At 36.8% G+C, this 72089-nt stretch overlaps 4 protein-coding genes and 1 long non-coding RNA gene across 5 annotated transcripts; 3 read left to right on the forward strand and 2 right to left on the reverse strand.

The window, feature by feature from the left end:
* The first annotated feature begins 17598 nt into the window (after positions 1-17598).
* On the forward strand, positions 17599-21574 carry LOC145093366 (V-type proton ATPase subunit d2). The gene is made up of 10 exons (XM_079031477.1): positions 17599-17988; positions 18921-19041; positions 19229-19336; positions 19412-19514; positions 19625-19705; positions 19787-19872; positions 20742-20801; positions 20887-20935; positions 21011-21145; positions 21256-21574. The coding sequence occupies exons 1-10, from the start codon at positions 17808-17810 to the stop codon at positions 21385-21387; spliced, it is 1056 nt and encodes a 351-aa protein (XP_078887603.1). The 5' UTR covers positions 17599-17807; the 3' UTR covers positions 21388-21574.
* Positions 21575-39967: 18393 nt separating this feature from the next.
* LOC145094745 (uncharacterized) lies at positions 39968-41597 on the forward strand. The gene is made up of 2 exons (XR_013703528.1): positions 39968-40288; positions 41198-41597. It is a non-coding gene; the product is annotated as an uncharacterized LOC145094745 (long non-coding RNA).
* Positions 41598-47396: 5799 nt separating this feature from the next.
* LOC145095874 (uncharacterized) lies at positions 47397-51388 on the reverse strand. The gene is made up of 4 exons (XM_079033689.1): positions 50964-51388; positions 50631-50773; positions 50081-50547; positions 47397-47456 (listed from the first exon to the last, which is right to left on the reverse strand). Exons 1-4 carry the CDS (start codon positions 51386-51388, stop codon positions 47397-47399), a joined length of 1095 nt encoding a protein of 364 aa, XP_078889815.1.
* A 3578-nt stretch (positions 51389-54966) lies between these two features.
* On the forward strand, positions 54967-55746 carry LOC145095875 (uncharacterized). Its single transcript, XM_079033690.1, has one exon. It carries the CDS (start codon positions 54967-54969, stop codon positions 55744-55746), a length of 780 nt encoding a protein of 259 aa, XP_078889816.1.
* Positions 55747-63649: 7903 nt separating this feature from the next.
* On the reverse strand, positions 63650-65320 carry LOC145093367 (pectate lyase-like). Its single transcript, XM_079031479.1, has 2 exons — positions 65041-65320; positions 63650-64956 (listed from the first exon to the last, which is right to left on the reverse strand). The coding sequence occupies exons 1-2, from the start codon at positions 65124-65126 to the stop codon at positions 63843-63845; spliced, it is 1200 nt and encodes a 399-aa protein (XP_078887605.1). The 5' UTR covers positions 65127-65320; the 3' UTR covers positions 63650-63842.
* Positions 65321-72089: the final 6769 nt, after the last annotated feature.

Raw genomic sequence — 72089 nt, forward strand, 5'->3', positions numbered from 1 at the left:
CGAATAAAAATAAAAGATATTATATAAATATTACTAAGTTCGGTTAGGTTTGTGAGTTTTACCCAGAGGCGTAGGTAGTAAGAGTGAAGGTATGTCCTAGGACCTACCTTTTTATTTATTTTATATATGAAGTATTTATAAAAAAAATAAGGACCCACCTTATTTTTCATAAAAGACCTACCTTTGACATCAAAACTCATATCTATTTTTTTTATATCAGATGTTCATATCTTTTGCCCATTATCTATTAAGCTGTAGCCCAATCCAATTGATCCATTATTTTATTTTTATTTAAAAAATAAAAAAGAAACGGAAAAGACGCAGAGTCGCAGACTGCAGACTCCCTGCATTTGGAAAATTGGAATCGATCATTCATCATTGTGAGTTTGTGACATCGTCCCTGCCGTCGTCCTCGTCTTCCCCTCCGGTGGTAGCAGCCTATCGGCTATCAGCAATTTTTGATCGGCCACGGGCTATCCCTCCATCGATCAACTGCTATTTGTTGTTCAGGTTTGAGGAATTGAGGTTTGTATTACATTACAATTTCAGAAATCATAATTCTTTGCTTTTTGTTGTTCAAAATCAAAACCCTTTGTTTGATTAATGATTGTATATTTGTATGATTTCATGATTTATATTACATTATCACTAAATCACTTATTAGATTGCAAAATTCTTAATTTTTTTTTGTTAAGTGTTAACAATTTTGAGAATTCTTTGTGTATTTGATATAAAAACATTGTTTGTTCAACTGCTATTGTCTTGATTTTTATGTTATATTGTTATTGTCTTGATTTTGTGATTTGTCTATTACTCTGTTTGATAACAAAAGATTCATAAATGATAAATTGATAATGGTTATTACTTATTAGTTTAGTACTTTTTATAACATTCATTTTCATAATTCAATTTCAGAATAAAGCATCAACATTCAAGAATGTCTTTGCATAAGTTTTATAAAAAAAGAAGATGGTGAACAACAACATAAGTATAAGAAGGTTGATTTAAACGCACTACCTGTTGATCCATTTGAACCACCAAGTATAGATTTTTATCATGTAAACCAAAGAGATGAAATTAGAAGAGCATACTTGCAAAAAGGGCCTTTCCAACCTCTAAATCATAAATTTCCACCACGTGATTTTGGAGGTAAACCTCGAAGTTAAAGTTGTGGATTTGGAAGATAAATATTTTAATGGATACAATCGTCGCAAAGGTTCACAGATTAGTAATGTTTCTTATTACCAACTACCACGTTGATTTATAAATTTATTGTGTTTTATCGTTAGTTATTAATCTATATGTGTATATATTATTTTTACGGTTAATAACTTGCACCATTATCAAGTTGATGTATTTAAGGAGGTGATTGATATACAACTTCAAGAGTTGAACCATCACTTTAATGAAGCAAACATGAATTTACTTCCTTGTATTGCTTGCTTGTGCCCAAGTGAATCTTTCAAAGCCTTTGATTTAGAAAAAAATAATGAAAATGGCTTCACTTTATCCGGAAGAGTTTCCAATAGAATACGATCTTCGAGTTCTTGAAGTGGAACTTGGAAATTAGATTAAAGATGTGCGAGAAGATGAACGATTTCATGATTTGAAGAGTATTGGAGACCTTGCCAAAAAGATGGTTGAAGAAAAGAAGCATATAATATTTCCTAAGATTTACCTTCTTATGAAACTTGCATTGATCTTACCCGTAGCAACAACAAGTGTAGAACGCACATTTTCAGCAATGAAGTTGATAAAGACTGATATACGCAACAAAATGAGTGATCAGTTTTTGAGTGATAATTTAGTGTCGTATATTAAAAAAAATGTTTTAAAAGGTATTGGTAACGATGCAATTGTGACAATGTTTCAAGCTATAAGACCTCGTAGGGTTCAATTGTAAGAACTTTATTATAACTATTAAACTGATGTTTAAATATTTAAGTCATACAACCCGACCCATCACCGCTAGTATTTTTTACACTTTCATATTTTTTGTCTTATTTACATAAGGAACCACGTGGTTTTTGGTTCTAGATTCGCCACTGGTTTTACCGGTTGAGTATTCCAATATTTAAGCTCGACTAGATATATATTCAAGCTCGAGCAAATTTTGAGTATTTTTCTAATCGGTATTTATTATCTCATAAGTTGTCTCTACTTGATTACATCCTCGTGTCTTTTTAGAAATCAAGAAGATAGACATCTTCCACACACACACAAAAAAAAAGTTGTACATGTGTCCTAATTATCATCTAAATAAGTAATATTGATTGAATTTCAAAGTATTGTAATTTATTTAAGTTATATGGTCATGTGTGTGGTGGAAAAAAAAAGAGCGAGAGACCAAACTAAGGGGTTGTTTGATAGTTACTGATTAAGTCATATCTGACTGAGTCAGAGTTCTGACCGGGTCTTAAGTCTTACTAAAACTGCCTCTAACTGAAACTATAATGTTTGATTATGTGTCTGACTAGTTATGCTAACTAATGAAAATGACCATTTTACCCTTTTGTTTTGTTTGCGACTAAACTATCAAATAGGATCATTGATACTTTGATTACTTATTATTAAATTTGATCCATAACAAGACCATGTCAATTAGAAATATAATAAACACTTTCATAAATTGTTACAACAATTTAATTCACACCAAATATCGCATTTCATCTCGTTAGATTTGTTAAAACATATCAAATATAACACAACACACAAATAGATTTTGCACAATTAAGGAAAATGAAAGTCAAAACCTGCACAAAGTTTAATGTATTATCTTGATCATCTATTGTTGGTCTTCAAATAGCACCAGCAAAACATGGACAAAAGCTATGATAACAACCTTAATTCAACCTCAATTTGACTATAATTACCCTTGATATCAACACTTGAAATAATACCTTGACTGCCACCTTGACCGCAACCATAGAAGAATTTACATCAGTTAACGTTTCATCCAACAACCACCATTTAAAACATTGAAATTATCCCTTACCTGCAATGATGTAAACAGTCAAAATTGATCCAATGGCTTTCACAAGTTGTCAATAGAAACTAGTAGGATTTGATTATGTGAATGATCCTGAATCGAGTAACCTGGATGAAAGTGGACAATAAGCATTCACCATGGATTTCAAGCACAAAAGTAGATATAATCATACAAATAGCATTGAAACATGCACACATGAACGATTTAGAATATAAAGATAGAACATATAGTAAAATCAAGATCAATATATGGCAATAGAGTATACCTAGTCGAAATCACTATCAAAATGAAGCCCGATTAAGAAACAATTGATATAAACCACACAGAGTCGTTGACGTCATACCTTGATCAACATTCTTCCTGATTATCTTTGATTTGACAATTGGAGCACAACTAATCCGAAATAGAAAAATGACAAATGACAGGTAGCAGAAAGAAAATCTACAAAATCAAATTATTTCAATTGTTTGATTGAAGCAAAAAATAAGGAATTCAAAGGAATATTCAAGTACAAAACAAAATTGGATGATTGAAGAAGTATCAATGATGAAACTCTCACCTGACCTGTTGCTGCTTATTAGGGGAATGAGGAAGATGGTGGCACTGTTTTCAGTTCAGCCCTAGCACACACATAGCTGAGAGTTAGTCGGAGCAGGAAGGAGCGACGTAGATGGATGTGGGAGGTGTAGATGTCGGAGGTGGGAGGAAAAGAAGGAATATGTGGGAAGGAGGAGAAAGGGAAAATCGGGACAAATGAAGTTTCGGTCTCGGTCAGTGTTAATTTTCTAGCGGACCGAGTCATACAATTTTATGGGTCGACTAAGAGGTGCCAACTGAGACCGCAAATCAAACACTCCGACTGGACCAAGTCAGACAAAAACGTCTGATCGGACCCAGTTAGCACCAAATCAAACATGCTCTAATTCATTATTTTCTGTTTATGTATCAATATATTTGTCACATAAATGACATATAATTAAAGTAGGGTTTGGCAGATGAATAAGAATGAATCGGACTGGATGGAACAGAACGGAATTGGACATTGGACTCAACAGAACATAACAAATTATATGTGCACCGTTTAGTAAAAATACTACGGAACAAAACAAAAAGATAAAACTACGATATTATCCTTATATTAATATGTAACAGCCTGGATTCCCAGATGTTATTTATTCTTCTTAATTTTGGTGTTTTGTGAGGAGACTCGGCGAGTTGGAGCTCAAACTCGCCGAGTATGATCGCGGTTTGGGAAAGGGTTCGCATCCGGACTCGGCGAGTCCAAAAGGTGGACTCGACGAGTCCACGCTGTTTAATGAAACCCTAAATTTCAGGGTATGAGACCTATTTAAAGGGGCTTATGGCCGTCATTTGCGGCCACCAACCCCAGAGAGAACCCTAAAAGAGTCCTTGAGCGTTTTGTGAGAGAAAAGAGGAAGATCCTTGATTATTTGTGGGTGATTTTGCATATAGAAGAGGATCAAGGCAAGAGGAGACCAAAGGAGGTGCTAATCCAGTGATTCCTGAGTCCAGAGACTTCATTTGAGGTAACCATTCGCCCCTTTCTCAGCCCTTGGTGTAAATTTTAGAGTTAGGGTTTCTTTGTGGAATGATTCATGGAGTAATTGGCCTCTTTTTGTGTTGATGCTTTAGATCTGGACCCAAAGAGGTCCAGAGACTCTTTTCCCTCAAGCTTTATGAGTGTTAATGGAGGCCATGAGCTTAGAATAGCATCCTAGAGACCATATCATCAAATAAGGCCTTTGGACCTTTGCATGAGCACTAAGATTGTAACTTTACGTGATAAATGTGCTTGGAAGGACTGGATCTATGAGTTACTAGAACGGATCTGACCTCAGTAGTGAGTTTGAGTTCATGCATGGCTTAGACTCGCCGAGTCCGAAGAACAGACTCGGCGAGTAGCATGGAGATTGTCCATAACCACTCAGCGAGTGGTCTTACCGAGTTAAGGGTTTACTCAGTGAGTCAGGGAGAGTCAGAGAGGGTTGACAGGTGGACCGAGTCAAAATGGAACTCGCCGAGTTGTTCTTGAGACTCGGCGAGTTGAGTCGTGGTGGCCCCGCGATTCATGCCAGGTGGAACTCGTCGAGTCAGGGAAGTACTCGACGTGTCAAGAGAGGATCCTAGGGAGTCAGTGAACACGTGTAGACTCGCCGAGTCGCTCTAGTGCACTCGCCGAGTCCGGTCAAAGTTGACCGTTGACCAGAGTTGACCAGTGTTGACTTGATAGGGGTAGTCAACCTTAGTTGTGAAAGTGTTAATTAGAGATATATTGTGTTATAGGAGGATTATAGCTCGGAGGATCGAGAGCGAGTGATTTCCGAGATTTGCGAGTTATCGAGATACGCGAGGTGAGTCTTCTCACTATACTTTACCTTGAGTAGGTAACCAGAGTTATGTGACAGAGTATTTGTATGCTATGTGTTGTACTGTATTATTTCTATGTGATTTATGCTGTGCATGTTTACAGAGTTAGAACCGGAAGGTTCCCAGAGTTAGAAGTGGAAGGTTCATAGAGCTAGAACCAGAGGGTTCATAGAGTAGAGTCCACGGACCCACAGAGTTATAGCCTCGAGTGGCTAATATGTGTATGTGTGGTATTTTGGGGAAACTCACTAAGCTTCGTGCTTACAGTGTTTTGTGTTATGTGTTTCAGGTTTCTCTCAGGATCACGGGACGACACCGGCTCGATTGTACACACCAGAGAAAGAGTCATGTTTTGAGGATCCTGGTTTATTATGCAAGTGAAAATGGAGTTATGTTTTGTAATTCGATTATGAATGAGATTTTAAGCAAAGTATTTTAAGAATTAAACGACTATTTTTAAATGAAAAATTGTTTTGAAATTTTCGGCGTTACACAATAACACAAAACAATGAACATGACCATGAAACTAATAAATTTTCTCATCATTTATTTAGATTGTGATTTGTAGTTTCTAATTCAATCGGAATATAGTCAACCAAAGGAAACATCTATTCCAAAAAAAAATATATAATAAACAATGAAATATACATTACGATTTGTTCCGTTCAATGAAAAATGAAATCAACATTATACTCTTTTTTAAAACTAAAATCAAACAATGAGCTGTCAATAAAACCTCAATCATAATTCCTAAAGTTGAAAGAAAAAATGTCACACATTGCAAAGCATGTGTAACTTTGAGAACAAATCACATAACTTGCAACCTACTGAGGATTCAAACATAAATCACAAATCAATGTGAAGTAGGTGATTATAAATAACATAATCGCTCTTCATTTTCTTCTACGATTCCTCTATAAAAACATATTCACCATCTTTTAAACCATAAATTAGTTTTTAGCGGTGCATTGACATTTATAAGTGTCTACAGTCTGAATAATAAAGCATAAGAAATGATTTGATGTTTCCTGGGGTATGGCACAAGAAAATACTTGAGTTCGGACGACAGGATCGAGATGAAAGAAAATTCAGAAATAAGATCAAAGAAATATATAGCCTAATTGAGTAAACATACAAGAGATTGATCGAGAGATGCAATAAATAAATAATTGTTTATGTTTATTATTTTCACAATTATGTGAGAGAGGGAGATGATAAGAGGATATTTTAATCCTTGTAGAGATTAATATTTGTTGTCCAACTCGGTTTCCACCCTTTTGGGTGGGACTAAATAAATTTAGTCCCGTTGACTAAGATTTTGTTCCATTGATTTTTTTTTCAATTCATGCCAAATACCTTATGAAATGGTTTTGTAATGTCCGGTCCATGTTAACTTGTTTTTATTTTGTCCATGTTAACTTGAAAAACATACTTAACAAATTTTATCAGGTCAAAATTTGTTCATATCTGGGTAACTATGTTTTTTCTGTACACATCCAGGTAACAAACTTGTTGGAAGTGTTTACATATGACCACTATTTATAGCAGGTTACATCCGGTCATAATGATCATATGTGAACACTTTCATCAAGTTCGTTACCTAGATGTATATAAAAAAAAGTTATCCGTATATGAACAAAACGAAAAGGTAATTACCCTGATAAGTCAATTTTTTTTTTTAATTTTACCTTCTAATTTTGATTTGGTGTAAAATTTAACCAAATGGTAAATATTTTTAAGACCACACAATTTTCGTAAATATCTTTTTAAAACACGCTACTTTGGTAAACAAACACTCTAGAATTGACGTGGAAAAAAACACATGGTCGTTTTATAAAATTTTATTGTTTAAGATATTAAATATGAAAATTTAAAGTTACTACTGACTAAAAGTATCAAAGTTAGAGACCAATAACATGAAGAACACCATCTTCAATGCAGTTTGATCTATGTATTATAGGAATTTAAAATACAAAAAATAGAAGTAGTTTTTATCTGTATCGATAGTATTGTTAATGACTCATATATATAATTTAATAATTATGCTACCAAAAACAACTCCCAACAAGTCGTGACCAATTTAAGTGCTCCTAAATTTTCATAAATACTGTTGTAAGAAATTTAATTGAATCTATTAATATTGCAAACATTATGATCGACTATCTTAATAAAAATGCAAATTGACTTATCAGGGTAATTACTTTTTCGTTTTGTTCATATTTGGGTAACTTTTTTTTATACACATCTAGATAACGAACTTGTTGAAAGTGTTCACATATGACCATTATGATCGGATGTAACCTACTACAGCATACATCCGATCATAATGGTCATATGTGAACACTTCCAACAAGTTCGTTACCTAGATGTGTACCGAAAAAAAAAATTACCCAGATGTAAATAAACCGAAAAGTTAATGACCTTAATGAGTCAATTTCTCAATAGTAACTTTTCAAAAAAAAAATATTAAAAAGGTAATGATTAAAAAAAAACTTTTACCATAAAAGGTGGTTGTGTCTTATAAGAAAACTATTTTGTTTTATACTTTAACAAAATGACCATTGCAATCATGAATCTTTACTTTGTGCTCACAAGTATGGATGGGTAAAATTATGAAAATTTGTAGCACCTGGTTCTTGGTATGTATTATGTTATTAAATCTTCATTTATTTTTGCATTTTTAGCCTTGGACTCGGCGAGTCGAAGGACTGACTCACCAAGTAGAAGCGGGATGAAGCGCGGGGTTTAAGCTGCGGACTCGGCGAGTAGCCGCTGTTTGGACAAAAACCCTAATCCAGGGGTTTGCACGCTATTTAAACGACCTTATGAAGCCTCCTTTCCCCCTTTATGCTCCCAAACACTCCTCATAGCAAACCCTAGCTGTTTTTTAGAAGATCTAAGGCTTTTTGAGTGATTCTTGTGAGTTTTGACCTCAAGGGAGAAGGAAGAGCATAGAAGGATCAAGAGGGGACTGAAGGATTCGTGTTTGGTTCATCATTTGCAGTCTTTGGATGGTATAAAGTTTGAACCTTGCTCATTCATTTGTTAGATCCCTCTTTGAGGTGATTTAGGGCTTTTATAAGCCATTTTTGGTGCCCAAACATGTTTGCAAACATGGTTGGGGGTTTGGGCTTCTGTATCATGTCATTTTATGAGTCACAAGTCAGATATAGGTTGCTTTTTGCACCAAGGAAGGCCCCATGCAACAAAAGAACCATTTTAGAGCCTTTTAAGCTCTAATGTCCCATGCATGCACGTAAAGTTTGTAACTTTACGTGCTAGATCGAGTTTAGGGGCCTAGATCTATCATTTGGTTAAGTCTTGTACATCAGAAATCGAAGTTCTTAGTAAGGGATGTGATAGACTCGGCGAGTCCAAGGGTTTTGGTCCCAAATCAGTGAGGGTCATAAGGACCAGTTGAGTGTGGAAGGGTTTTAGGAGTCGCGGGGAGTGACCCAACATTCTGGACTAAGCAAAGTGTTCTGGGAGTTCATGGTACTCGGCGAGTGCATGAACGGACTCGGCGAGTCCAAGACAATCTTCATGGTACTCGCCGAGTTGTTCATCAACTTGGCGAGTCGAGGACAGAATGTGTTCATAGGATGAAGAGTAACTCGACGAGTTGTTCATACAAATCGGCAAGTCAAGACAGGACATGAGTATTAGTTGATGATGAACTCGACGAGTTGTTCATATAACTCGGCGAGTCGGGTGTGAATTTAGTCGGTGTTCATTTAGAAGGAAAACTCGTCGAGTCATCGCCTAACTCGATGAGTAGAGACGGGTATCCCTTGTGGCATGTTTGAAGGGTCCACACACATCTGTGTGTACAAGATCCACCAAACCTTCACCCCTAGCACAAGATCCTGTGAAGGGTGACTTAGTCATTTTTCCAAGTAAGCACGATTCACAACTATCATCTGACTTTAGGTCAAATGATTCCAAGACTCCATCTTTTTGGAGTTGTCCTATGCGTTTCTTGCTTATATGTCCAAGACGACAATTCCATAAGGATGCTTTATACAAGTTATTATCATTAGTAGAATCAATACACAACACATTATTTCCTAAATTATCTACAACAGACACAACTTCATACACACCATCACAAGGTAATGCTTTAAAATAAAACACATTATTAAAGAAAGCATTTATTCCACCAATTTCATTATCAAAGGAAAAGGTAAAGCCTTGTTTATACAAAGCATGAAAGGAAATAACATTTCTTGCCATTTCTGGCGAATAACAACATTTATTCAAATCTAAAGTAAATCCACTACTAAGCAACAAAGTATAAACTCCAATCTTGGTGACAGGTGAAACTTTCTTATTCCCCATGATCAAGTTTATCTTTCCATGCTCCATATTCTCACTTCTTCTTAGTCCCTGCAATTCAGAACAAATATGAATACCGCAACCGATATCAAGGACCCAAGAGTTAGAATAGAGTGAATTATTAGATGAGATAGTGTAAATACCTACATGATTGGGTTTCACTTTCCCATCCTTCAAATCTTGCTGGTACTTTGGACAGTTACGCTTCCAGTGCGACTTTTCGTGGCAGTAGAAGCATTTAGCCTCTTTGGGATCAGAAGAAGGTGTAACGAAACCTTTCTTGGTTCCGCTAGAAGAGGAGCCATCAAGAGTCTTACCCTTGGTACCCTTCGAAGGGGTCTTCCTCTTCTTACCTTTCCCTTTCCCGATTGCCAAGATAGTTGTGGAGTTTGGAGTAGGAGTAGAAGTGGTCACAACCGACTTACCTTTAAGACCTGATTCTGCGGTCTTTAGGAGTCCTTGAAGTTTGCTAAGTGTAACTTCCTCCTTGTTCATGTGGTATGTCATGCGGAATTGATCATAACATGAAGGTAAGGAGTGCAAAATAATATCTATTGCTAACTCCTCAGGAAAGTTCACATTCAACTTCATCAATCGATCCACATACCTTTGCATTTTCTGCATGTGGCTTGTGATGGGTTCACCATCTTTCATTCAGGTTGTGATCATAGAGGAGATGATTTCTTATCTCTCTTGACGAGCACTCTGATGGTATCGGTCCATCAAATCCTGGTGCATCTCAAAAGGATAGTAGTCCTCATAGGACTTTTGGAGCTCGGTTGACATGGTGGCCATCATGATGCATGCCACTTTGGTAGCATCTCTTTCATGTACCTCATATTCAGCAAGCTCCTCGAGAGTAGCAGTTGGCTCAGGCACCTTGAGCTCCTTGTCGAGAACATATTCCTTGTTCTCATATCGAGTGACCATCCTGATATTTCTAATCGAGTCAGTGAAGTTGGATCCATCAAAGATGATTCTCCCACAAAGGTTCATGAGAGAGAAGGAGCCAGTAGGATTTGAGCCAGGAGTAGCATTGTTGGAAGACATCTGAAAAGAAGAAAACAAGTTTAGTTTAGATATAGAGAAAGTCCTTAATAAAACACCCAAATGTAATATTAAGGCTAGGATCCAATCACAATATATCATAACCTAGAAGAGGGATGTCGTAATCCAAGTTATAACATATTTGAAAGGTAGGCGAATGACGATTCACCAATTTCCACCACGAAAACGAAATATATATATTAGGTTTTTATTTGGTTTTTTAAGAAATTCCTAGATTCATTGAGATTCATTGAACTTTTCAATGGCATGTTTCAATCTCGAGTGTGCCCTTCATGTTTTGTGACTGGGATACTGAGGATCACAAAACAAGGTGTGAAGTAACCATGCAAATTACTTGGTACCCTTAAAGTTTTTTCACTTAGTCGTTGTGCTGGTAAGCCACACGCGCTCCTTCCGACCTTATGAAAAACCTTAAGTCACCCTTTGCCTACCTTGTTAAGTCCAAGTTAGTGTGACGGTCAACCACACACGCTCCACCAACGACTTAAACAAGGTGCAAAGTGTAATTTCATGGATTAGCACCTTATTCACATTTTTCCTAAAGTCACTAAGATTGGGAATTTATAAAAGTTTAATTACTTTATAATAATCATTATACTTTTAATGAGAATTTTAAGTCATTGTCCTACCCGTTCGGCTAACGACCCTCCACCAGTCAAGGAAGCGGTGGGTGAGAGTGGACACCCATTAAGTTGCCATTTTATAGGCAACAACCTTATACCCCCTTATAGACCGACTTCGTGAATGAGGCCTACTTGCGGTAAAACGACTTGATCTTATACACACACACACACACACACATATATATATATATATATATATATATATTATTATTATTAAACTTATAATATTATAAAATATAAGGGTTGAATTTTAACTTTTAAAATTCTAAGGGTTGGAACTAAAGTTTTAATATGACTTTACTTGTTCCAAAACTTGAGGGCAAGTTTTGTAAACTTTCAAAACTTTTCATTTCTCATAACTTATGAATTTAATTGAGTATTAAAATTGAAGACACTTCATTTTTATAACTCTTGTGTTCTTTTAATGATTTTTAATAAAAGTGTGACTTTTGGTTTTCCATAATTTGAGGACAAGTTATGGACTCCATTAAAACACATTATGATCAAGAATTAAACTACCAAATAGGTTACAAAGAATTCCTATAATCATCTAATCTTCATAAGTTTAATAACATGAATATGAACACTTTCAAGAATCATAAATTACACTTAAAACTTGTAATTTTGATAATAGCCATTGAAAATGGATTAGCATAAACATTACACCATATAAAACGAGTTTTATAGCACCAAAACAGCTTAGGGTAATGTTTCTAGTCCATTTCCAGCAGCAACACACGAGAAACTGCATTCTGCAAGCTAAACTCGTCGAGTTCCCTAAGGAACTCGTCGAGTTCATGTGTTAACTCACGAACTCGGCGAGTTTTTGGCCAGAACTCGTCGAGTTTTGCAGTCTGTATAGTTTTAGGTTTTGAAAAAACAAGTTTTGCATCAAGTATCATACAAACAAGCCTAGGCTCTGATACCACTGATGGGTTTTGAGCATTCTAACACTTCCTAAGTGTACATGCAACCCTAATAACCTTGGATCTATGTTTGTCTAATTCTCATGCAAAGTTGATTTCCAAGGTTATGATCCTATCTAGTATACATGGGGAACAATTTTAACTTGAATGAAAGATAGAACTACATACCTTGTTGTTGATTTTGATCCTTGAAACCTTGTGAGCCTAGCACCCCAAGTGTGATGCCTCAAATGCTTCACACAACACCAAATGCTATGGAGTAAACTTGGAGAGAAAGTATATCACTCTAAAATTGTCTCTAGCCCTCAAGTATGCATGTGTAGCCGATTTTGGGAGAAACATGAGCTTTATATAGTGTTGACACATCTAGGGTTACACCATGTAAACCCTAATGTGTCATGACTCTTCATTTCCATGACCCATGGGTTTGTAACTCCCATGGAGCCTCTATGGAGCATCCAATGGGTTTAACCCAACTTGATTATCCATGGAGCCTCTTAGCCCACTATATAAGTTATGGATGATTTACATAATCACCCCATATATTGAATTAGTTATCTTTTGACCACTTAATTAATTCTAAATTAATTCTTGATCAAACTAATTAAATAATATTGTTAATATATTAGACCTTATAATATATTAATAAACCACAAGTGTTATTTCTCTCATTTAGTCTATCCAATTGCATGGTGCCATGCAACCCAAATGGACCATGCCGGGTTGGGTCAAGTACATACCAGAAAATAGTTATGGACTTAGACACCTTATCCAATAGTGAAATTCCTAGAGATCTAAGAAAAGTATGAAAATATGCTAGATCGAGCATATGCGTGAGAAGGGTCCTAGAAGGTGAGTCTAGGAAAACCAAGATGTGCTTGATCGAGACGCAAAATTCTTAGTTGAGTCTAGGGGAAATTATTGTATGTTCTTGTTTGAACACACTCATGTGTGATAAGTTGCTTTGTGATTTTTTTTGGTATAGTAACTTGGGGACTACGAGACAATTCTTGGGACAAGTATGAGTAGGTGTGAAAGGTAGTAGAGGCCTATACTACCCGAAGCACAGGACTCGTACTTGGATTAGGAAGAGTCACAAGGCTACTAAGGAACTAATACTTGAGTTCATTTTTTTGTTTATGTTGTTACCTTCATTTAAGTGATGACTAAGAAGATGATTTTTGTTCAGACCCAAGAGGTAAAAAAGAATCAAGTCCGATTAATATAAATATGTGAAGTAAGTTGATTTGGTTTAGAGAACCACGCCCTGTGTGGTGACCAAATTTACTCGAAAGATAAATGGAGAAGATAATCAGGACGGTCGACAAAAGGATTGTAGTCTTCATTAAGATTGAGAAACATGAATCTTGAAATGCTACCTGATATGAAGAGATTATATCACCTTTAGAACATGAAGGAAGGCTTCTTCCGTGATAGTATTTGACTATTAGAGACAAGAGCCTGGTTCGTTATGTGTCTTTTGCGTTATGCAAACAAAGGTCATTAGAATATGACCATTCGAGTTGTTGTTGTAGCAAAAGTGAAGAACTTATCTTGGTTTGAGTCTATGACCTAGTTTTTAAGAAAGAGTAGGAGTCTGCAATGAGAATCGAGATTTTAACTCGGAGATTAGGACCGAAGGTCCAAGTTTGACCACTGCCATCAACTAAGAAGTCATAAAGAGTTTGACAATCGCTAAGCAAGCCATAAAAGTAACAGTTGATAAAAATACACATAAGGATGTTTGTAGTGCGTCTGTGTCCAAGTAATTTAGATGTGGTCAAGATGATCAATTGAGGAGCGACAAGTTAATCGTCCCAGCAAAGAGGAAAAAAACTACTGAGTTTAGCAACCATTGTTATTGCTAGTATTACCCTCTTATACCATTATGTACACATGTACGTTAGTAGACGACTTTGTGCTTGTCGTGATCTTGACCATACCATGATTTTGAGAAACAAGAAGATCACTCGTTGTGAGCACACACAGTGATGCTACGTTGGCGATGATAAAGTCATTAATATGACGATCATAAGCTTCTTTCAAAGAGAAGGAATATTAACAATCATAGAGACGGGTCCGAATTGGGCTTTGATTGGTTGTAAGTAACATCAGAAGAGAGGTCGAACCCAGTGAGGGAGAAGCAACCATTAAAGCAAAAGTGCTAAAGACAACTCTTGAAAAAAAAAACGAGTAGCAGAAATCATATGTATCCGTTGAATTTGTGGTTTTGAGGACGAAATCATCCTAAGTAGGGGAGAATTGTAACGCCCGAGAGTTATGCTAGACGTTAAGGGGATAATAATAATAAATATTTATTTTATCAAATAATTAAAATACTCAAATAGGATAAATTTTCTTCGTATGCGTATGCGTTACATTTTATATAAATATTTTTTATTATACATGTGTTATGTGGACAAATATTATGGGTATGTAATATTTGTATAAATCTTGTTATCGAAAAGTGATAAAATAACATTTTTAAATAGAAAGATTATTTAGGATAAATAATCTTAATGAAAATTATAACAATTGTAAGATCTCAAACTATATAAGACGTATTTTGTCTAAATACATTTAAGGGTGAACCCAAGTAGTGAAACAATAATTTTTCTGTTACACTCGTTTTTTGATAATAATTGACCAGGTACTTTTTACGACATTGGTCATTGATTATAAATGATTTAAATAAGATTTTATTATAAAGGGTATAATGATTTTCTTAATAGATAGTTAAGGGACTATAGTGTAACTTGAAGGATATATTGTGTTAATTCAAGAATAACTGAGGGACCATAAATGTAACTATAATTGATTTGTGAATTGCAAACCAACATAGGTAAGAAATATAAGAATGATGGTATATATTTTATTAATTAAAGATAACAGGTGTTGTTTAAATATATGATCATACAACTTTATTTAATAAAAATGTATACATTTTGTTTTTTTATTGACTCTTGTAACTAGAGTTATACGTGTCAATAATTTTAAACGAGTAAACATTTTAAATCGTACGAAAGATAAGAGATAGACGGTTTGAATTCTAGTATAAATAGCAACATCTTGAATTATTTTCATATATCAACGAAAGTCTTTCAAGAAATTATTTTTGGATATCACTTCAGATATTAGATGTTTTAGGCAATATAATAAGTTGACAAGGAGTGTTGGGTTTGAAGCCATAATAGTAGTTAGTTTTCACTAACTAGTCAGGTGAGTGCATAGTTACTTTTATGAACATGATTTTAATACAAATATCAATTAAAATATTAATTATTTGTTGAAATTTTATATGTGAATTATATGCTTATTGATTGAAATATATGTTACATGTATATTTGATGATATGCGATGTGTTATCTATATGTGTTAAAATGTATATATATATATATATATATATATATATATATAATATTATTACATGATAATAAAATAGAAGTATCATTTCTAAGAAAGTGGATATATATAATAATACATAATACTCTGTGTTAATGTATACATTAGATTAGGACAATGTTGCTTAAATGGAATTGATATTATAAATATTACTGTCTTTCCTAGTGATGAGATAAGACTTAAAACTTAAAAGGGATGCTTAGTTCAATTAAGTTTAGATATTGGGTAGCATCTTATTAAGGATACGTCTATGACAGGAACAAAGAGTAGAAGTTATGTTCAAAGAGATTTATGATCGGTGGAATACGTCCTATGCATATAAGTACATTTTATACGAAGTCTTTTTCAAAGCTCCGTGTCTCAGGTGCTACTTGCGTCGGGGTATTATTATGTTATCGGGTACGAGTCCTACTCATACTAGGGTATTATAATGTGCCAGACGTACTTTCATGTACAAAGTCCTTTTTGACACCATTATGTGTCGGAGTGCGGGAGCGTCTGGGAGTACTTTATTAGTATTTCCCCATACTTTTGATGAGCTTTGTGTGTCAGCGTTTTCTTTCACGAAGTAATTGAGGGAACTTCATAGACTACCTAATAGAATGTGTCAGTAATAGACCACTACCAGGTATGTCTAATGTTGTATTGAGGGATAGGGTGAGTCTGGGGGTAAAACACCTCATGGTGTCAAACCACTGCTAGGCAAAGTTTGGTGTTATATTGCCGGATAGGGTGAGTCTGGGGGTAAAATACCCATGGTGTCAGACTATTGCTAGGCATAATTATCTAGATAACTACCCCTGACTTAACTGTCTTGTGGTTTTTACAAACGGAGGTTCGTGGTGAAACTTATTCCATTCCCCTCATTTGATGTCTTTATTGATCCACGTTTGGTGCCACGGAATTTCCGAAGCAACTTCGTTGGTTTGTTGTTCATATTGAACCTTTAGGCTAGATCTTGTAAGATCATTAGGATCAGTACGTGGGGATCGACGCGATGGGATATATTGTTTTAGAGATATGATATATATGTGTTAATGATAATAGTAGTTTTGCAGGTTTAAGATATACATTATTATCACATTGTGGGATTAAAGACCCTATGTATCTCACCAAGTTTTCCAACCTGACCCACTCAATTTATATGTATCACATGTAGCAATGTAAGACTGCTGAAGACTCGATTATGATATTGAGAGAAGACCTGCAATACAGTTCAAGACCGATAGGTCTTTACGTTGTAACATATGTTGTGTATCCGTTATGACATCTCTAGAGTTGTATTACTTTGAGACAATATTTTATACTCAAATTGTTTTAATATACTAGGAATTTCCACATAAAAGATATTATGATTTTTAAAGCATAAAGAAACTTTTTTCGGTTCTAAAAATCGAGGATATCAACAAAAGCCACAAGTTGGCAACAAAAGGAAGAAAGTTGCCATTAAAAAAATATTATGATTATATTAATTTAAGGGGGTGTTTGGATAGAAAAAAAAAGATGCTTATTGCTTATTGCTTATTCTTACCGCAATAAATTAAGTTTGAGTGTTTTGATAAAATTCTTAAAAATCAGTTTATTGTATTAGAAACAAACTAAACAATCTAATTTTAATAAGCATCTTCCCATTACTTATTGCTTATTCATACCACAAATAAACTAATAAGCAATAAGCTAATCCAAACACCCCTAAATACTCATGGATTACTCAATTTCCATTTAATTTTTAAATAAAACGTAGATATTATTTTTTCCAAATGCTAACTTCAATTAAACACATGAAACACAGTTCCATCGGACCTGATTCATAATTTGGGCCATAAAAGCCCATAGGCAATGCCGAGTTACAACTTACACAAGACACGTAAGCATATTACCAAATACCTGAATTTCGATTCGATCCGAAAACACTCCTGTCAACGATATCCACGCGATCCATTTCACCCCCTTCGTGTTTACCTTCTCATCCTTGCTATTTCCTGATCTTGTTGATCTCCATTGTTAGGGTTTCTCGAAGGGTAGTCTGATCATATCCAATTCAATTCGCCAGTAATTCTCTTTCAATCAGACAACATGTACGGATTCGAAGCTATGACCTTCAACATTCACGGAGGTTACCTCGAAGCGATCGTCAGGGGCCACAGATCTGGTTTATTGACCGCGTCTGATTACAACAATCTCTGTCAGTGTGAAACTCTTGATGACATCAAGATGCATCTCTCTGCCACCGAATACGGTCCTTATCTTCAAAACGGTATAATTACAACTTTATATTTTACGGATTTAACATTTCCGTTGATTCGTTAGAAATCGTTTTTATTGAATTCGTGTAGAAGCTGCCTGTCACTCTACTTAGGTAAGATCAATTAATAAATGAATGGACTTAAGGTTAATTCCAAGTCATTCATAATCATTTGATTTGTTGCTAAGCTTAGTTTTGGCAAAGAACGAAGATTAGATCACCGTATCTATTCGGTATTTATGCAATTACGATCGGTTCCACGTCTTTCATTATAATTTGGTTGGTGAGTGAGCTTAGTTTGAGCGGAGAACGAAGATAGATCGCTATTCATACCACAGACTGGTAGCGTGTGAAGTTTTTGTACTAAATTCAACGCTTAGCTATAAGGATATTGTGCTGATTGATCCACCAATGGTTCTTCATTGATTGCTAATCTTCTGGAAACTAGATCGGGAGACTCTCGATGTACCTCCACCTTGATTGATATGCTCCTTCCATGAAATGAATCATTTTTTTTTTGCTTGAAACGTAACTATAAAGAAAACGTTTGCCAATTTGAGGTATGAATTACTGCAATTCACCAGAAATATCTATTCTCCAGCAAGCATCTCCATTTGAATGGATTTTACTCAATGAGTAATAAACTTATTATGTCTGAAAAGTTGTGGGAACTGGGAATTATATTCTGGACATCTCTCATTTGGTTTTGACAAAAATGAAAATGATTAAATAATAGAAGTGTGTTTATTGACTTTCATTTAGTCCTACAAGGATGAATCTTTTTAACAGAGTTAAGACATTAATGCAGTTTAAAGCAGTAAAAGAATATTTGGCCCATTAGTATCGACATAGATTTCTAGCTTTCTCCTTCTGAATCATTTAAGCATGTCAGATGATCATTGGTTTATCTTTACATATCTTGCTTGTAATGATTTTTCTTGCAGAGCCATCACCATTGCATACAACTACAATCGTAGAGAAATGCACTCTTAAGTTGGTTGATGAGTATAAGCACATGTTATGCCAAGCAACTGAACCTATGTCAACCTTCTTAGAGTACATAACGTAAGTTTATTTTCTTGTATTCTAAGAGATACCCATAGTCATACCCCTTCTCTATAACCACTATATACATTTAGATTCTCTTTTATCCTTCTGAAAATTCTCTTTTACTATAATTTACATGTAAAACAATGTCATAGAGTGACAAGAAAGTTGATTTATCTAAATTTACTGGAACCTAAAATTTCAGATATGGTCACATGATTGACAATGTTGTCTTGATTGTTACTGGAACCTTGCATGAGAGAGATGTTCAGGAACTATTAGAGAAATGCCACCCTTTGGGAATGTTTGACAGGTAATTTTAAATTTCTTCTCAAAATTATTTCTAAATTTTGCTCTTTAGCTAATCTTTTTCTGTTTGTTTCTCCAGTATTGCCACCCTGGCAGTTGCTCAAAACATGCGTGAGCTTTACAGATTGGTGCTTGTTGATACACCACTTGCTCCATACTTCTCTGAATGCATCACATCAGAGGTATATATATATATATATATATATATATATATGCTTATTAAAACTATACAAGTTACACATAATCTAAAACATTAAAATGAAAATTAATTCCATTATCTGATTACATGCAGGATTTGGATGATATGAACATTGAGATTATGAGAAATACTCTTTACAAGGCATATCTTGAGGATTTCTATCGATTTTGCCAAGTAAGCATTTGTTAATTATATTGAAATCTGAAAATGTTTTTTTTCCTGTATTTCTGATCTCCAACTTGAATTTAAAAATAGAAATTAGGTGGAGCCACTTCTGAAATCATGTCTGATCTTTTAGCATTTGAAGCAGATAGGAGGGCTGTTAATATCACCATAAACAGGTTCTTCAACTATTTGAAAACTTATTAGTTGAATTTTTTGTTTATGTCATTAAATAATATCCAAGATTTCTTTTTCTTTTATAATGAGTTGGAAAAATCCAACTCATAAAAAAACTCATTTCACCATTTTCAACCCCATTTCATGTTTTTTTTTTTTCAAATGATTACTTTTCTTCTATAACATTATTACGAATTTTTTTTGATTTCTTATTAATAGTATTTATAATAATAGTATTTATATCTTGTGTTTTTCTGGATTAAACCTCAAATTTATTTTTTGCCTGAAAAAGACCTTGTAATTTTTCATTTTTTCTGAAAAATCCCTCAACTTTTTATTTTTTTTCCTGAAAGAAACCCTCAACCTTCTAAATGCTTCCAAATAAACCCTCTAACTTTTTTATTTTTTCCCGAAAAAACCCTCACATTTTACAAATTTTTTTTTTTGCAAAAAATGACTAAAAGGGCCAAATCGGAAACAATGAAAAAATACAAGGTCTTTTTCAGCAAAAAATAAATTTGAAGTATAATCCGGAAAAAAACACAAATTATAAGGTCTTTTTTGAGATTAACCCTTGTTCTTTTTTTTATTCTGTCCTTTTAAAAATATTATTAATTTTTTTTTTGTTTAAGTAGGTATCAAGTACAGTATTATATTTAATTTAAACCAATAGAGGTATCGTGAACTTCTTCATTTGTGGAAAACTATTTATTCCTTCAAAAAAACAATTTCTTGTATTTAACCATTTTGGTTGTTGATGTTTCATATGATATTTTTCCTGTATTTTAACTATTTCATGTAATTTGCTAACTATATATTTAAAAAGTGAAGTTATTATTTAAAAAAATTATTTTTTTTATCACATATGCAGCATTGGAACCGAGCTTACTCGAGAAGATCGTAGGAAGTTGTATTCTACTTTCGGTTTACTGTAAGTGAATATGATGATAAAATTTTTATAAATATTTCCTTATTTTTTACTCAATTAATTTCATTTCCATTTTGTGTTCAAATAGTTACCCTTATGGCCATGAGGAACTTGCTATTTGTGAGGACATAGACCAGGTTTGTCTTTTTCTTTATTATAATAAATAATAAATTCTATAATTCTAATTCAGTTTTTTTTCTCTTAAATTATAGGTTCGTGGTGTGATGGAGAAATACCCTCCTTATCAACCAATCTTCTCCAAATTATCATATGGAGAAAGTCAAATGCTTGATAAAGCTTTCTATGAAGAGGAGGTCAAGCGACTCTGCCTCTCTTTTGAACAGCAGGTAAATTACAAATCCAGTCCCTGTGGTTTACTCAAAATGGCAAGTTTGGTCCAATTTTTAAAATCTTGTGTAAGTAAGTTTACATTTCGTGATTGATGATTTTTTTGCAGTTTCACTACGGTGTGTTCTTTGCATACATGCGGTTGAGGGAGCAGGAGATCAGAAACTTGATGTGGATATCGGAATGTGTGGCTCAGAATCAGAAATCCAGGGTTCATGACAGTGTTGTTTTTATATTTTAAGATGGGGAAAAGCCAGGGGCATTTATGTAAATTCAACCACTTCATCATGCTGCAAGTGAGTGCAGAGGGTTGCAAAATAAGTCTCTTGTGTATGTTAATTTTTGTTGTTTGGGAGAGTTGGTTATGTATTGAAAGATATGATAAAATTCAATTATTTGTTATGTAATATGTAATCTGAATTCCTTTATTTGAACCTGGTTTTGATAACCAACTTTTTATACGCACAATAAGGGTTTATTTTTATAGAATCTAATTTAAACCAATGAGGAGTTATTACTTAGTTGTAAATTAAGCACACAAAATGATTTTGCAAAACAAATATATCTACTTTTCGAGGTCGATACTATTTTTGTAATCATGGTTGGATTGTTGAAAATGAGAAATCAAATATCCTATAACGAGAAAGGTTTATTAGTTCCAACTAATTTCTATAGATTTTCTTGATTCATTTTAAGTTAGCAAATGAGAAATCAAATATCCCTATAACTTTTGTTCCTCTGTTTATTAAATCAAGATAAGTATTAAAATCAAACGAAGAGAATACAAAGAGAGAAAATGACTGAGTTTTAGATATTATTTTATATTATTAGAAAGATGGATATAAACAAATTTCTCTTAGTAAATGGATATAAATTTGGGATTGTTTACATTTATTGTTATGATGAGAAGGTTTATTAATTCCAATTAATATCTATAGTTTTTATAACAATGTATTTTAGGATGAACTAGGATTTTACTGGCTGCGTTTTGCAGTGACAAGAACGGATTTAATTAGAAGAACTAGTTCAGTAGCAATATAAGTTTAGGAGAACTTAAATTGTCAAATCAAAAAACTTAGCGACCAAAGCCATGCTTAGAAACATAGGACTTAAGTTGTCAAAGCACAAACGTCAGGGATAGAGCCATGCCAAGAAAAAGGCTTAAAAATAAGCACGAACATATAAAAGTTTTATGTTGGAACGTAGATAAAGTCAGTGGATAAGAAAATCAGATTATATATAGTATGAGGAAGAACTCTTTCAAAGCCGAAGAGGAGGGTGTTGAAAGTGATATTTTCTAAAGTTGAGGGTTGGTAAGTATAAAAAAAATCACATTATATGTAGTACAGTGTAAACACAAAAGTTTAGAAAATAAAATGGGTATAAATTACAATTTAGAAAGTTTTTCAAAATTAAAGGGGTAAAATGTAATTTTGAAAATAGAGGATATAAGGTGTTGTATTACAAACTAAAAGGAAACACATGATAGAAATAAAAGGAAAAGGGTCTAAATGATAAAAACCAAAAATAACAAAAATAAATATTTTTCTTAATTATTTTTCACAAAGTAGCCTAAAATTAAGAAATTTCTAATTTAGTCGACGAAATTGAAGGCGAGAGCATTTCGCCTGGGATTTCAATCTTTGGGTTGTTATTTAGTTGTGCATTAACAAAATATATTTAAACCCTAAAAAATTTCCAACTCATTTTCACATTTTAAGTGTGGAAAATTCTCTTTGATTGCAGAAGATGAGGTTTCGATTAACAATATTGTAAATACTTTTATCTATCACTTTCTTGTTTGTATTTGATCATACAGGCTTGAACGTAATAGTATTTTGTAGTTATTTTGATCGCTTTACGGAAAAATATTAGAGCAAAATTGCAGATGACATTGTCATCTGTGATTGTACAAGCAAATGACCATGCCATCTACGATTCTGTTTTTAGCACACTTAAACCATTCGTGCATTAGATCCTTGTATCACATAACCGTTTGTGCTACAAGGACTTGTAAAATCGAAAATATGATAAGAGGAAATTGCAGATTTGATGACCATCTGTGAGTATACACCCTTTAATGCACAAACCATCTGCTGATAAATACTAACTGCTCGGCTACCGATCCAGGAGATCCCACACTAACATACACAAATTACCCTAATCAGAAATAGGTTAAAAACCATAACCATGGGCATAGATTCTAATCCAAACTCCTAAGGTTAGGGCCCATTCACCTTACCCATAATGGGCCTAACCAACCTTGGCCTATAACACAATAATGGGCCCTAAATCCCAAAAGGCCCAACTCATGCCACTTAAGGCCCACAAACAGAAATCTGAGGACCACCTACCCTAAATAGGCCAAAGCCCAACAACTAGCTAAGGCCGAAAAGTCCAAAGACGAACCAAAGTCCAAAAGCCCACTGAAAGGCATACGCTCGACGTACGAGTCCACTTGCCAGTACGTGTTGCGTACCCTTGGTACGCCCAACGTATCGAGCTGCTTACCACCTTAAGCGATTAGGTGCTTAATCCTTACAGCCATACGATCCAACTTTCAGATCTCAACCATTATGGGATTCTAAGACATAAAGTTATCAACTGTATGCGTTAGCATGTCTTAATGGAACCCAATATCCACTTTTGTCCAACAAGGCTCACAATAAGGACTTGCTTTCATGCATGGGCTCATATCAATCATCAAGATGACATTTTTATGCATCTAACACCTCAAAGGGACTGAGATCTAACATCTCTAACTTATGGAGTTGCCCAAACTCACAAAAAGAACTCATAGGACCAAAATGAACTCATAAACAAGCCCTAAACTCTAATAACCAAAATGAATCATCAATGTAAGAACTTTTTACCTTCAAAAGATTCCTAAGTTGATGTACACTCTGGATCTAGAAGCTCAACCTCAACAAAAGCTTGATCTCCAAGTTCTTCTTCTTGAAAACACATCAAAATGCCACTAAAGTCACTTCCAAGCTAAAAAAGCACTCATAATGGTAAACTAGGGTTAATGGGATGTGAATAGCAGTGGAGGCTGATAAGGGTAAGTATCGAAAGGTCATAAAGATGCTTAAATAGGGCTCATGCCCTAAAAATTAGGGTTTAATCTTTTGTTGAGTACACCCTGCGTACACCAAATACGCCCAACGTATGTGGCTGATGAGGGTAAGTATCCAAAGGTCATAAAGATACCTCAAACTCTTGTGGTTGGTGTAGATGGTACATCAGACCCCATATAAATAGTGTCTCCAGATCTTGAGGGCAAAAACCACATCCCCTAACTCCAAATCATGTATGGGGTAGTTCGCCTTGTGAGGCTTCAGCTCAAAGCGTAAGCAATCACATAACCCCTCTGCATAAGAACAACTCCCAAACTCGAAATAGAGGCGTCACATTAAACCAAAAAATCATCCAAACCATCAGGAAGTGCGAGAATTGGGGTCTCACACAACCTCTGCTTCAAATTCTCGAAAGCCAATTTTTGATTAGGCCCCCAAGAAAGATCACACTCTTATTCGTCAAACGGGTCAAAGGCACAACAATCTTGGAGAAATTTTGGATAAATTTCCGATAATACACTACGAGACCTAAGAAACTCCGAATCTCAAACGCAATCCTCGATACCTCTCAATGCATCACAACCTCGATCTTGGCCGGGTCCACCAAGATTCCCTTCAGGTTGACGATGTGCCCCGAAAACTGCACCTCGCGCAACTAAAACTCACATTTGGAGAATTTGGCATAAAGTCTCTCCCTCCTTAGGGTCTCTAAAAATCACACAAATGTTGCTCGTGCTGCTCCTTGGTCTTGGATAAGACCAAAAGATCATCAATGAAAAAAATCATAGAGTGATCCAGCATCGGCCTGCAGACCCGGTTCATGAGATCCATGAACGCTGCAGGTGCATTGGTGTGTCCGAAGGGCATCACCATGAACTCATAATGACCATAACGAGTCTTGAAGGTTGTCTTCTGTACATCCTCATCTCTAACTCTCATATGGTGGTACCCTGATTGCAAATATATCTTGGAAAACCAAGATGCACCCTAGAGTTGATCAAACAAATCATCAATCCTTGGCAGTGGGTAATAGTTCTTCACCGTTAGCTTATTCAACTCCCAATAATCAATGCACATCTTGTGCGAACCGTCCTTATTCTTCACAAATAGGATCGGTGCTCCCCACGGAAAGCTGTTCGGACGAATAAAACCCTTGTCTAGCAGCTTTTGCAGCTGCATTGAAAACTCATGTATCTCAGGCAGTGCTACGCGATACGACACCTTGGCTATCAGAGCCGCATTAGGTACCAAATCAATCCGAAACTCAACCTGCCTTTCAAGAAGCACTACTGGCAAATCCTCGGGAAAAACATCAGGAAAATCCTACACTATGGGTACCATGATCAAATCTGTTGTGGCCTCAACCCGCGCGTCAGAAACATAAGCTAAGAACCCATAACAACCTTGCTAGAGATATCTCCTGGCCTACACAGCTGAACATAGAGTTGACCCATGCGAAGCTCTCTCACCAGTAATAACCAATTCTCCCCCACTTGGGGTTCGAACCCTCACCAACTGTCGCTCGCAATCAATCACGGTCCCATGGGGCCCGACCAATCCATCCCAATGATAACCTTTGACCCTCTCAATGGAATAGACACCAAATCAATAGAGAACCTCTCGCCAAACATGTTTAGGACATACCCACTTAAAACCCTTGAAGCACTCATGGTACGGTGATATGCAATATCCAACTCCAGAGGGGAATCCAAAGTCCCTAGAGCGTCTCAAAACTTCTTGTTGAGTGTAAGAGATATAAAGGATCGGGTAGCCCCCCGAATCAAACAGAACATGAGTAGACAAACCTTGACCAAAAAGGTCCCTATATAAGATCATAATAAACATAAGAATAAACAAAGGAAACAACAAGAGGTAAGGTTAGAACACATACTAGTCACTACAACCGGTGTTGCACGAGCCTCATCGGTGGTCAATTGAAAAAAACTGCTCTTCACTACAGGAGCCTCCGCCTTGCCCTAGCGGCCATCGTTAATCCTCAAGGTGGCTGGTATAGGCACCACCACCGCTTACCTGGTCAATCTCGGACAATTGGCCTTTTTATGGTTGGTCTGATTGCAATGAAAGAAAATCAAATCCCTCTTGGGGCAATCGTTGCTCAAGTGGCATGACTGGACACAACTGAAACACCCCGAACCTGCTACTCGACAAACTCTACTATGCGGCTTGCTACACTTGGCGTAACAGACCCAACCCTACTGGCCTCTGGTGTGAGTATTGGAGGTCTTGGACCTCTTGGCCTAACCCACAGTTGTTTGAACCTTCTCCAGTTTCTGTTTTGCCTAGAGCTCCAACTTAATTTTCCGCTCGTAGGCCTTTTTGATCATGTCATTCAGGGTATTACACCCCGAGAAGCTCACGAACTCCCTCATGTCATCCCTCAGCATATCATGATATCTTTTCTTCCTTATCCCTTCATCCGCAACATACTGCGGGACTATTAATTCCCTCTCCCTAAATTTGGTGGTGATCTCCACCATAGTTTCTGAAGTCTAGTGAAGATCCTGGAATTCCCTTGCCAGCTGCTGCACCTTTATAGCTGGTGCAAACTCCCTAAGGAATCTCTGAACAAAGTTCTCCCATGAAATCTATACCACCCCTGTCGTCCCTGCAACTTATGTAACCTCATCCCACCAAACCCGTGCCCTGTCCCTCAGTAAGCAAGACGCGAATTCTACATTTGCCTCCTTAGGGCAAAAGCTCATGCACTGAGCATTCTCTATGTCAGCAATCCAGCGACAACTAGTGATGGGGTCCTTAACCCCAAAGAACTCAAACGCTCCACATGCCTTGAACTCCTAAAATAGGGGAGTTCGCACCCCAGTCTGCCTTGCAAAAATCTCGGCTCGGAAAGATCTGATCCGCTTCTTCATGAGCTCCAAAACCCCCTCCTTGATGGTACCAAAGATCACAGGGTAGCGTCCAGAATACCACGAGTAACCTTGGCTAGAATAAGCCCATGTAGACTCTCATCAATCGGATATGAGCCAGTGCTAGAACCAGTACCTCTTGATCCCAAACGAGTGACCACCATCCTCAAAATAAACACAAAATATAAACAATTAGAAAACACTCGAGGGAATCTCACAACACACAGGCACCCTTAGGATTCCCAGATCTACACTTGTCTTAGGTACAAGTCCTGTGTTTTCAGTAGTACGGGCCTAATACTACCTTCCACACCTACCTGTAACTGTTAGATTAGGAGTCTAAGTCTATACTTATAATTGGTATGTACTTTACCCGATAGTAGCATTGTCTATTTCGGGTTGCCTTCACCAGAACAATCTGATAGGATGGATATTTGAGAAAGAGGCTAGTTGTGATTTATTAATATATTATGAATATAATATATTAATTAAGAAATCATATTATTTAATTGGTATTAATCAAGAAATTAATTTGGAATTAATTTAGTGATCAAAAGTGACTGATTAAATTAACAGGGATTGATTATGTAAATTAGTGATACATATAGTTTAGGCTAATGATCTATGATTGGTTTGAGTTGGACTAAGCTCATGTGAAAATCCATTAAGTGTTAGTCCAAATGAGTTATTGGATCATAAGCCTAAGTGTTAGAATTAGGGTTTAAATATGACTCTTGGAATTCTACACTATATATGTAACTCCTTAAGCCCTAAAATTGGACACACTAGCATTCTAAGCAAGAGCATGGCCGATTTTAGGTGTCTCCTAAACCTCTCTTATATTCATCTAATTGTTATTGGTGCTTTTGACTTGTTTGAGGCATCACACTTGGGGCGCTAAACTCTTATAAGGCCAAGTTCTACAAGCTACATCAAAAGGTAATCTTCTAACTAGTTTTTTATGATACATATATCAAAGTTTCATGCTAGTTAGGCTTCATGCTTTGGAAAAAGAATATTGCATGTATAATTATAAAAAACTTAGATCCAAAGCATTAAGGTTGTATGTGCACCATAGGGATGTTAGAGTACATAAAAACCCATCAGCGGTATCAAAGCCATGGGTGTTTTCTGTTATATATATATATATATATATATATATATATATATATATATATATATATATATATATATACAATTGTATTGTTTTCAAAGTTGAAAAATTATGATTTTTGTTGTCTGACTGCTGGACTCGACGAGTCCAATGAGTGGACTCTATGAGTTGACTCATATGACCATGAACTCGACTAGTCCATAGCCTGGCTCGACGAGTTGGATCATCTGTTAGCAGAATTTTTGAGTTTTTGGTCTGTTTTGGATTAGTATCATTACCATAAACTGTTTTGGTTCATAAAATTCGTTTTTAATGATATGGTAATGGTTATCCTCATCCAATAACATGATGGTTGTCAAATTTTAAGATAATTACTTGATTTTGTGAAAAACTAGTTATTTGTAGAATTTGAAATTATCTTGCTATATGAGTAGTATTAGGTCAAATTGGTAAATGATAAATTATATGATTACTTTTGTTAGTTAAATTTGATCTAAATGTTTATTGAAGAGTTTCATAAATTGCCCTTAAATTATGAAATATGAAAAGTCTCATTCATGAAACTTTAACTCTTTAAGTTATGGAATTCAAAAGGTCTTGAAAAGTTTCATAACTTGCCCTTAAGTTATGGAAATTGGAAAGCCTCATTTATGTAACATTAAATTTTAAAACTCAAGAGTTTTTGAAGAGTTTAAAAACTTACCCTCAAGTTTTGAAATTTGAAGAGTCACATTTATGAAACTTTAATTTCAAACTCTAGAATTTTAAAAGTTTAAATTCAACCATATATTATTATAATATTAAAAGTTTAATACTTATATATATATATATATATATATATATATATATGTATAAGAGAAGTCAGTCTTACCTTTAGTAGGCCTCATTCACGAAGTTAGTTTATAAGGGGTGTTTACGGAAGCGACCTATAATATGACCGCCATTGGATATCTACTCTTATCCACCGCACTCTTGACTAGTGGAGGGTCGTTAGCTGAATGGGTAGGATAGGAAATTAATCCTCATTAATATGTATAATGATTTTATAAAGTAACTAAACTTTCATAAATTTCTAATCTTAGCTACTTTAGGAAAAATGTGAAGTTGGTGCTATTCCATGAAATTTCACTTTACAACTTGCTAAGTCGTTAGTGGAGCATGTGTGGTTAACCGACACATTAATTTGGGACTGGAAAGAGTGGCAAAGGGTAGCTTGATGTTAATCACGGATCAATGAAGTATGTTTGGTTAACCGGCACATTGATTATGTGATAAGTAACATCAAGAGTACCAAGCACATTTGCATGGTTATTCACACATTGTTTGTGATCCTCGGTATCCGAGTCACAAACTTGAAATGCATAATCGAGATTTAAACATGCAATTGAAATGTTCAATGAATCTCAAAAGAATCTAGGAATTTCAATTTATTTAAAACTTAATAATCAATTTCGTTTTTCATGGTGGAAATTGGTAAATCGTCATTTACCTACCTTCAAATATTTTACAATTGGATTACGGAATCCCTCTTCCGAATTGTAGAATATTGTGTCTACCCATCGTTACAGTACCATATCCAAGCTTCAGGATACTGCGAGGAGGCGAGAGATTGAGATGGAGATCCAGATGAGGGAGCAGGGGCAGGCTCCCATTTAGTCACAACCTACAACGAAGCGGTTCAAGCCCACTGATTCACAATCTGGGGATAAAGGGGCCGTAATTGTGGCAAGTACAAAAAGGTTCATGAGTGTGTTTTTCGATCTTCTTTTGGGTGCCACAAATGTGACAGGGAGGGACACATTGCTATGGATTATCGTCAGCAGGACCCGCCGATGAGCACCACGATTTGTTACCACCGTGAGAAGGTTATCCATGTGAGGACCAACTGTCCCTTGCTCATTGTGAGACTAGCACATGCTCCAAAACCAACTACTTTGAGGATCACATATGGATGCCAGGGAAGGGAAGAGCCCCCGAGGGCTCGGGGTTGTGCTTTCCAGCTCACAACGGAGTAGGCCAAGGAGGCTCCAGACGTCGTTAATGGTATATTTTCTTTTATTATTCTGTCAGTTATTTTATGTTAGGCTTATGTTTATGATTCTGCTACGTAACTTCTTAGTGAAATCCTTGCCTGCTCTTGTGCTTTTTAACTCGGGTGCAAGTTGGTATTTTATGTCTCAATCTTTCAGTAGGAGTTTTGATATGACTCTTGGAGAGTTGGAGTGTCCATTGCTGTATTCTATCGCAAACGGACATGGGGTTTCTGCATCAAGCATTTATCGGGGTTGCGTTATGGAGATTTTTGGGGTGTCTTACCCAATTGATCTGATCCCTATCCCCATGGGGGATGTATGCGTGATAGTAGGGATTGAATGGTTGAGCAGGTTTGGTGTGATGATTGATTGTGAGGGTTAATGGGTGGTAGTTCGAACCTCAAGTGGTGGACAACTGATTATTTATGGAGAGGGTACAAGGGTTGGATCAAGCTTTTGTTCTACAGCTAGGACACGACAATATCTTCAACATGTTTGGGTTATCTAGCATATGTGGTTGACGCTAGGGTCGGGAAGGAGGCTTCGGTTTCAGATGTGTCGATAGTCAGGGAGTTCCTAGATGTGTTTCTGGAGGATTTTCTTGGTGTGCCTCCTAAGAGGCAGGTTGAGTTCATGATCGATTTGGTCCCCGGTGCGGCCCTAGTTGCTAAGGTACTGTACCGAATGGTCACCGTCAACCTCATACAAATATCTCGGATCGGGGCGCTTTCCACCCTATGGCTCAACGCGTCGGCTACCACATTAGCCTTACCCGGGTGGTACAGGATCTCACAATCGTAATCCTTCACCACATCCAACCATCTCCTCTGTCGCATATTCAAGTTTGGCTGATCCATCAAGTACTTCAGACTCTTGTGGTCCGTGTAGATGGTACACCGAACCCCATAAAGATAATGCCGCCAGATCTTGAGGGCAAATACCACAACACCCAATTCCAGGTCGTGGGTGGGATATCTCGACTCATGAGGCTTCAACTGCCTCGAAGCATACGCTATCACATGCCCCCTCTGCATAAGCACCGCCCCTAAACCCGATATAGATGCATCACAGAACACCACAAAATCTTCCATCCCTTCCGGGAGTGCAAGCACCGGGGCCTCACACAATTTCTGACGAAGGGTCTCGAATGAGGACTGCTGCTCCGGTCCCCACGAAAATGCAACGCCCTTTCGGGTCATCCTAGTGAGTGGCACGGCGATCTTGGAGAAATCCTTGATAAACCTGCGATAATACCCAACCAAACCCAGAAAGCTCCTGATCTCTGTGGGCGACCTCGACACTTCCCATCTCATCACTGCCTCTATCTTGGCCGGATCGACCAAAATTCCGTTCTGATTAACGAGGTGCCCTAGGAACTGGACCTCTCGTAACCAGAAATCACACTTGGAGAATTTGGCGTACAGCCTCTCCGACCTCAAAACTCCAAGAATCTCCCTCAAATGCTCCTCGTGCTGCTCCCTAGATCTCGAATATACCAGAATATCATCAATGAAAACGATCACCGACCGATCCAACATCGGTCTGCACACCCTGTTCATGAGGTCCATGAACGCAGCTGGGGCATTGGTGAGCCCAAAAGGCATCACCACAAACTCATAATGTCCATAACGAGTTCTGAAAGCAGTCTTCTGAATATCTTCATTCCGAACCCTCATCTAATGATAACCCGACCTCAAGTCTATCTTGGAGAACCAAGATGCCCCCTGCAACTGATCAAACAGATCATCGATCCTAGGTAACGGATACCGGTTCTTAACCGTCAACTTGTTCAACTCCCAGTAATCGATACACATCTGGTGTGAACCATCCTTTTTCTTGACGAACAAAATCGGTGCTCCCCAAGGTGAGCTACTCGGCCGGATAAACCCCTTCCCCAACAGCTCCTGAAGCTGCGAAGATAACTCCTGCATTTCCGGTGGAGCGAGACGATAAGGCGCCTTGGCAATGGGCGCCGCTCCCGGAACCAAATCGATATGGAACTCCACTTGCCTTTTTGGAGGCACACCTGGTAACTCCTCGGGGAACACATCCAAAAACTCGCATACAACAGGGACGTCATCCACTGAATTGGGCCTTCCCGCGGCCACTCGAGTATCCGTCACGTAGGCTACGAATCCACTGCAGCCCTGCTGCAAACTCTGCCTCGCCCTGGCAGCCGAACAAAACGCCGACCCGCACCGAGTCCCCTCGCCATACACCGAAAGCACTCCCCCACTAGGATCTCGAATCGTCACCAGCTGTCTCTCGCAGTCAATAACTGCCCCAAACTTACTCAACCAGCCCATACCCACGATAACGCAGACATCCCCCATAGCTATAGGAACCAAATCTATAGGGAATTCGACACCAAAAATCTCGAGCACACATCCTCGAATCACGTCCGCGACATATATCACTTTCTCGTCAACTATGGAAACCCTCAGAGGTCGACTCATCAATTCCCAATCAGTACCAAGGTGCTGACTAAAAGCCAGAGATACGAAAGACCGACTCGCACCCGCGTCAAATAATACTAAGGCAGGTACAGAATTCACAAGGAAAGTACCTACGCATATCATGAATTAAGCATAACATCTCATAAAAGAATAATAAATATATGAAAGAATACATACCAGCCACAACATCAGGCGCCGCGCGGACCTCCTCCGCAGTCAACTGGAAAGCTCTCCCACGAGCCCTCGGAGCCTCGGCCTTCACTAGTCGAGTCTCAGTAGTCCTAGCAGTTGGTGTAGATCCCTGGAGTAGCTGAGGGCACTCGGCCTTCCGATGGCCGATCTGGTTGCAATGAAAGCAGACCTTAAACTCCTTGGGGAAATCCCTAGCAATGTGCCCCTCCTTGCCACACTTGTAGCAAGCACCTGACCGACATGTCCCCTCGTGACCCTTGCCGCACTTTCCGCAAGTGCGGCCCTTCTGACCTCCCGACCTCGAATCGGCGGACTTAGTCCGCTTGGCTGCCGGCTGAGACTGAGCCGACCACCGATCCACCCGTTGAGACTCGGCCTCCTCCCTGGCCTGGGTCTCCAACTCGATCTCGCGCTTCCTGGCATTCGCCTGAAGCTCAACAAAAGTATGATATGTCGAGTTCGATACAAACTCCCGAATATCCCTCCTCAACACACCCAAATACCGGCTCATCCGAGCCTGCTCCGTGGACACCTGCTCAGGGCAGAACATCGCCCTCTCATGAAACTTCCGCGTGATCACCGTGACAGAATCATTACCTTGCTTGAGGGTCAAGAACTCCTGAACCAACCGTTCCCTCTCCACCGGGGGAACGTACTCGTCTCTGAACATGGCGGTAAATCTCTCCCATGTCATAGCTGAAACCTCTGCCAAGGTGAAGTTCGCCGTTACGAACTTCCACCAATCCTTCGCTCCCAGGCGGAGCTGGTTCAAGGCGAACCGTACCCTCAGATGCTCTGGACATGAACAAGTGTAGAAGCATCCCTCGATATCAGCAATCCATCTCATCGCAGCGATCGGATCCTGCGTCCCGTCAAACTCAGGTGGCTTCGTGTTGCTGAACTCCCGGAACAGCAACGAGTCACCTCCCTGTGGTCTGGCAGCGGCCACAGCTGCGGTAGCTGCAGCGGCTGCAGCCTCAGTCAATGCGGCGTACCGCTCATCAAATGTCTCCATCAGAGTGGTCTTAATAGACCCGAACATCTCCGGAATCTCAGCCCGGATCGCTGTAGCCACCTCCTCATGAATCATCTGACGAATCTCCTCGTCACTCACACTGCTCGTACTAGGTCTGTGGCGTGGTCCAACCATGATGCCTCTGAAATACAACATAGAAATATCAGAGACTCTATCGAGCATAATCGCACTCGATAGCGCAACCCTACTCAGTCCCCGATATCCAGGGATTCTTACTTGGGTTGCCCACTGACCCGGTGTCTTCGGTAGTACGTGCCCAATACTACCGACTACACCGCATCAGCATTCACCCCAAGTCCTCCTCCCCAAACCCCGGATTCTGAGTACTCTATTCTTGCCATGCACTAGTTACCCGCTCACTATCAAAGCATCTCATAGCAACAGATTTCCTAGACTAAGGCATCTCAAATCAGGCCACTCTAGTCCTAATATGAATACCTAGTCTTCTAGCATGCATTTCATATCGTATCATATCATATCATATTTCATAACACATGTTGTAAGAGTATTTTAGGGATTTTTACCGTTCGGACGCTGGCTGATCGTACACACTGCTTCCTTCTTGATTACCACAAAATCCTTTATAAAAATTTTATGCTTTTGTTTTTGAAAGATTTTCTCAAATCCTCGGTTTGAGTTCAGTTACGCCCGAAGGTGTACCCGAATCCCTCAAACCAAGGCTCTGATACCAACTTGTAACAACGTAAATTTTAAGACAAATTTTTATTTTCTGAAAATTGTATTTACATCCAAAATAAAGCATAAAAATCCAGTGTATCATGTCATAAAACAAGTCATACAAATCCCAAGATCATAAATCCCCTATCAGTGTGTACAGATCACGCCGGCGCCTTCCCACGGTCCTCGCTGGTACCTGAAACATGTAACACAACAACTGTAAGCATAAATGCCTAGTGAGTTCCCCAAAATACAACCTACACACATACGCCTTTCCAGGCCCTGACCTTCCGGTCCCTGTGTTTCAGGGGACTTCCGTCCCGACTGGGTAAACCTTCCGGTCCTACCCATGCCAACCTTATGGTCCACATCACAACGCCTTCCGGCCAATAACATATTCGCCTTCCGGCCCATACATAGTACCTTCCGGCCCATATCAAGCATATCATACATGGCACATATAACAATTAACTTATCACACATATATCTCATATCAAATTAGACCTTCCGGTCACACAGTCAAGCCCTTCCGGGTGTAGTATAGTGAGAAGACTCACCTCGTGGAAAGTCTAAGATCTCGAGTCCTTGCTAACACCGACCTCGAACGATGGCTCAACCTCGCCTAAACATAAAAATATCATATATTACACAAGGACTTCCACCACTTAGAACTTTACTCCTTATCATCATTCCTCAGAGGGTAAAAGACCATTTTACCCTTCCTTGACCTAAAGTCCTCAAGTTGACCAAAACCCTAAAAGTCAACCAAAGTCAAACCCTGAGAGTACGCGGGGCGTACTCTAGATGTACGCGGGGCGTACATCGCCAACCCCTCCCTGATCGGGGTCTCCACCCAGTACGCTTACTGGGAGTTACGCCCAGCGTAACCCCCAGAGTCAGCCACTCTCCATTTCTGGTCTTAATCGGTTAAGCCATTACTTCCACTTCTAGATCCGACTCTTCTAATGTGTCTTAACCCATAAAGTCGAGACCTTTAAGCCTTGGCACGACTGTAAAGGCTCCAACATCACAATACAACCTTTTATTCAAACTCAAGGACCTGGATCTCATGCATGATGAAATCCCCACGTCCAAGATGCCATTTTTATGAGTCTACAACTCCAATAGATCAGAAATATGAAGTATCTAAGCTTATGGAGGCCATTTGCACAAAAGTCTCCACCTTTGGGACTTAAACCATAGAAATGACCTTATAAGCATACAATATGAACCAAGTGACAAGATCTGAACTTTATACCTGGAAATGAAGCTTTAGCCCTTGAAATGTTCAGATCTACCCTTGAGCACCACTTCTAGCCTCTCCAACAAGCTCTTCTTCTTCTATGCAACCTTGAAAGGGCACCACCAAGCTTAGAATACACACACAATGGCCTAGGAACAAGGGTACACTCTTTTTAGGGTTTCACTCTGAGGGATGGTGGCTGAAAAGACCAGCCACATGTTCCTTATATAGCCCCATCAAAGGAATTTAGGGTTTGGGTCTGAATACATTACGCCGGGCCTAACCTTGGGTACGCCCCGCGTACCTGAGGGAAAACGCGTCCAAAATGAGGCGCGCAAGTACGCGCAGCGTACACCTTGTACGCCCAGCGTACTCGCTTACCATGAAAACCCTAATTCACAAAACTTAACCAAGATGCAAGGCCAAAAGAAGAATACCTGGATTCCGGGCTGTTACACAAACTCTCTTCCTCTCTCTCTCTCTCTCTCTAACTCACGAAAATCCTCCATTCTCTACCATAGTTTCGAAATAGAGAAGGCCTTGAAGTGTTCTTGCTTCTCTCAAGATCAAAAACCAAGGTAAACAACACAATCCTCCCTCATAGTTTCATGATTTTACTTCCTCTTCTTCATGGTTCTTCTCTACTCTTCGGATTCTATCCCCTTCCATGGCTAGAAATCCTTACTTTTTCCCTTGTGGTTTGTAGATTCTCACCATAACTCAATGCATGTGTTTGAGATGGTGAAAATCCGGGATCAAACCCATGCAAGGAGTGAAAAAGATGCACATGTGTTCATGTGACTTCAAAACCGAGTATTACATCTTCTTATCCATTTCTTTTGTGTTCTTGCATGACCAAAAGCATTTAAACCATTTCTAGTACATCTTGGATGCTCATTCACTCCATGCATGTGCTAGAAATCGGACCTTAACAGAAGCATGCATGTTGTTCTTGTCAAAATGCCCTAAGAATGCACTCAAAGCAAACAGGGAAGACATGCAATCTGCCAGACTACTTTGTTTAGCTTTGAACGGCCATAACTCGGTCATTACTTAACCAAATCCTGATATTCTTTTTGTATTGGATAGTTCCACGAGTTAAATTTCAAACCCAACTGGTCTCACTGTAAAATATTAAATATCGGATTTTTGGCAATTTTTACAAAATAGTTGCGCAAATAGCTCTTTTTCTGTGATCACCATTTTTGCCTTGCGTGATCAGTGGCCTTAAACCCAACCATAAATCTGGGGAAAAATAATTTAGAAACTTAACATATCCAGTGAATGATGGCTGAAATTTAGTGGCTTAAAACCCCACAGAATGTGCTACTCAAATTCATGAACTTCAGCCACATTTACATCTCATGCACTATAATGTGCAACATTTCTTAACTTGTTGGGTTCAATACCCCTATTTTCCCTTCTGAATAAAATTTTGAACATTTTTCCTTTTGAAAACCCTCACATGCATGTGATAATCTGGAAAATTTCAAGAGCTTTTATCATTTCTTTGATTTACTAAAATTATTGCAAGAAAACAAGGGCATAAATCACATAAAATACTTCCAGAGGTCTATAAATCCGGAATAAATTCATGGATGACCCATATGGTGAATAATGACCCCCCAATAAATTTCATCGATTTTTGTTGCTGTTTGGTATGATTTCCGATTTTCTTTTTGTTTGGGTATAATAAATCACAAAACCACTTTAGAGAGTGTGAAAATTGTATCTAACAATTTTCGCAGACCTTAACTGTGGTGGGTGACTCTGAAAAATAATTTCAAAGTTGTTCATCATGCCTTACTATTTTTCCCAATTTTTGGTAATTATAATGGCCTAAAAATAGGAAAAATAGTTCTTATTATCCAAAATTCATGAACATTTACCAGAACATCATGTTGTACAGTAGGAGGTTACATAAAATTTTTGATGATTTTGCTCTACTGTAAACTATTTTTCTCCTATTTTTTTTAGTTAAATACACTTAAATACACATAAATACCCTAAACCGGATTATACAATATGAAAACCACTTTTAATATTCCAAAGTTGTAATTAATCGCACGACTTGTAGAATTTCATTATTTCAGAAAAAGTGTAACCAATTAATATAAAATCCAATACTAAAACATAAATTGGCATTTTACTATATGTAGAGTTTAGTATATTAGCATTAGATTTCGACATGGAAACTCACTAGTGTGTGTTTGATGTCGTAGGATCCTGGTAGTAAGACGTTGGTGCATCCCGAGGCACTACTTGTACCTACACGAAACATTGTGAGTATTCACGCACTCCCCTATTTTCAGTTTTTATGTTTTGGGGTGGAAAAGCATGTCCAGAAAAACTATTGTTTGCATGTTGTATTTAAATTGATTATTATCAAACATGATTGCTATTGTATTGCTATGTTTCTTCATGTATGTCTATGCAACACGGAACATGAGAACTTATCGTACTAAGGCCCTTCCCTTATCTCTAACCATTAACTCTTTGAGCCAATGGTCATTATGGATAGCGCTATTAGGAATTGACAACTCCTCACTCGCCCTATTGCTGGAGTGCATGATACCATATTCATCTATGGAATGATAAGCATAGATCTCGATAGGGCTTCAATCATAGGTTTGGTTGAGACTCATTGTTTGCTCATATACATACAAACTCGTTTCTCGTTATAGCAATAAACTTGTATTCATTAATAGCAATCAACCTTGTTTATCATTAAAGCAATGTACTTGTATTTACGAAAAGCCTTATTTCAAGCTTGATTTTATAAACTTGTGAACTCACCAACTATTTTCATAGTTGACGCTCGTTTTACATGCTTTTTCAGGAAATAATTAGTAAGTGGATGTAAAGATTCATCATCATAGAGCATGCTGCATCGTGTTGAAGCTATTATGAAGTTATATTTTGAACAATGTTGTTTTGGAAAACTTGTACTTTGTTTCTTTTTAAGCTATGGGTTGTAAACTTTTAAATACCGCTATGGTGATGTATCTTTATTTTTGCAATGAAATCATTATCACTGTCATATCTTACGTTTTCGCTTTAGCGGGGCGTGACACTGTTTCACTATTCACCTTTCATTTTGGGTTCGTTCTTAACTATAGTTCAATTAATGATCATTAATGAATATGGTGCAATAACTCCTTAAAGAATAAAATTGATACATACTTATTTATGAGACAAACCGGAAGGCTAGATTAGGGTGAATACCAGTTGCAGTGGAACTCGTCAAAAGAGGGTTGATGGTGGACTTAAACATTTGTTAATAGTGCGGGAACGTGGAAGAAATTGTGGATCACATTTTAGTACAATGCCCTTTCGCAAAGTCAGTCATGGAGTGGATTTTTAGCGAGTGTAATGTCCCTTTGATCAGCTTGAATTCGGTGGTTGATGTTTTGGATTATGCCTCAAACTAGGGTAATTATCCAAAAAGGAGAGTGAGAGTTGTTGATATATGTTACAGAATGATGTGGAGTGTATGGAAAGTAAGGAACAATTGGCAGTTCAACAAAAACCAAATGACACCTACAAAAGTTATAGATATCATCAAATCCATCAGTTTTGTCTGATTCAAACACAAAAGTGGTAACGAGAGTCTTAAATGGACGGATTGGAGTATACAACCACTATAAACCGACAATTTTTTCTTAAAATTGTTTGTATATATATATATATATATATATATATATATATATATATATATATATATTTCCATATTGTATCTGTTTGGGTCTTTTCCTAGCTTCTTGCTAGGGGCTCCTTTATATATATATATATATATATATATATTAATTTCCATATTGTATCTGTTTTGGGTCTTTTCCTAGCTTCTTGCTAGGGGCTCCTTATATATATATATATATATATATATATATATATATATATATATATATATATATAGTTACGATCATATATAACCTATAATTATTGTGTGAATGTATGACTAAATAGTAAATATGTGATTTGATAAGGATATTATAATAATTTGATTATTTAAATTAATTATCATAAAAATTTATCCCTACAATTTTGGAAACGTTATCAATTTAAAATAAACAATTTTAAGGATTAATCATAATCATCGGCTATACCTCTCTCTTTCTCTCTAACCCTACAATACGATTGTCTAGCCTCGATAATTTCTCGATTGAGTACCTTTTCAACATGTCCGTATGATTATTTCTTAATCCAATTCGATTTAATGTTGCCCTGATTTTGTGACGACGGCCTATGGGATTTGGATTCCGATTTCATCACCAACCCTCATCTGCTATCTTCATATTTGTGATTTTATTTTGATCAATCAAGTATAAAGAACTAAATAGATTGATTCAAATGTCTCGAAATTGTGATTGTTAGGGTACTGCTGGGTACCCCTTGATGATCGATGTGATGGAAATTTAAATTAAGGTAATATGTTTTTTCCCTTTTCTAATTTTCAATTTCTAGTCGACGTGTGTTACAAATATGTATTAATTTGTTTTAATGGGGGATTGATTATAATGGAATTATGAGTTTTCTTTTTGTTTTGTTTGGACTCATTGCTTTGCCGAAGATGTGTTTTTTGTAAAACAATAGACCGTGCAAGCAATTATGTATCTTCTTTGAGTTCAAGTTCCTATGTTCAGAGAGATATGGGGTTTTATTTCAATGTGCATCTTTGCTTTCTTTTCATTGTCTATTAAGATACTTATATGTCCATAGATAATATTATTGTTATTATTTTTCTAATACAATATGGTGACGTGACAAATAGTAAGTCATTTAATTACATCATATGTTTTGTCATACATAATTGAATGCAATTAGATACTAGTTTTTGTTGTTAAGTGCCTAAATGTTATTGTTGGTTAGTGACCATAATTTTTTAGTATAATTATAGTATTTATAATGGCCAGGAGGCTTAAATGAGCTTCATTCTTCTACTAACATCTAAATTTTTAAATCTACTTTGAAGTTGAACTAGAGGACCTGTAATTTGATAATCAAACAGGAGATAATCAAATAGGAGAGTTGAACTCAATATTAAAAAAAAAACGAATATTGCAATATTATTAAGAATGTATATTCTTTTAGAATGTTTCTTAATTTTTTTTTATCAGTCGTGGTTAAGCTATTCAAAAAAAGGAAGAAACAAGAGTTGTGACTTTGTTCTTCCTTTTTGTTGTAGGAATATTCTTTCAGAATGTATTGTGATGATATTATCAAGCTATTTAAATCGTTTTTGATTTGAGAGACAAAACATGCATTTGAAGTTTGGGAATTCTGATTTTTTTTGTTTAACTTTACTCTTTTTAATTCATTTTACTTGTTTTGCAGGTCATTAAAAGGGTATAAAAGCTTGTTATTCTCATAGAATGGCGTGAAGGGGAGCTTGATGATCAAGGGGTTAAATGCAGTAGAGATAAATAGTTTGTGAAGAGAAACATGATGATCAAGGCTTGAATGGGATATATGATTGGTTTTTCAAGCAATGGCACGATAAAATCTTCACACCCTGCTCCTCTTACAGAACAAGGACGAGCTTTCACTCCCTTTTGTTCCTTATCCACTGTTTGGGAAGCAATAGAGATGTATAGCACTTTCATTATTGTATTCAACTTCTAGTACTGTATATACATCGAGCCATAAAGTTTATGTAATTGTACTCTTCTCATGAGAACGACAATTTTACAGTTGTAAGCTATCTTCATTCTTATGAGAATGTCATATTTTTATATTTGAATTTTAGGTTTTTCTTTTACTTCCCATCATATTCTCTTAGAATGTATTATATCAAGAATATTGAATTATTCTTAAAAAATGTTCGTTATGCACTTGGAATTAATGTCTTGTTCTTCGAGAATTTTAAACTCTTGTTTAAGAATGTTAAGTTATTCTTCAAGAATGACAGTTATGTCCATCTAATTAATGACTTATTCTACAAGAATATCTTATGAGAATGTCATTCTTATCATCAAACATGAAGCTTTAACTAAAATAATCGACTGTTAACCATTTTCATGATATATAAGTAACATTTTTTTTAAAAATTGATTCTTAACATTGTATCAACCATAAGAATTGTTAAAAGATTGTAGTTCTTAAGCAGAAGAATGTCATAAAATAAGTCACAACAGTTACTTCTCAACTATCCCTGTGATCAAGATTTTTTTTTTTATAGGTGTTGAGAAAAGAAAACTTAGTTCTTAAAGATTGAAATATGTTTCATTTCTTTTTAATTCGTGTATAAAAAAACGATTGTAGTACGAAAACCTCATATTCCATATATATTTTTAACAGTTTTTATGATTTTCTCTTTACAATTAATAAAAAACATCATAAATGGTCCCTGTGGTTTCCAGAAATCTGAAGTTTAGTCCCCGTGGCTTAAAAACCTCATAGATGGTCCCTTTGCTTTCAAAACTTTTGACAGTTGGTCCTTATCCCTAACTCCGTTAAATTTTATCTGTTAACTGAAGGACATTTGCGTCATTTCACTACCACAGGGACCATTTATGATGTTTTCTCAAAAATGAAATAATATGCAAGGGTCTCTCTCTCTCTCTCTCTCTCTCTCTCACACACACACACACACATTGACTGTCAAAGTCCTCCATAGGAGGAGCTCTTTTCGGTAAAAACAAGAGGGACATCAACCATGTTTTCCTTCTTCTCTTCATATCAATCAAAGCAAATAAACAGCCCCATGAATACCATTGATGCTGGTCCTTCTTCTTCCATCCCATAGGCCATGATAACCTTTCTCCTTCTCTTATTTCTTTCTGTTTCGATGCACAACCAAGAACACCTCCATTGGAGGTGGTTTTCTTATGCGTTCCTGGTGAGCTCAGGAAACAACCCAAGCTAACCCAAACACCCCAATGATTCCTATCAAACAGTCAAATGAAAAGAAAAGGGAAGAGAACCAATTACCGATCAGAGTAACACCCCTGAAGTCGCGATCTGCTAAACCCCACCGAGACCATTCCTCCTCCAATCGAAGAATCACAATCCCAAACACCCCATTGATCGGCGTTTAAAGCCACCCTCCTCCTTACTGTTTTGTTGCAAGAAGTATGCGATAAAGAACCCAAGAAGAACAGTCGGAGGTACCGACTGCTATCACCTTCACGACCCCCCCCCCCCCCCCCCCCCGCGTTTCCCCGATCGGAATCACCCAACCCACTCTAAAAGTTGACTGTTGCTCTCATGTCGGCTCGTTACCGGCGAAGAAGCAAAAGGGATCAAGAGGAGCTCACCTGAGAAGTCGATTCCCCCTCCTTACGACCGTATAACCCTCATTAAGCCACTGTCATTGGCTTCCTGCTTCCGATCTTGCTTTTTTCTTAGATCTATCTTTGAACCGCTCTTTCTTCCTGTGGATTGTGACCATCGACGGCTTGAGAGAAACCTTGGAGGCTCGCTGGGATTCGGCCCATTCTCCCCTACTGCTTCGTTTGCCTCTTCCATTACTTAAAACATAATTATCAATCCATAACTTAATCAGAGTATTAATTTCCAAAACATATGTTCATTATTAGAGTAAAACATCCCAGGCTGTATAATCTATGGTGTGTGCCATGCGATCACCCCGAGCTCTTTCCACCGCTACCGGAAGTACCTGAAACCAAAACTGAAAACCGTAAGCACGAAGCTTAGTGAGTTCCCCAACCTACCACATACCATGCATAACCACATACTGCACATACTGGGCCACGCCCGCTATTCTGGGCCTCGCCCGCTATAACGGCCCTGCCGCCCCTGGCCCTGCCTGGCTTCAAGCCCCGCTCGGACACAGATCTGTTTCACTTAGGCCTCGCCTGTCACTGGGCCTCACCCTCTAACATATAATAGCACATAAACATATCACAACACATAAGCTAAACATATACTAATGGACCCTGTCCTAAGGCCTCGCCTATCCGCGGCCTCGCCCTTGTCCTGCTACTGATGAATCATGGAACCCTGTCCACGCTCCTACTGATAGTGAGATACGGGCCCATCCCACACTCACTCTTTCCCTAACTTGGGCCTCGCCCCTGATTTGCTGCTAATGAGATGTGGAACACCATCCACACTCTGCTATTGGTGAGATACAGGACCTCGCCCACACTCACCTCCCTACCAGGCTCATACAAGTATCACATAGACAACAAGTATAAACTATCACATAAACCCTTCCTTGGGCACCCGCCCACTATCATTGGACCTCGTCCTGAATATCATTTTAGCATACTGTGCCTAGGGCTAACCCCCGGGTCTTCTACTCATAACTACATGGGACGACATTGTGGCCTTAGACCCATTCACACAAAGGGAAACTCACCTGGTACTGCTGAACTTGCTGATAATCCCTCTGGATGCTGACCGACAATTCCCTGAACCGCTGCTCCACTAGCTCCCCGAGCTACCAATATCAAAACATATATCACTTAGCTTAACTGATCTCCAAAAGTCAATTCTGGTCAAAGTCAAAGTCCTGGTCAAAGTCAACCTTCCAGGTCAACCCTACTTGCCGAGTCTGCCTACTGACTCGCCGAGTTCATATGCTCAGAGTCCTTCCATTCGCGACTCGACTCGCCGAGTCAGTCCATGACTTGCCGAGTCCACCGATTTCCGACTCCTGACCTGTCCAACTCACCGAGTCTCCACTCGACTCACTGATTTGAGTCTCAACTCGAAGGGTTTGGGGTTTCGCGACTTGACTCGCCGAGTCCAAGAACAGACTCGCCGAGACCAAGACAATCTTCAAAAGACTCGCCGAGTTGTTCTTCCAACTCGCCGAGTTCCTGCCCAACTTCATCCAACTCGCCGAGTCCACCCATGTGACTTGCCGAGTCCCTCCAGTTCTTAATCCATTCAACGGCTTTTCGAGACATGCAGGGGCTCCAAATCATAGATCCATACTTCCAAAGCTCAATCCTTACGTAAAGGTGCAAACTTTACGTGTAGCTAAGGAGATCTAGGCCCAAAACACTCCAAACTCGGGTTTAAGACAAAGAGGCTTAACAACCAACCCAAAGACTGATGCTTTACGACATATTGGACCATCCCAACACTAGATCTGAAGTGGCAACCACATATCTAAGCCCCAAACCCGATTTGGGTCTCAAACAACCATAAAACCCCCAAATCTCATAACAAAAATAGATCTAGATGCAAAGGAGGGAAGATAGCAGCTTATTACCTCCAAGATGAACACAAACTGAAGTAGATCTCGGATCTACACCTCTCCTTTGAAGCAACCCTCTTGATATTCAAGTTCCTTTCAAAGGTTCCCTCCTCCAAAGTTATTTCTCTGAAATGATGGAAGCTCACACGAAATCTAGGGTTTACAGGCTCTCTAGGATGATACGGAGGCTGAGGAAGGGACATAACACCCTTTATATAGGATAAAACTCCCGAGATTAGGGTTTTCCTTGTTCAGACCAGACTCATTGAGTCCCCTTAGCCGACTCGCCGAGTCGGTTACTTAATCGATCCCCCGGATCCCGCTCCGACTCGTCGAATTCCTCCCTGGACTCGACGAGTTGACCCTTTGACTTGGGGTTTTCTTTCCTTTCTTGGCCTTCCTGATTTTGGGTTTTATAGATACACAATAAAATATAAAAAATGCTACAAATTTCAAAGCGTTTTCATGTATTCGTGTCAATATTTCCATATTTTCTTCACTTTATCATTTTTCACCTCTTCAATATTCACCACGATTTCTTCCACATCTACAAGAAAAATAAAAAGAAATCGGTTGATGCAAAAACACTAATAAAAATACATATGTGATTTACATGTGAATCACATGTAATTCATATGTGAATTACATCTAATTCATATATGAATTACATGTGATTCATATGTGAATAACATGTGATTTACATGTGAATCACATGTAATTCATATGTGAATAACATGTGATTTACATGTGAATAAGATATGAATCACATATAATTCATATATGATTTACATGTGATTCATATGTGAATAACATGTGATGAAGGTAGGAGAGAGGCGAGATGATGAGATAGAGAGAGAATGGGGGAAGGGGAAGGGCTTGACATTAGGTTATCTCTAAAATGCCTCCAATTCATGTGTAATAAGATGCCCCCGCTTCTTTTTTTACCTAGTTATTTACAAAAATGCCATAAATCATCTAACCTTCAATTATTTTGATCTAACAGCCTTTGTTTGGTTCTCGAGTTCTCGGGAAACTTTGAGTTCTCAATGATCCTTCCTCTCTCTCTCTCTCTCTCTCTATATATATATATATATATATATATATATATATATATATATATATATATATATATAGTTAAAAAAAACTTATTTATGATTTATGAGACAATCCCAATAACTCTTTCATTTATGTAATTTAACCAAACAATGTTCACAATTAAACTTAATATGCTATTCTAATTTGTAGTAGTATTGTTCTGAATTTAATGTGCATATCATGTTAATGTTGATGGAAATTCAGAATGTTGTAACCATATTATATGCACCAAATCATAGACAAATAAATAATAGACAAAATTGCAAAAATGGTCCCTGTGGTATGTATTTTTTTGGGGTTTTGGTCCAAACCACAAGTTTTTTGGTTTTGTGGTCCTTTTGGATTGGTTTGTTTGTGAAAATGGTCCATGTACTTAACTCTCGTTAAAAGGAATTCGTTAACTCCCTCATGTGCCTTCCAAGTGAGGGTATTTCGGTCTTTTTACTTCTAGGGACCATTTTCGCATAAGAAAAAATAAATCCCCCTTTATATATCATTTTCTATTTCCAGTTTCTTCCCCAACGACTGTTCTTCCCCAATGTTCTTCACTGTTCTTCCATAACGACTATTTTCTTCCATTTCTCCTTCTTGGCCTGCAATCGAACAATGGTGGTTTGTTTTTGTGGAAAGCTTGCTTTGGTGAAAACGTCTTGGACACCACTGAATCTCAGAAGGAGGTTTTATGCGTGCCCTACTAAGGATTCTATTTGTGGGTTTACCGGATGGGTTGACCCACCTATGTGTGCTAGGAGTAAAACCATCATACCAGGTCTTCTAAGAAACATGAATACGTTGGAGGACAGGTCTAATGGGCTGGTAAGAAGTATCAACATGTTATAGGAATAGTGCAATGGACTTTTAAGAAGGAACAACATGTTAGAGGCAATGTGTGATGTATTGAAGGATGAAGGTTTCAAGCTGAAGATGTATTTATGTGCAAGTTGGTTTATGTTTGTGATTGTTATCTTTAGTATTGGTCTATGTAAGGGAAAGGTTTAAACAATTTGTGTTTTTTGTTGATCAAGTGATGCACGGTAATGAATTCCAATGTATTGGTATAAAAATTGTATCATTTTGTTGTAAGTTGTCTTCATCATGTTTGTAATGAATTCCAATGTTAATGATATAAATGATATTGTAGTCTCAAAATGTGTATCAAGTAGTCAAATATAAGCACATAAATAGAAGCACAATGTCATTACCAAAATACGTGTCATAATTTGACCAAAATGCACATTTCATTAACCACATGAGTGGAACCAAAAACAATTACCAAATTAAGCATACAAGTGCCTGTGCACCATACATAACCACATCATCAAACCATAACTAAAAGTATTAAAAAAACAAATAGTTTTTAACAACAAACAACTAAATAGTCATTGCACCACAATAAACAACCTTAAATCACTTCTTGGACTGATTCCCACTTGCCCTTTATAGGTCCTAGAGTTGTGTCCCTTATTCTTGCATTTGCTACACATGACACTGATATGCTTCCTTGATAGCTTCTGCACTCCATCATTTGTTGGTCCGTGGGAATCTTGTCCTTGCATCTCATTGAATCCATCACCTTGACTTGCCTTCTGCCTTTTGCTTGACCTTTCAACCTCACTTTGTCTTCTTTTTTTCTTAGGCCTTCCCACCTGAGTGCGATGTGGAGGAGGGATTATGTAACGCCCGCAGATCCGGGTTAGTCAATTTAAATACAATAATAATCTTGACCAAGCTATAATATATGTCACAAGGGTTTCGTACATATAAAGAACGTTGAAATCCGAGTTATAACAAAGAAGTTATGACCCGTCGAACTTTTACAGCAAAACCGGCACGACACAAGGAATCGTAAAAAGTGAATTTACGATAAAATACTTTCTAGCCTTAGCGATCTAAATGAAATTTGTAGTACTCGTAAATACTAACGCGTAGATATAAATAACGTCGAGAATAGAGCTCGTATGTTAAAGATATGGACGAAACTTAGTCTCTACTCTTCAAGCGCGACGAATTCGATATAGTTTTGTAAATCAGAGCTACAATGAGAATTAGCCGATGGGGTCTAAATGAAAGTTATAGTACTTGTAAATACCAATGCGTGGATATAAAGAACGTAGAAAACGGAGCTCGTACGCAGAAGATACGGGTGAAACTTAGAGACTAGTCTACAATAAAACCCCTATAAATAAAGGGTGAATCCTTCATCTTTCTCACACCTTTCACCCTCTATTTCTCTCTACTTTCTCTCTCTAAGCCCCCTAACCCCTCTAAGCCTAGGTAAACCCCTAGAACTCGAAGGAAGCCACGAGGCTCTCGAAGTCTCGAAAAAAAGGGTTTTTCGGTTCAGAAACGTTGCTCCCAGCGAAACCCGATTTTCAAGAAAACCCGCTGTAAGTGAGCTACGCCTACACTATTTTTAATATGACTTTTAATTAATTATGGTAACGTTATTAGGAACTTATGGTAATTATTTGGGCTATTATTTTGGGTTATATAAGTGTTGTTGTAATATCTTTTTAACCACTCACGATACGGGGAACCTGGTTTTGAGGGCTGCTTGGGTTGCTGGATTCAGAAGTGTTATATGCCAAAATGATCCTGCCCTCCGCTGTTTCATGTCTGGCCCCTATCTGTACATAGTGGGCGAAAAGTATTGTTTAACGCTTATATAATAGTAATAATCGCTAGACTATTAATTAGTCTCGGTAAAACGTTAGACTAAACTCTAGTGGTAATGGTACTAGGTTTTGTCGAAGGAAATTGTTTTAAAGTAAACGAATTGCCGTCCGAGAACCGCGTCACCACCTTATCAGGTGAGTGCATAGTTAATTTCATCTTAGACATAGATACGAAGTATTTTATATAAATTACGTGCTATGTGTACATATTATCTGAATACTTGATGTCTAGGCTGGATGAATGATTTTATACACGCTTCAAATGAATTAAATTGTATATGTATTTTATATCTACAAAATATGTTGAGTAAAACATGGGTAGATGAAATATGAGTTAGATGATAAGATGAGAGGTGATATAGACCAGGAGATAAGGGTGAGAGGTGAACAATGAGAGAAGCCTTTTACCCAAATGATGGACCTTTCATCTAGCAGAGTATGGATGACAACCACAAACTATTCTAGACTGTCCAGTGGAACACTAGCAGGCTCGTAACCTATAGGTGTTGTGAACGACGTGTTCACCCGGTGTACTATAAACCTTGGCGACTATGCAGACTTAGTGCCTAAACCTTGGCGATCATGCAGACTTGATGCCTAAACCCTGGTGATTATGCATACTTAGTATCTAAACCCTGGCAACTATGCAGACTTAGTGCATGTTGTATAAACCCTGGCGACTATGCAGACTTAGTGCCTAAACCCAGTGACGATGGATTTCATGCCAATTCCTTAGGATAATCCTTAGGAATAAATGAACAAGGAATAACTGAGTTTTAGGGTAGATCCTTAAGAGTAAAGAAGATAATGAAGATGGGTAATTGGGTTGATTAATTGTTTGGAGATTAAACATAATAATTATATTATTATGGGTTGAAAACCCTATGTACTCACCAGGTTTCCCAACCTGACCCACTCAGTTTATTTATATCACAAGTGTTGATATGAAGTCACATTACACTGAGAGATTAAGGAGATATAAATCACTAGTGATAATGAGTGTAAGTTCTGTTTATGCTTATGTTTCTGTATTGACGATGACATCCTAAATGTTTTAAAATGAATAAAAATACTTTTCTTCAGAAATGCTTTGATAATGTATTTATCATGTTTTAGTGGGAAAAAATTCCATAACATTTTTATTAAAAGAGGTACTCTGATTTTTATAAAGCATAAACAAAATCGGTCTTTTCTGGCAGTGAAAATGGGGATGTCACAGATTAGCTTTGTTGGACAATTACTTTTAGGCCACATAGGTCTCCCTTTAATTGGATGCACCTTAAATGAATAAGCTTTTTTCCATGTCTCTAGCCAATACACCTTGTGTACCCACTTGTAAATTTCAAGCTCAGCCTTAGGGTCTTTGCTCATTTCATTCAAATTTGCAATTGCATGCCTGAAAGGTATTCCCATTAATTCCCACTTTCTGCAAGTGCTGGTTTGGTTCCTAACATCCACTATATGCTGATCTTGCAAAGCTCCAGTGGCTTGATACTTGTTAGCCCCATTCCACCTAGCAATATATTGTGAAGCACCTTTTTTCCTTGCATCTAGGATGTCTGTTGTTGTAGGTGCTAGTGGACATTTAGCCTTCTTCATTGCCTTCATGACATTGCATATCCTTTTCATTAGATACTCCCTAATGAACTCTAAACATGAAATTATAGGTTTGTCCATGACTTTATCTATCTTCCCATGAAACACTTCACACATGTTAGAAATCAACACATCAGAAACTACTCTTCCTATATATTCCAGTAACATACCATTAATGCTGATAAATAACTAAAACACATAATCATGACCATATGGAAACATATACAATTACTTGAGAAATGACGCCTTGCCCAATGTACAGGAGGATTCTGCTTCAACCATTGACATTCCTTTTTATCATAGTCACTAAACTCCTTCATCAAATTCTCAAACTCAGGAATGGTGGTTGCTGATGCACACCTCCATAAGTGGTCCCTATACTCAGTTTCCCCTACTTATTTCTGATATTGTCATGAATATGTCTGATACAATATCTATGCTCCGCATTGGGAAACAATTGATCAACTGCTATTTGTAAACCCTACATGACTCAAAATACAATAATTAGAATTAATTAACAAAAAAACACACAATCTAAATGACCAATTGATGAACTGCAATTTACTTTTTCCTGTTACTTATGAAAGTATAGTTTGAGTTGCTCCCAAGCTCCAAGTCATCCTCAAGGTTTTCTAAAAACCACTTCCAACTAGCTGTGTTTTCAGACTCAACAATTGCATAGGCCAAGGGATAAATTCCATTGTTGGAATCTAAACCAACTGCTGTAAGAACCTGACCAGGGAATGGGCCTTTCATGAAGGCACCATCTAAACCTACTAAGTCCCTAAGACATGCCTTGAAACCTTTTTTCAGTGGACCCAAGCGTACATAAATCCTTCTAATCTGCCTTGTTGGGGAATCAGGTTTGCCATTAGGACACATATCTATTTTGACTGTTGTGTCTGGGTTTGTAGCTTGAAGTTCAAGAGCATAGTCCCTCAACAATTCAAACTGTTTTGTGTAGTCCCCAGTTACATGCTTTCTTGCCATATCTATTGCCCTAAACACCTCGTCCATCGAAATACCCACCTGGCAAGTCTTTTGAAAGTGATATTGTATGGTTCTCAGAGGAATCATTGGATCTGCCTCAACTTGATCTATGATTCTCTTACCGATTAATGAAGCAGTACAAGTCATGAGTTTCCTTGCTTGTAAGCATGTATGAGTTTGGTTTATGGTCCTTATAAACCATTCAAATTCGGGGTTTGACCTAGATGCATGTATATACCAACCACATGTTACTTTTTATGTCTTTACTTCTTTTCCCTTGCTTTTTGAAGTGGTAGGTTGAGTCCCCACTTGACCTTTATTGATGGCAAGTACAACTCCTCTACACTGTGCCCTAAGCTTTTGATTGTCATTTTTTTAAAGAATAGATTCCTTCTTGTTTCTAGTGCATGCACATCAATTAGCTCCTTTAGTTCTTTTTTACTTTTAAACTTTTGTCCAACTGAGAATGATTGTATATGTACTGACCCAAGGCTGCACCTTTTTCTTTTCCCAAATTTTTTATAAGAGCTCTTTTTTCTCTGTCTTGGTCTGATCCTTCATCCAATGATTCGAACTCCTCATTGTTGATCACTTCCATATCGTCAGGTTCATGACCATAAACATCATTAATACATGCTCCTTCAACATCACTTTCAACATTTAGACAGAAGTCTGCCATGTCCACATCAACATCTTGTATATTGTTCTCCTCATCCATTATGTCATCCACTTGATCTTTATTTTCAGGGTGTTTCCCATCCTCAACATCACCTTCATCCTTTTCATAGTCTTCATCACTCTCTTCAGATTCATCATCCCCTTCACACTCTTCAGCATCCTCATCGCTTCCAAGAAAATTGTCCATAAGGTTATCAAAAAGCTCATTATATTGTTCATCATCATTAACATGTGGGGTGTTGTAGCATCCTTCAATATGGTCATTATCCTGAACCCCAATCATCTCATCCTCCACATTATCAATATTTGAAGTAAATGCCTTGTAGCATCCTTCGACAATAGTTGAAGCCTCCTGAACCTCCTTAACACCCTCATCAGTGTTTTCCTTCTCTTTTAAATCAATATCCTCTAAATTAAGCCTCTTGCTACAAGACCCTTCACATCTTTTTGAATTCCCAACTCTACCCCTTCTATACTCTGGTGAGAAAGCATCACTTTTACTCCAAAAAAGAATCAAATGCATGTACTCACCAATTGGCTCATCATTGACATGGTTCATATTTCTCAATGGAGATTCTACATGAACTTCAGCCTCAACTTCAGCTCCTTGATCATCATTTTTTGGTAATTCCTCAATGACAACTTTACCCTTAGCATTTGGAGACATAAAGTAAGTGAGTAGATTTGTCTTCCCATGTTATGTGTACACCTCAATCAACTTGTTATTTCGAATAAATTTAGAAAGATTAATAACATCCTGATCATTCCCCAAAGCTCTAAGACCAAATTGAAAGTCACCATTGGGTATCCTGAAATGGTAGTATATCACTGTGGATTCATCAGTCAATTCAATCATCCGTGGGTCTGGTTACCCTAGGTCAAGCATTATGGCATCAAGTTCATGTACAGAAAACTCATCTATATCCACATCATCAACATAACACACTTCACCTCTAGTATACTTTATATCAGGTAGCTTAGTAAACTTCCCAATGTGATGAAGCTTAATACTAAACCATGTGGGTACACCCGCTACAAGTCTAACTTGTACATGATAACAAAGTCAAAATTTTGCAGATTTTATTATAAATCAAGGGGATAATGTAAAGTAGGAAAGTTAAAGAGAACAGTGCAACTTACCATATACGGATGATAAGTCCATAACTTCATTTTTTGGTCTTATCTGCCACATTACATACACCATTTCGACTTTAACGTATGACCTTGTCTCCTTTTGCTTCGATTAGGTTCTTTGGATAACGAATGAGGTTTTTTGCAGGTTTAATGGAGCAGAAGGAAGGAGGGATGTGGGGATTTGACGGGTGTTTGGGAATGTAAATGAGAGATAAAAGGTAAAAGGAAGCGTTGACATTCTTATGCGAAAATGGTCCCTAGAAGTAAAATGACCGAAATACCGTCACGTGGAAGGCACATGAGGGGGTTAACGGATTCCTTTTAACGGGAGTTAAGTACAAGGACCATTTTCACAAACAAACCAGTCTAAAAGGACCACGAAACCAAAAAACTCGTGGTTTGGACCAAAACCCCCAAAAAAATGCATACCACATGGACCATTTTTGCAATTTTATCTAAATAATATTATTTTTCAATACTAAAACTTAGAATTATAACGAGGTTCTAAATCTCAATAAACTTTATTAGAAAACTAACAAATTGAAGACATATATTAGTAATCTGATGTATGTCTGAGTTGAATATGGAATTAAACTCATGTTTATATAGACAAATCATTCAAAAATAATATAATATAATTGTTTCATATAATAGATCAAACTAAAGTTTCAAATGGAAAAAATATTATTGGAATCAAAGTGAATTCGAAACATATGACAACTAAATTACTATTATAATCATCAAAACAAATAAAATACCACTTCTAAGGTTTTTTAAAACTCAATTCTTTTGAAAAAAATATAAAATAATGCATAAATACAAAAAATGATGCTTAAAAACGTCTGCATTATCATGTAGACTTGGTGTAATTTTTGCATGGTCATGCAAAGTAGTAGATTGTTATTTTTGTGCTCCTCCGTTACCATGATGAACAAGTTACATGGCAATGCATACTTTACTCTTTTTTCAAGTCTTCTTTTTCTTCTTCAAAGCTTCTTCCTTCTACTAATCATCAAAGCTTTTTATCTAAATTTTCATCGAATATTCTCAAGTCCAAGCTTCCAATCCTATCGCCGTTCGTCCAAAAAATCCTACATATCAAACCATGGAACCCACAGTAAACTGAACCACCAAAATAATGTACAATCAATGTTGTGGTGCAATGCATGATAATATTATGATTATTTATATTAATTATACTATTTCCTACTAAACGTTAAATAAAACATAATAATGTTATGAAATATTAGTTTGTGAATGACCATTGGATTCTCCATTTCTCCCATAACTCCCTATCATTATTTAGCATTAGTAATAACCATCTCAATGTGTTTTATGAATGTAATAATACACCATCATAATGTGCATTCATATTATAACTCATCTTTCATCATATTTGGTCAGTATAAATAGTGAGCCATATGTATTAGAAACTTGATGATTTCATCGCAGGTATTGGAATAAAAGTCTCTCTACTCTCATGTCTTTCTTTACTTTATAATTGATCTTGTTATTTGATCATATTTTATAACACATTATCAGCACGAGGCTCTACCATAGAGTTCCAACTTCTTGTCGTTCTTGTCATTGTCACACACACACACACACACACATATATATATATATATATATATATATAATTTTTTTTTTCAAAGTTCATATGTATAATGCTCACAAGTTATATAATGCTCACAAGTAATTTTATGATACTTCTTAACTAACAGTCCTCTAACATACAACTCTTTATTTTGATTAGTACTTTCACTATGGCAAACCTTAGCAAACTTGAGTTTATGGCTCTTGACATTAGTGGAAAAAATTATTTATCATGGATCCTTGATGCTGTAATCCACCTTGATGCTATGGGTCTTGGAAACACCATAAAGGATGTAAATCCTTTAAATGAAGCATCAAGCCAAGAAAAGGCTAAGGTGATGGTTTTCCTTCGCCACCATCTCGATGAAGGATTAAAAGCTGAATACCTCATTGTCAAAGATCTAACTGATCTTTGGAATAATCTGAAAGAGAGGCATGATCATCAAAAAATGGTGATACTTCCTAGAGCTCGTTTTGATTGGTTACACCTTCGGCTACAAGATTTTAAATCCGTGAGTGAGTATAATTCAGCCATGTTCAAAATTACTTCCCAACTAAAACTATGTGGTGAGACTATAACTGATGAAGATATGCTAGAGAAAACATTCCCTACTTTTCATGCCACTAACATGCTCCTACAACAGCAATATCGTGAGAAAGGTTTTAAAAAATATTGTAAATTCATCTCATGTCTTCTTGTGGTTGAACAAAATAATGAGATCTTAATGAAAAATCACCAATCACGTCCGACCGGTTCTAGTCCATTCCCTGAAGTGAATACGACAACATCTAATTATAACGGCCGTGGGTCTAACCATGGCCGTGGCCGTGGTCATGGTCGAGGTCGTGGACGTGGCGGAGGCCGTCATAATAATCGTCCCAACAATAATAATAATATAAGTAACCACCAGAAGTGGGAAAATAACAAAAACTCACATCCTAATGATTAAAGTGGTCAAGGCAAAAAGAAAGTTGAAAATGTTTGTCACTGATGTGGAATGACCGGTCATTGATCGCGTACATGTCGCACTCCAAAGCATTTTGTTGATCTTTATCAAGCTTCTTTAAAATATAAAGAAGGAAAAAATGCGGAAACAAATTTTGTTCAAAATTATTTTTCCGAAGATCAACTAGAAATGGGACATTTGGATGTCGCCGATTATCTTGCCTACACGGAAGGGACAAACGGTGCTATGGATGGTGATGGAAGTACCCAATTTTTCCTATAAAGGAGATGGATATGCCATATAATGCAATTGTTGGTTTTCTAGTATCATTTTATTTTTGCATTATGTTTGTTTACAGTCATTGTCATGGTCAAGAATAATATGTAGTTTTGTTTAATGTCTTTTATGATTTTTATGTCATAGTCGTTTCATGAGAAGAGATCTTGATGCTTCTTCTCAAAATAATAATATATGACTTTATTTATCTAAGTTGAATATTTCTTACTTCTTCTTCTGATTATTAGATATATTTTTTTGAAGAGAAATATGGATATTCGCAAAAGAAATGAGGAAGATATATGTCTTGCAGACAGTGCAACAACACATAACATTTTTAATAATGAAAAATATTTTGCTTACTTATCAATTGGAGAAGCAAATGTTAATACAATAACGGGTAGTGCAAAAATGATTGAAGGCTCCAGAAGAGCGAATATCATATTACCACAAGGGACAATAATCACAATTGGCGATGCATTATTTTCATCAAAATCACCAAGAAATTTATTAAGTATTAAGGATATTCGGTCCAACATATATCATGTTGAAACAACTAATGATGATGATAAAGAGTATCTCAATATTACAAAAATGATATTGGGTAAGAAAAGTCTTTTGGAAAAATTACCCGTATTGTCCTCCGATTGTATTATACAAATATTAGAATGATTGAATATCATGCTATTGAAAATAAAAGGTATGATAACACCTACAAAGTTTGGCATGACTGGTTGGGCCATCCTGGATCAATTATGATGCGCAAAATACTTGAAAGTTCAAGTGGTCATTCCTTGAAAAACCAGAACATTTTTCAAGCTAATGAATTGTCTTGTGTTGCATGTTCTTAAGGAAAATTAATTTCCCGTCCATTATTGAATAAAGTTGGGTATGAAAGCCTAGTTTTTTTAGAAAGAATTCGAGGGGATATATGTGGACCAATTCATCCACCATGTGGACCATTTAGATATTTTATGGTCTTAATTGACGCGTCAACTAGATGGTCACACGTGTGCTTGTTATCTAGCCGTAATCTCGCTTTCGCAAGATTACTTCCACAAATAATCCGCCTAAGGGCACATTTTCCCGATTATCCAATTAAGAAAATTCGACTTCACAATGTTGGAGAATTTACATCACAAGCTTTTAATGACTATTGCATGTCGATTGGGATAACTATTGAACATCCTGTTGCATATGTTCATACACAAAATGGTTTAGTTGAGTCGTTAATCAAACGCCTTCAATTAATTGCAAGACCATTACTAATGCATTCTAAACTTCATACATCGACATGGGGACATGCAATTTTACATGCGGCATCACTTATACGCATTAGGCCAACTAGTTATCATAAGTTCTCCGCTATTCAACTGGTTTGCGGCCATGTACCAAATATTTCCCATCCAAGGACGTTTGGATGTGCAATTTATGTACCCATTTGTCCACCTCACCGCACAAAAATGGGTCCTCAAAAAAGAATGAGAATTTATGTTGGATACAAATCTCCATCTATAGTAAAATATATAGAACCATCAACTGGAGATTTATTTACAGCTAGATTTGACGATTGTCATTTTGATGAATCAGTTTTTCCAACATTAGGGGAGAAATAAAGAAGCTGGAGAATAAAATCTCTTGGAATGAATTATCACTTTTAGTTTTAGATCCTCGTTCAAGTCAATGTGAATTTGAAGTGAAAAAGATAATTCATTTACAAAATATAGCAAATCAATTGCCAGATGTATTTACTGACTCTAAGAGAGTAACAAAGTCTCATGTACCAGCTGTAAATGCTCCAGTTAGAATTGATATCCCAGAAGGAAAAAATACAACTACAAATGAATCAAAGGCATGCCTGAAGCGTGGAAGACCAATCGGTTCCAAAGATAAAAATCCTCGAAAACAAAAGGGAGCAAATATAATTGATGGTCCAAAAGAGAAAACATAATCTTTTGAAAAGATTAATAAAGCTCCAGAAGAGCCCAATGACATAAAAAAAGAAACCGGGGTACCTGAAAGTTATGAAAATGAAGAGACCTCAATAAATTATGTCATGACAGGAATAAGATGGAACCGAAATAAGATAGACGTCAACGATAATTTTTCATATCATGTTGCACGCGAGATTATGGAAGAAAATGAGGATGTTGAACCTAAATCTATAGATGAATGTAAAAATAGAAAAGATTGGCCAAAATGGAAAGATGCAATCAATAAAGAGCTTAATTCTCTTACTCAACGAAAAGTTTTTGGAACTGTAGTCCGTACACCAAATGGAGTAAGACCAGTGGGACACAAATGGGTATTTGTGCACAAAAGAAACGAGAAGAATGAAGTTGTGAGATATAAAGCAAGACTTGTTGCACAAGGTTTTACCCAAAGGCCTAAAATTGATTATGAAGAATCATACTCTCCTGTGGTTGATGCAATTACATTCCGTTATCTAATAAGTCTTGCAACACATGAAAAACTGGAGACGTGTCTGATGGATGTAGTTACCGCCTATTTATATGGTTCACTTGAGAATGATATTTATATGAAAATCCCATAAGGGTTTAAGGTGCCAGAAGCACAAACTCTTAATTCTCGTGAAGTATATTCGGTAAAATTAAATAAATATTTGCATGGATTGAAACAATCTGGCCGTATGTGGTTCAATTGTTTAAGTACATTTCTTTTAAAAGAGGGCTATAAAAATGATCCATTAAGCCCATATGTATTTATAAAAAGATCTGGATCAGAATTTTTGATAATTGCTATTTACTTAGATGATTTGAACATAGTTGGAAATCCTGTAGATTTGGAAAATGCCACTTCTTGTTTGAAAGAAAAATTTGAAATGAAAGATCTTGGTAAAACGAAATTTTGTTTGGGTCTTCAAATTGAGCACACCAAAAATGGAGTTTTTGTACATTAATCTAGTTATCTTGAAAAGGTGCTTAAAATGTTTTATATGGATAACTCAAATCCTGTTAGTACCCCGATGGTAGTAAGGCATTTAGATGCCAAAAAGGACCAATTTCGGCCTTGTGAAAAACATGAAAAACTTCTTTGTCCCGAAGTACCATATCTTAGTGCTATTGGTGCACTAATGTATCTTGCTAATAGTACGAGACATGATATATCTTTTGCTGTAAACTTATTAGCAAGATATATTTCTTGCCCAACAAGAAGACATTGGAATGGAGTCAAACATATTCTTCGATATCTTCGAGGTACAATGGATATGGGCTTATATTATTCAAATTCATCAAATGCAGAGTTAATTGGTTATGCAGGTGCTAGATATTTGTCTGATCCACACAAATCTCGATCCAAACAAGTTATTTATTCACTTGTGGAGTTACCGCAATTTCTTGACGTTCTGTTAAACAAACTTTAGTTGCTTATTCTTCTAACCATACAGAGATTATAGCAATTCATGAGGCAAGCCGTGAATGTATCTGGTTAAGAAATTTAACTCATCACATTCGTGAGAATTGTGGTCTAACTTCTAACATGGACGTTCCAACCATACTATATGAAGATAATGCGGCTTGTATAGCCCAATTCAAGGAAGGGTTTATCAAAGGAGATAGAACCAAACATATATCACCAAAGTTTTTTTTACACATGATCTTCAAAAAGAGCGTTGTATCAACATCCAGAAAATTCAATCAAGTAACAACTTGACTGATTTGCTCACTAAAGCGCTCCCTACATCCAAATTTGAAAACATGGTACGAAATATTGGAATGCGACGCTTTAAGGAAATCAAGTGATGTGATGATCAGGGGGAGTTAGAAACATATTGTACTCTTTTCCTTAGCTATGTTTTTCCCACTGGGTTTTCTTAGCAAGGTTTTTAACGAGGCAATTGTTCCAAATATCTATTATTAATCATGTACTCTTTTTCCTTAATAAATGTTTTTCCCATGAGGTTTTACCTATTAAGGTTTTAACGAGGCATGATACAATCGTCATTTAATGGGGAGTGTTATGAAATATTAGTTTGTGAATGACCATTGTATTCTTCATTTCTCCCATAACTCCCCATCATTATTTAGCATTAGTACAACAACCATTTCAATGTGTTTTATGAATGTAATAATACACCATCATAATGTGCATTCATATTATAACTCATCTTTCATCTTATTTGGATATTATAAATAGTGAGCCATATATATTAGAAGCTTGATGATTTCATTATAAGTATTGGAATAAAAGTTCTCTCTACTCTCATGTCTTTCTTTACTTTATAATTTATCTTGTTATTTGATCATATTTTATAACAAATAAAAATATATATGAACTATAACTTAACAAAATATCCCCAACTTTAAAGCTTTCTGTAACGTCCCAAAATTCAAGACTAAAAATTTCTTTTAATAAAGTATCACTTAAAGTAAAATCATCATTTCAAAACATAAACAGAGTATTAGTTTTCAAAACACATGTTCAAAATCAGAGTAAAACATTCACAGGCTGACTAATCTATGGTGTGTGCCATGCGATCATCCCGAGCTCCAACATCCGCTACCAGAAGTACCTGAAATCAAAGCTGAAAATCGTAAGCACGAAGCTTAGTGAGTTCCCCAGATACCACATACCATACAATCCATTCATAGCCAAGAACCATACATAACCGACTTATCCATAACCAAGTAAGGTGCTATGTGCCAAACATAGTCTTGCCATTATGCCACGGGCCGCACGTGGTCTTCCTGGTCAAGCCTGGGCCACTCCCTGGGTCTTACAGACAAGTGCCAAGGGCCACCCCCTGGTCTTACAGACAAATGCCAAGGGCCACCCCCTGGTCTTACAGACAAGTGCCAAGGGCCACCCCCTGGTCTTCTATGCAAGTATCACAAAGACAACCGTACATACTACTCTACTTAGCTAAACAACATACAGTGTGCCAGAAGCCACCTCCTGGTCTTTCATATCTATAGCATACAATGCGCCAGGAGCCACCTCCCGGTCTTTCATACATATTTCCTAGGGCTAACCCCCGGGTCTTCCTACCATACAAAGTAACATACTGTGTGCCAGGAGCCGCCCCCTGGTCTTTCATGCATATTCTAAATGGGCCGACATTGGTGCCCTAGACCCATACAAACAGTGAGGAGACTCACCTGATACTGCTGAACTGCTGCTGCTAATCCCTTTCACCGCTACCTGACCACTGACTGAACTCCTGCTCTACTTGCTTCCCGAGCTATCAATATCAAAGCAACACTGAGTCTAACTGACCCCCGAAAGACAACCAAGTCAACTCAGGTCAAAGTCAAAGTCCTGGTCAAAGTCAACCTTCCAGGTCAACCCTACTCGTCGAGTCACCCTACTGACTCGCCGAGTTCATAAGTCCAGAGTCCTTCCACTCGCGACTCTACTCGCCGAGTCAGTCCCTGACTCGCCGAGTCTACGGATTCCCGATTCCTGTCCTGTCCAACTCACTGAGTCCTTGCTCGACTCGCTGACTCGAGTCTTAACTCGAAGGGTTTGGGACTCCGCGACCCGACTCGCCGAGTCTAAGAACAGACTCGCCGAGCACAAGGAAATCTTCATCCAACTCGCCGAGTTGTTCATCCAACTCGTCGAGTTCATGCCCATCTTCATCCGACTCGACGAGCTGTTCATCCCACTCGTCGAGTTCCTCCTCATCTTCATGGTACTCGCCGAGTCCACTCAAAGGACTCGCCGAGTCTATCCAGTCCTCAATCCATGCAGTGGCTTTTCGAGCCAAACAGAACTTCCAACTCATAGATCCATACTTCTCGGGCCTATTCCCCACGTAAAGTGGCAAACTTTACGTGTAGATTGAGAGATCTATGCTCAAAACACACTAAACTAGGGTTTATGGCAAACATGCTTCTTCAACGTACCAAGGGCTGATACTTTAGGGGATTCAAGACCAAAACCAACATGGATCTGAGGTAGCAACCTCAGATCTGAACCTCCAACTCGAATTGGTTACATATCATACCAACAATGACCAAAACTCATACATAAGAATAGATCTAGATGCAAAGGGATTCCAAGCAACAACTTATTACCTCCAATGGATCTGAAATGTCTTCTCAATCTCGGATCTACAGTCCCTTCTTGCACTTCCAAGGCTTTTCTTCCTTCTCCAATCTTTTAGTGCACTCTTCAATGCAAGATCTAGCTCAAAAACGGATATGGCGGCTAGGGTTGATGTTCTGGGGGTAAAGAGGCAGTAAAGGAACCCTAGGAAAGAGAATGAGACGCTTAAATATGCTCCAAGTCCCGGATTTAGGGTTTTCCTCGTTCAGACCCAACTCGTCGAGTCTCCTTGGCCGACTCGCCGAGTCGGTCGCTTACACCTCGACCCGGATCCCGCTCGGACTCGCCGAGTCCCTCCATGGACTCGCCGAGTCTCTCCTTAAAATTGAGGTCTTCCTTCTTTTCTTGACTTTCCCAAACTTTGGGGTGTTACACTTTCCTTAAAAAAAAGGAAGAAAAAATCAAAATAAACTCAAAGGATAAAAAAAGGATTGAACATTAAATGTTTCACAAACTTGCCTAAACAATCATGAAGACATAAAATCTTCATTTCAAGCTATAAGCTTCTACTGACCTCATAGATTCACCTAGGTTGACTCTACTTATCTTAATAGTCACAGATAAGATTGTAAAAATCGTTCGATGGTAGCTCGACGGTCGACTAAGTTTAATGGATTAATCGGTTTTGGTAGGGATTAATCGGACACCATAAATTATTAATAAAATATTAAAATTAATCAAATATTAATATATTTTAAGAAAAACAAGTACTTCAAAATTAAAAAATAAGACACTTTGTAATTTGAAAATTGAAAATACAAAAATATGAACATTTTGGTATAATATTTGAAATTTTGAATTTTTTGGAGTAAAAAAAAGTTGATTTTTTGATTTTTTTTGACTTTTTGACTTTTGTTGACTGATTAATTCCGCCAAGACTGATTAATCCCGCCAAACCCCATTAATCCTTGATTTTCGTCAAACACTCCTAATCTTAGTCGGTTGGATAATAGCAAACGATTAATCCACAATTTCTGCAACCTTGGTCACAGAGTAGTATCCTAAATAACTCATTAGTCCTTTGAAAACTCAATTACACTTGAATATTATGTAATAAAAATGATGATCCAATAACTTAGAACATTAATCTTAGTTTAGTTCTTTTGAAAATCATATAAACTCTACATCTCGTCAACCTTTCATAAACCTTGATCATCAACGATGAAACTTCAGTTTGAATTGGTGCATCATGCATATGATATTTCTGAATTGGTGCATCATGCATATGATATTTCCAATAAGGTTTAATCGATCAAAAGTTAAGTTAAATGATCATAAATAGAGCTCGAATCACTATTGAAGTCATAAGTCCAAATTTCAAACATAGACCCATAAATGGTCCTTGTAGTATAATTTGATTATGTGTTTTTCTTCTAATTACATAAATGGTCCCTATGGTATAGTTTATTTTACAGTTTGGTCCAAAGATAAAATTGTCATTTCAAAAATATTAAAAAGTGAAAAGTTAAATTTCACGAGGTAACCACCAACCATGTAACAACATGGAACCGTGAGGACCACCGACTATAGCATCTTCCAACGTTATCCTCATATTGATGAATTTTGAAAACCACAGAGACCATGACAATTTGTAGCAAAACGAATGAATAAATTTATTCACAAAAAGGTACAAAACTTATATGATTTGAATCCTGTTTTTAATTAGATCCTAATATATACCAAATGGAAACAAACATTCATATATACACTCTAAACTCTTCTGGCTGTCATGGCAGCTGCCGGAAGCTTAATTAGCATGGTAATCCTACTTTGCATCCAATGGCAGCACCTGCAAATTTAGTGAGTTCGGGGACTCTCTCAGCCGGCTCCGGTTTCATTAACGGGTATCCCTTGTATTGAGCAGCCCAATTAGGGTTTCCTGAATTCACGAAGAATGCTCCATTAACCATCAGATCCCCCTCCGATCTCCATGTCCACTTTTCCCATTCTGACTTCGGAGCTTTCTTTCTGTACGTCACCTCCTTAGCTGCACCGTCTTCCGCCACATACCGGTTGCCCTGGCTGATTATCGTCGCACCTTTTGCACCTCCGATCGCGTAGCTCTTCCAATGTGTGTAGTCGTTGTTGACGACCTGAACAAATCCCCACCTCACCGCCGGTAATCTCTGTGTAAGTCCTTTTCCGAAGTGGTTGAAAGCGATTGTCACTCTCATATTCTCATCTGGGTTAGTATCGCTTGCACCAAATAGCAAAGCCTTATCGTGTCTCACAAAATGACAATTTGAGATGGTGATATCGGTGGAACGAGCAACCACGTCAATAAGACCATCGAATGTTCCGGCGAAGGAGCAATGATCGACCCATATGTCGGAAGATCCAAATATGGTAATGGCGTCGCCGTCGCTTGCTCCTCTATGTCCAAAATGAGTAGAGTTTGATCTGATGATACCACCTTCACCTGGTGTAATATCATACATATGGATGTCGAAAATGATGATGTTTTTCACGAATTGTAACATGAACCCGGCACCTCCGGCGATGTGGACGTGAGAACCACGGCCGTCGATGGTCTTGTTGCTGGAGAAAATGAGCTCTTGGCAAAGCCTGATGGTCATGGTGCTCCTGAAGATTATCCAGAGTGGTTGAGGCTGGAGGACGGCATGACGGAGAGTGCCTACCTTAGGGTTAACCAAGTCGGTGTCCGATGAGTCATTGACTACGTAAACTTCGCCACCTTTTCCGCCGGTGGCGTTATGACCGAACCCTTGAACACAGTCGGCGAGCTTTTCCCGGTTATGTGCCCAATTGGGATCACATCGCCAACACTTGTCAATAGAGTTATGAGCCTCGCATGGCCCATTGTGTTTCTTCCTCAGCCCTCGCCTATTGCCCTTCGTAATCGGACTGAAAATCATAAACCACTTTTTTTTTAAAAAAAAAAAAAAAACACACACACAGAGTTAAATATATAAATATGCATGTGCTTACTTTGAATGTGTCGATTCAGCCGCCATGACAAATATCCAAGAAACAAAAGCTACGAACAAAAGCAAATTAAATTTAACCACCTTCATCTTTAATTAATTAACGAGTAAGTAGTAATATTTAAAAGAGCTGATAAATAAATAGTTGGATTAGCTAGTCGGGTTGGAGTCGGATCTTGATGTCAAGATCAGACTTTTATTAAACCAGGCTAGCAAACCCTAGGGCTATGTGGATTTAGAAAATACTTGATGATGAAGGGGCATAATGAGATGAAGAAATGTCTTCAATTTATGGTAGGGCATCTCAACGATACATAAAATACCGAGCATTAAGGAAATTATTGTAAAAATTGGTAGATGTGCGTGAATATGGTGAGAAAATGTAGGCAATCCACTTGATTATTTGACATTTCAATCCAAAGAAACCATTGAATTACATTTATTTTCTCCCGCAAATATTTAACTCCCAAGTCCCACGATTGTTTTTCTATGAATCTTTTTGTACGAGATTAAATTTAAGGTTATTTGGGTCAACGAACTTCAACTCTTTTCACCATCCATATTTTCTACAATCTCTTCTTGTAGAATTTTATGTGGACATTTAATAAGAGAAAGGAGTGGGTAAATTATATATGTAAGATATATTTGAACATAACAAGTTTTCCTGCTACAGTGATAAGGTGCTACAAGTAATTTAGTTGTATGTCTATAACTTAACACCCGTTTACTTTTAAGCGGAGGGACATACTTAAAATGCTTCTAATTAAAGTCAGAAAAATAACCAAGTTAGTAGAATCTTTATAAATGTATTTAGACGGGGTGCCGAAGGAACATGCAAAACATGCATATGACCAATCACAATACACTTGCTAACAAAATGTAAATCGGTTTCCATATGTTTGGCTTTTTAGTGTTGAACCGAATTAGAAGCTAAGTACATCATACTAACATTTTTTAAAAAAATTAATAAAAAATCGTTGTATGATAGCTTGAAAAGAAGATAACAAAGTCATGCAGCTTCAAAAACCACATTAGCTAGCTCATATACTTAACTTCCAGGTTGGACCGAGAGACAATATGTTGACGTTTCCAAGACCATGACACAAGGTTGTCTGAAACAAAATTGATCAACAATAGACAAATGAAGATGTAGGCCATGCGTTACAATGCACTTTAAGGCAAGGACATAAGGTTCATGAGGATCATGCATATGAATGAATATTTGTTAGGATATCTTTGGATTAGTGAATATTACAGAGATCGATATGTTACATTATTGAGATCGTATCCCATAACATTGTCTTATCTATTTGAAGAAGAAAATCTATCACATATTTTAATTCCTTATGGTCTTATAAGTTAAACTTCAGATTATCCCTAACTATATTTATATGTAAGTCATCTCCTCCTGGTGCCCTTCTTCACGAGATACAAAAAGGTCGATATCTTTTCACTTTTTCCACACAATTATATACCTTGATAAGCAACCATAAGATATAATCACTTTAATTTTATACAATAATCCTTATGATGTAGTGTCTTCTAAAACATACTATAAACCAAAACATTATCTCAAACAATACATATGCACATAGGATTCAAGCATCCATTAAGGTGATACAATAAATTGTGATTCTGTAATAAAAGTAGCACAAAAAACTGGTTCTTAAACTAGGCAAAAGGTAAGATAAATATTATCACTGCAAAGATTCAGCTGCAACCATTTCTTGGTGTTTAATTGATATATTATATGTTAGTGAATGCGAAGCGAGAATCATATATATAACCTCATAATCTTGTGTTTTCATGAATATTTGGTTCAGGCCACTAAAATACGCTCTTAATCATCTACACCTCTATACAACCTTACTAACTAATGATTAAAATACCCTTGTTGCAGGTTCCATGATCTGGAAATCATTTTTGCATAATAATGGACATGTTAAGAGCCCAAAATATTTGGGATCAAAGGATCTTAACAAAAACAAACTTTGTGAAAAGTAAAATTCGCAAAGCCTTATTGGAATCTTGGCCTTCTCTTCATGATAAAGTTCTTGTAGTTGCAATAGAGCATGTGATTAGAATTTCTTAAAAACAAAGGATTTTTGAAATTTGAAGAATTGAAAGAATTGTAGAAACTCTAGAATTGTGGATGTGGTTGTTGTTTAGCAATATACTTATCTTTGTTTTTTCTTTCAAAATGAGAAATGTTCTTATAGTTATCATTTTTAATCAAAATTATCAATTGAGATTCTTCACTTTTGGTCGTATTGTTTATGTGATTTGAACTTCCATTTTCTTAAGTTCTTGAGGATTATCATCTTTGGGACAAGGGCAAAATTGTCCAACAACTTTAAAAACCATCAAACTTATGTGTAGATTAACACAACACTTGTTGGATTAATGTCTAAATCCATAACTATAATTGGTAAGACTTGACCCGACCCGGCATGGTCCATTTGGGTTGCATGACATCATGCATTTGGATAGACTACAATGAGAGAAATAACACTTAAGGTTTGTTAATATATTATAAGTTCTAATATATTAATAAGATTATTTAATTAGTATCGATCAAGAATTAATCTAGGATTAATTAAGTGATCAAAAGAAGACTAATTAAATATATGAGATGATTATGTAAATCATCCATACTTGTATAGTGGGCTAATGCTCCATGGATTATCAAGTTGGGCTAAAACCCATAGGATGCTCCATAGATGCTCCATGGTGTATTTGAACCCATGGATCCAAGGAAATGGAAAGCCATGACAATTAGGGTTTACCCTAATTGTGACACTATATAAAAGATCTTATTGGTGACAAAATCAGCACTAGAGAATATGTGAAAGGGCTAGCCGATTTTATGAAGTGTGGATTTCTCTCTAATCTATTCCAAGTGTATTTGGTGTTGTGTGAACCATTTGAGGTGTCACACTTGGAGCACTACTCACTCAAGCTTCATGAAGACATTCAACATCAAAGAGGTATGCAATTCTAACTTGATATATTCATATGAATCAATGTTATTATGCTAGTTAGGATGAATACCTTGGAAAGTTCATATTTGCATGTATAATAGATAAAACATGATCCAAGGTATTTAGGGTTGCATGTACGCTTAGGAGTGTTAGAATGCTCAAAACCCAACAACACTGACCAAAATGACAACCTACTTTCATTCTTAACCTAGAATTGCAGAAAAGTTTCGTTTTGAACTCAAAATGACAGCCTTTTTTTATTTTAACCCAAAATTGCAGAAAAGTTTCGTTTTGAACCCAAAATGACAGCCTACTTTCATTTTTAACCCAAAACTGCACAAAATTTTCATTTTAAACCCAAATACCATTATACTTTCATTTTTTCACAAAATATCCTCATACTTTCGTTTTTTCACAAAACACCGTCATACTTCTGTTTTTTTTTCTCAAAATACCATCGTACTTCTGTTTTTTTTAACAAAATACCCTTATAACTTTTTTCACAAATACCATTGTACTTTTATTTTTCACAAAATACCCTCATAATTTCGTTTTTTCACAAAATACCATTGTACTTCCTATTTTTTCACAAAATACCCTCATAAGTTTGTTTTTTTTTTTTTCACAAAATACAATTATATTTCTATTTTTTTTCACAAAATACCCTTATAATTTTGTTTTTTCATAAAATACCTTTGTACTTCCGTTTTTTTTTCACAAAATACCCTCATAATTTCATTTTTTTTCATAAAATACCATTATACTTCCGTTTTATTCACAAAATACCCTCATAATTTTGTGAAAATCACAAAATACGTTTGTACTTCCGTTTTTTCACAAAATACCCTCATAATTTTGTTTTTCACAAATTACCATTATACTTTCGTTTTTTTTCACAAAATACCCTCATAATTTTGTGAAAATAACAAAATACCTTTGTACTTCTGTTTTCTTTTTTTCGCAAAATACCCTCATAATTTCGTATTTTCACAAAATATCATTATACTTTTGTTTTTTTAAAAAATACCCTCATAATTTTGTTTTTTCACAAAATACCTTTGTACTTCCGTTTTTTCACAAAATACCCTCATAATTTCGCTTTTTCGCAAAATACCATTATACTTCCTTTTTTTCACAAAATAATACTTCCGTTTTTTTTATAAAATACCATCATAATTTTTTTTTCACAAAATACATTTGTACTTCCGTTTTTTCATAAAATACCCTCATACCTTTGTTTGAAAAAGACTGTGGCAACCAAATTTCAATTACAATCACACAAATCATAAACAATCAACAAATTTCATTCGAAAACATTAAAATTTTTAAGAAGCATCAATAAATTTTAGATTATTCATACGTCTTTTGTATCTAAAATATCAAAAAAGTGCAGTTATCCAAAAAAATGTCATGAAACATCTACTTTTTCTTTTGCTCTCAGAAACAACACATCTCATCATTATGTTTCTTGCAACGATTCATCCGTCTAATACATGAAAAAGAATAAAAAAATTGTTAATATAATTATTATAGTTCTCAATCATCAAAATTAAATTATTATTATAATTACCTTTCTTTTTTAACAACTCGTAGCATAATGACCCAATCCTTGACAGTAAGAGCATGTTCGTTTTTTGGGGGCTTCTAAAAAAGACTTGATTCTACTTGCAAGTTTACGACACCCTTTTGTAGTAGTTAGAACAAGAGGATCACAAACAGATAACTGTGACATCATATCGACTTACGAAACTCCCATACAAGAACTTTGAGATGCATTTTCGAAAGACATAGATTTCTTTCGATTTGCTTGATCATCTAAAAGACTTATCAATATCGTATTGAGTTTTTGTATCTCTGAAGGAGTCCCTTGCTTGCTCAATTAGTTTACTAAAATTTGAACGGACACAAAATAATGTGTATTCAGTATCTCCATTTTCAGTATTTGTTTCTCCAAGTCCAATACCAACACTACCTAGTTTGTACCTAGCATCAAGAGTCTATCACAGTAAAATATAATGACTCAAATGTTCTTGAACATGCTTCTTCTTCATCACATATAAGCTATGCTTGCATAAAATCCCATTTGTCTCATACATAGAACATGAACATGTGACAGTCACTTGATTTAAAGAACGAAAGGTAACAATACACCAATATTTTTTATCAACATCTAATTGCCCAAATCCATATGTGCTTTCTTCTGTAGTTTTTATTATAATCTCATGAGTCAAATTGGTAATAGCTTCAGTCCATTCTTTTTTGAAAGTATCAAACATCTTTCTAGTATAAAACTAAACTGCTTGTGCTTCGATTGGATGCACTGAAGAAAGAACCGGCCCCGAGTTCATAGTCTTGAAGTCTTCATCTTCTTCGGTAACCTTTCGTGACTCAACCGCTTTGTCATATTGTACAACAAATTCATTCAACATGGTCCTCGAGTTATCAAATCCATCAAAACATGAATTGATATTCTCACTTCGTCCGGTTGTGGTCATACCAGCAAAGAAAATACCCTTCAAGAAGGGTTTACCCCAATGTATATGTTAGTTATAAATTTCACTAAGCTAACAATTGCTTTCCAATTCATACTTAATACGCATATCTTCCCATGTTTCTTCAAATTATTCAATGGTGTCACTATTTACCCAATGTCTTTGTGTCTCTTGAAAATCACTGTAACGGGAAACATACGATCGAAGGTGACCAGTTTCATGCTTCCTAATATGTCATGAAAAAAAGCTATGTCGAGTCTTTGGAAACAATTTTTTTATTGCAATTACCATAGCTTTGTCTTGATCGGTAATAATCACCTTCAAATACTTGCCAAACATACATTTGAGGAAATGTTCAAATAACCATTCAAATGTCTCTTCCTTTTATTTTTCAAGCAATACTCCACCAAAAAGTATAGACTAACCACGATGATTAACCCCAGTAAAGGGAGCAAAATGCATCTTGAATTTGATAGTCATATAAGTGACATCAAACACAACAACATCTCTGAATTTTGTATAGGAATCTCTTGATCTACCATCAGCCTAAAATATATTTCTAGGATACCCATCATCAGAGAAATCCACGACAAAATACTAGTCACTGTCAACTAATGTTTTATTTTGAAAATGTTTTATAAGTCCATAGAACTCCTTTCCTATATGTTGTCTTCGATGCTCAGATAAGACATCAACACATTGCTTTGAAGTTACATCACCTATATTTGAGGTTTACATTATATTAACAACCTTTTTAATCTGAGAAGGTTTCAACCCTGCTTGACCAAATTGCACCATAAGAGATTTACCTTCTATTGAACGGTGGAAATTGATATGCGATCGATGCTTCATCACCTTCATAGGTGTCATGGTTAAGTCGTGATTGTGTGTGTCATTAAATGAGTCCATTAACCATTTCCCATCCTCCTGTCTTATTATTCGAAGCTTTGCTTGACATCCGGTTCTAACATCTCTACAGAGTTTTTTTTTCTCATTTTCACTTGAAGCATTTTTGTCCATCCCTTTGAAGCCTTCTTTGTTGCATACATATATCTTCCGAAACGGCTCATTTATTTTAGGATTTTTAATTGTGTCATCTCTGTAACACCCTGATCCTCAAGTATTAATAATATTTTGGTTTGGACCTTAGAGAGCCTACTCGGCGAGTTGGCATCCCTACTCGTCAAGTAGTAGCGGGTTGTCCGCAAAGTTAAATGATCTACTCGCCGAGTCCATTATGGTACTCGACGAGTAGATGCTGGCAGATGAAACCCTAGATTTCGGGGCCTTGCACCCTATTTAAAGGGTCATTAGCCTCCCTTGGCCTCCCCTTTACAGCTCCCTACCTCCCAAAAACCCTGTTTTGAGTGTGAGTGTGTTTCTTGGTGGTTTAAAGCTTGAAGGAGGGATTTGGTGAAGGAATCACTTGAGGAATCAAGCTAGAAGAAGCAAAGGTCTCGTGGGGATTCTAGATCTACTTCTGTGGAGCACTTTCTGAAGGTATTAAGCTGTCTCTTGGCTCATTTCCACCCCAAAACTCTCTTGTGCATGGATTCTAAGAAAGGGCTTTTGTGTTTAAG

Source organism: Lactuca serriola, chromosome 3, assembly GCF_051521515.1.
Source record: "Lactuca serriola cultivar US96UC23 chromosome 3, Lser_US96UC23_V15, whole genome shotgun sequence".
In the NCBI taxonomy this organism is placed as follows: domain Eukaryota; kingdom Viridiplantae; phylum Streptophyta; class Magnoliopsida; order Asterales; family Asteraceae; genus Lactuca; species Lactuca serriola.

Bases quoted from the DNA above. Each gene is read 5' to 3' on its own strand.
- LOC145093366 (XM_079031477.1), top strand. From the start codon at position 17,808: ATGTACGGATTCGAAGCTATGACCTTCAACATTCACGGAGGTTACCTC. The intron at 19,042-19,228 runs GTAAGTTTATTT...CTAAAATTTCAG, and splicing joins ACCTTCTTAGAGTACATAAC to ATATGGTCACATGATTGACA. The intron at 19,515-19,624 runs GTATATATATAT...GATTACATGCAG, and splicing joins CTGAATGCATCACATCAGAG to GATTTGGATGATATGAACAT.
- LOC145095874 (XM_079033689.1), bottom strand. From the start codon at position 51,388: ATGGCAAGAAAGCATGTAACTGGGGACTACACAAAACAGTTTGAATTG. The intron at 50,774-50,963 runs GTAAATTGCAGT...AACTGAGTATAG, and splicing joins TTCATAAGTAACAGGAAAAA to GGACCACTTATGGAGGTGTG. The intron at 47,457-50,080 runs GTGCATCCAATT...TAATACTTTTAG, and splicing joins AAAAAGCTTATTCATTTAAG to TTATGGTTTGATGATGTGGT.
- LOC145093367 (XM_079031479.1), bottom strand. From the start codon at position 65,126: ATGAAGGTGGTTAAATTTAATTTGCTTTTGTTCGTAGCTTTTGTTTCT. The intron at 64,957-65,040 runs GTAAGCACATGC...TATGATTTTCAG, and splicing joins GCTGAATCGACACATTCAAA to TCCGATTACGAAGGGCAATA.
- LOC145095875 (XM_079033690.1), top strand. From the start codon at position 54,967: ATGGCAAACCTTAGCAAACTTGAGTTTATGGCTCTTGACATTAGTGGA.